The sequence below is a fragment of the Panicum virgatum genome, chromosome 4N (genome assembly GCF_016808335.1).
Source record: "Panicum virgatum strain AP13 chromosome 4N, P.virgatum_v5, whole genome shotgun sequence".
NCBI classification, from domain to species: Eukaryota; Viridiplantae; Streptophyta; class Magnoliopsida; order Poales; family Poaceae; genus Panicum; species Panicum virgatum.
The window spans coordinates 17,805,588-17,866,535 of NC_053148.1; the positions used below are offsets into that span (position 1 = coordinate 17,805,588).

The 60,948-nt window shown below is 48.4% G+C and overlaps 1 protein-coding gene, 1 long non-coding RNA gene and 1 pseudogene across 2 annotated transcripts; 2 read left to right on the plus strand and 1 right to left on the minus strand.

The window, feature by feature from the left end:
* Positions 1 to 33,176: 33,176 nt before the first annotated feature.
* LOC120669202 (aspartyl protease family protein At5g10770-like) lies at positions 33,177 to 34,448 on the minus strand. Its single transcript, XM_039948992.1, has one exon. The coding sequence runs from the start codon at positions 34,446 to 34,448 to the stop codon at positions 33,177 to 33,179; it is 1,272 nt and encodes a 423-aa protein (XP_039804926.1).
* Positions 34,449 to 40,899: 6,451 nt separating this feature from the next.
* Positions 40,900 to 42,741, plus strand: LOC120670716. Its single transcript, XR_005673338.1, has 2 exons — positions 40,900 to 42,062; positions 42,130 to 42,741. It is a non-coding gene; the product is annotated as an uncharacterized LOC120670716 (long non-coding RNA).
* A 2,503-nt stretch (positions 42,742 to 45,244) lies between these two features.
* LOC120670715 lies at positions 45,245 to 60,396 on the plus strand (annotated as a pseudogene).
* The last annotated feature ends 552 nt before the right edge of the window (positions 60,397 to 60,948 follow it).

The following is a 60,948-nucleotide window of genomic DNA, read 5'->3' on the forward strand; positions in this document are numbered from 1 at the left end:
ATCTCTGAGACGTTGAAGAACAATGCGCAGATGTTGCTCATGTTCTGCCTCATCTTTGGAATAGATCAGAATGTCGTCAATAAAGACCACGACAAACTTGTCAAGTTCCGGCATAAATACCGAGTTCATGAGATACATAAAATAAGCCGGAGCATTGGTGAGACCGAAAGACATAACCAAATATTCATAGAGACCATATCGGGTTGAGAAGGCGGTCTTGGGAATATCGCAAGGCCGGATTTTAATTTGATGATAACCCGAACGAAGATCAATCTTGGAGAAAATCTTTGCTCCAGCCAATTGATCAAACAATACATCAATGCGGGGAAGTGGATATTTATTTTTGATGGTCACCGCATTGAGAGGCCGGTAATCAACACACAACCTCAGACTATCATCCTTCTTCTTTACGAACAATGCTGGACAGCCCCAAGGTGAAGCACTTGGGCGGATAAAACCCTTGTCCAACAGTTCTTGTAGCTGGATTTTTAGTTCAGCCAATTCTTTAGGCGGCATTCGGTATGGCCTTTTTGAAATAGGTGCTGTACCAGGCTGAAGTTCAATGACAAATTCGATATCCCGGTCTGGCGGCATACCAGGTAAATCTTCCGGAAAAACATCTACATACTCACGGACTACCGGAATATCTTCGAGACGAATATCTTTCATGGCATAGGCACAAGAGTTGTGACATTGATGATGTGGTAAATATAGAACCGAATGACCATGAGTTGGAGAATTTATTTCAACGGCTCGGGAAGAGATATCTAACATTACCCCATGTCTTTTCATCCAATCCATTCCCAGAATAATGTCCATACCTTCTAGTGGCAACAATATCAAGGTGGTAGGAATGGTTTTACTACCCAAACTAAGTGGCGCATTATGAACGATTTGGTTTGATGCGACTTTACCACCCGGAGTAGATATCATGAATGAACCTTTCGTGTGACAGAAATCTAACCCCACCCTTGCTCCGAATTTAGAACTAATGAAGCTATGAGATGCACCAGAATCGAATAAGATAACGGTGGGGTGTTGGTTTATAGAGAATGTAACCGACATGATTGGTGCTCCCTCAGGAAGGTCAGCAAGGTTGGTGAAGTTAAGTCGGCCCTGCCTGACTTGAATGGTTTGCCTCTTGCCCTTGTGCTGATCATTTCTGCGAGAAGCCTGCCCTTGAGATTGTCCCGCCTGGGGGCACATCTTGGCAAAGTGATCCGGACTCCCGCATCTGAAACAGCGGTTATTATTGTCGGGGCGAGCGGCTGGCTGAGCATTCGGCCTGGGGCCGTTCTGCTGCTGCTGAGGTGCAAATCGAGCTTGCTGGGGAAGCCCGAATCGAGTCTGCTGCTGCTGTTGAGGAGGCCTAATAATCCAACGCCCTGGCTGAGGGGCCTTCTGAGAGAATGCGGGTGGGTTATTTTGCACAATACGATACCTCGGTGCAGTGGCACTCGAGGGTCCAGCAGGTGCCTTGCACTTCTTTTCAGCGCGGTGTGCAGAAATTAGATCCTCCTGAGATATAGCCATATTCACCAATTCATTGAATGAGTCTGCTCGGACAAGATTTAGCCTCTCCTGTAATTTGGTACTAAGGCCTCGACGGAAGCGCTCACACTTCTTAGCGTCGGTATCGGCATGATGTCCAGCATACTGACACAATTGATGGAATACTTGAGCATACTGCACCACGGTACGAGTGCCCTGAGTCAAGGCCAAGAACTCGTTAAGCTTACGGTCAAGAAGTCCAGCTGGAATATGATGATCTCGAAAAGCCAATTTGAATTCATTCCAATTCACCACATGATCAGCCGGTAGCATCCCGTGGTAATGATCCCACCACATACGAGCTGATCCGCGAAGCTGCTGCGCGGCATAGCGAGTCTTGTTCGCTTCGGAACAAGGAGTAGTCAATAGAGAAAACTTGGACTCGATCGTGCGAATCCAAGCGTCAGCGTCCAGAGGCTCATCCGCTTTATTGAACAGCGGAGGCTGAGTGCTGAGGAAATCTTGGTAGCTCGCCTCTTGTGCGTGATGAGCATGATGCCCACCTCACGGTTGTTGCTGAGCTTGAACCAACTGCCGCAAAATCTCTGTCTGGGCAGTAAGAACCTCAGCAATACCCATTGGTGGAGGAGGTGGAGGTGGATCGCCATTCCCTCCAGCTCCAAAACCACTAGGGGTGCCTCGAGTTGATCCAACCATCTGAAATGTGAGTACTTTTGCATTAGGCTCATCATTATTATCATTTCAAATAGAATATACAACTCAAAATGACATGGAAGTACTGGAAATTGCTTAATCAGGTTGTGCAGCAAAACCAGCGATACGAAAACGCTCATAACTGGAGTTCGGTACATGATATGGACTTGAAATTTTTACAAGAGATAGGAAATTTCATGATCTACAACTTTGGTAGTCATCACAAAGTCAGATTTCCAGAGTAGGTTAGTCGAAAAATTCAATTACTCCTCTGGTTTTTCTGCTTCACAGAAAACAGAGCTTCTGTAATTTGCGATTATCTCCTGCAATACCAATCCGTTTGGGCTGAAATTTTGCGAGCAGGTTCCTGATGAAATTTGGAACAACTTTGGTATTCGACTCAGGAGCTAAATCCGAAAGGAAAAGAGGATAAAAATTCGAACTAACTGCTGCCTTCAGCTTTTTGCAGATCACTGATAATTAACACTAGTAGCATTAGGGGTTCATTACATCCATCGTTCTCTCATTTCTACTTGGTCACTCCTAACATTAGTACTAAGGGGGTTACTCAACTCTAAGTTAGCCTAGTAGCCATGATCCAAAAGTAGGCTACACTAAGAGGAGTCTACAAAAGCTAAGAAACAGCGCCTCGGTCTACATGTTGACCGATGCCTCACTCGCCGCGGGAGTGTGAACCTCAACCGGTGCGGGCTGCGGCGCCTGGTCCTCGGAGTCCATCTCTGAAACGCCCTCTATCTCCTGGGGCTCGTCCTCCTCGTCCACCTGCATCTCGTCGGGAGGTGCGTGAAGGGCATCCTGCGCGTGCTGTATCGCGTGGAGCTGCCCCTGAGCCTCGTCCATCTCAAGCTGCAGGTCGTGAAACTGGTCCTCCAAGAAGTTGATCGTAGCGTCACGATCCGACACAGTGTCCTGAAGCTCGTGAACCTGGCCATGGAGCTGGGCGATAAGAGTAGCCCTGCTCTCGAGCTCGGTACTAGCCTCCTGAAGCTGCCCATCTCTCAGCTGGACCGCCAGGTGCAAGGCCTGAGCGTGGTCCACCAACTGAGCGACGGCGTAACTCTGGTAAGTGTGAAGTCTGTAAAGGCCGTCCAAGCACATCGCTGTCGTCCGAAGTGCCCCGACCGGGTCAAGGGTAGCGACCACGTCCACGTGTGCCATCCGGTCGAGCCAAAGCGGGTCTGCCGGGTCAGGTGCAGGGAACAACCCGAACGCGGTCAGAACCACCTCCAGAGGGCGCAAAGAGCAAAAGGTGGTCATCGCCCTCATGGCGGTAAGCTCCCAGGTGTCCAGCAGGTAGTGACCGACCATCTGAGTCACGATCGGCTCCCACCCGTTGAGCGGGTGCTGCGGGATCACCATCGTCACACTGCAGCGACGAACTCCGTCCTCCACAAACTCGTGGCCATCGTAAACCGGTGGCTGGAGGTAACCGGCTGCACTCAAAAGCTCCCAAAGACGGCGGGGAAACCCGTCGCAGTGCAGGCAAGCGGAGTGCACGTGCCCCTGCGCGTCAACGACCAGCAGCTCTTCCATCTGTCCCAACAAAAGACCGATGGATCAGCGGATGGTAACAAGAACTACTAACTCTGGAACAGTGAAAGAATGGCCAAAACTGTAGAGAACTTGCTTCAAAAATTCTCAAAAATTTACACAAGATCCCTCTGATGTTAAGGAACAATTCACCTAGTCATTACTAAGCTCAATTCGGATTCCATGGGGGTGATATGCTCAGGTATTCAGAGTGAAGTCAACCAGGAAAACTGAGTGTCCAGAGTGGGTGTATTTTGACTATAACTCTCAATCCCGACGTCAAAAATTCTTCAAATTTTTATGGTAAGCTCATCACTTAGTTGTCTACAACTTTCATGTTGAACGATTTTTAGTTTGAACAACTTATAAAGGTCGAAAAATTTCAGTTGTATAGATGGTTCAGAGTTAACAGTTTTACACAGGGTTGATCCAAAAATACAAATACCATGTTAGAAGGCTTCAAAAATTTTCAAATTTTTACAGCAGCTTGATAACTTAGGAAACATAATTTAGTCTTACTACCCCAAGTCGATTTGAGTAACTTATCAGAAGGTTAAAATTCATGGAAGCCAGGTTGCAGACTTTCTGGATACTCCCTAGGATAGTGTTTTAACTGATTTGCTTGCGATTTCCCCAGAGATTTATTTGCTAATCTTTTTTAGAATGAATGCAGCACCTATACGTCCTCACCAAGGAAAAATTGCCAAGTAACCTTGGTCTTACGCAATGACTTTGGTGGCATACATATTACATCTCTCACTATATAGCTACTTGATATAGCTAGATAGCCTATAATTCGACTTCGAGTTAGCGTACCTGCAGAAGATTGACAGCATATAAAATGAACCTTTCGTGCCAGCACTCACGAAAGCGTCCCCATACATTACCGACCACTATAGAATCGGCATCCATACCATTACCGCCGTATGGACAACGTTAAGCATACGTTATCGAAACAACGTATTGACTGAGTACCGTCTTTGACGGGGAATTGAATTCCAATTTCGAACCATTACTCCCCATATACTCAACCGAAGTTGGTATATGGGCAGCAGCTCAAGTAGGCCACTGCTTGAGCTCCAGCGTTCGGCTCGCATCACCGACGGGAAGGTCAGACTCCCTCAGCTGACTGAGTAAGCATACCTTCGTGGTGATGATGTAGTTGCAGAATTTAAATTACAGGATTTAAATACTGAGAAGTAAGGTGCTGGAAGTTAGCCATACAAAATAAGCCACCTGATTATACCCATAAGATTCCCTAGGGCTTTACGTCCTAGACTTGTCCTTGGAGATCCTAAACTCTTTCAAAACTTTAGTAGCTTTGAAGTCAAGTTTTAAGTTGTTGTTGTGAAAACCGAGGTTGCCATCCCTGGTAGGCTGTCTGCGAGCTCTGATGCCAGCTGTGGCGGAACCACCCAAAACTACTGGGCCCGGGTGCACTAATCTTCGTTGCTAAGCAACTCTGACCCAATTTGGCACTCACCGGTAGTTCCTCGAGTGAAGCCTCGATAAAAGCCATGCTATTCCAGGATCAGCAGACAACACTCACACGAAGGTGAGCCCAGAGATTACAACACAAACCACTTCATACATCTCAGAGTGATTGCAGCGGAAAGAAAATTTATTACAAACCATGTTCAGACTAGCGAAGTACTACGGAGTTCCAACTCCTCAATTATTCATGTCTCATTGTTCAGCGGAAGCATTAAAAGATAACTAACGAAATAACGTGACGCATCGGTAAAGCCCGTACGAATGCGTCACTCAGCGGGAGGGTGATTAGCACCAGCTGAAGGGCCATCCCACTCAACAGACCAACCCGGAGGCAAAGTGCAAGGCCAAGTAAGACTCGCAAACAGATCTTCAAAGTTAGTACCTGAAAAACAGTGCCACAAGCAAGGCTGAGTATACTATTACTCAGCAAGACTGACCCGTCTCCGGATATAACATAGTCCGATAACTAGACATGCAAGGCTTTTTGGTTGGTGGGGTTTGTTTGCCAAAAATGCCGCTAAGTGTTGATCCTTATTTTCAGATTTTTATCTAGCCATCTTCTAGTTGGATTAACCATTCTAATTTGCAACTAACTCTACACAAACATGGTAGAGCAATCATTTAATCAACCAGCAGTATTATTATCATCATGTTCCACTTGTTACTCTGTGTGACCGAAAACATTAAGCAATCTCATGCCGTGAGAGGCGGACGATTCTGAATCAAATTTCAACCTGGCCAGGGGAACCTAGACCACACGCATGGGGATCGACTTCGCTCCCGCCCACGCTACTTTTCCCCTTTCTTTCCAGTCCGTGGATCCGGAACACCCTCCCCGACTACAGAGTCCGACCACTCTGCACCCGTACGTCGCGACATGAAAATAAACCCTACTTCTACCAGGAGGGTGCGAGATCGTTCCACTCGCCGGTCCAATCAGGTACTTAAGCTTACCGATTACCATATTTCTCGGTATGTGGCTAGTACTTTCAAACGCTTAGCGAAATGAGCCACACACCGCGACCTTAGCCATTTTTGACTACACCAGCGGAGTATCACAACTACACAACCCCGCCCGTTGTCCTTACATTTCAACAGGAATTAAAGTCGGTACAATTCCTATTTGCTCGCGAGAGGCAGGAAACCACTCGACTTCTACCGTACCTATTTAGCATGGCAACTAGTCGATAAAAAGATCCGGTATCAAACATAGGTTCCTATGGATCATGCATCTAGGGTTTTCGATCAACGCCTAGAGAACTTAAATGCAGAAAACCAACTATTACCATACATTAATAAATAGATAGCAGAATGATAATTCGAAAAAAAATAGTGGGATTATGCTCCGGGGCTTGCCTTCTTGGGCACTGTCAGGCAGAAAAGCTTCTGGGGCTTGGCCCAGGTCTTGGGACAAGTTAGTACAGTTCAGATTAACCTCCTGCTCCGCACGAGTGTCCGCGGGCACCAGTTCGTAGTCTCCGTCCGTGAGGTTAACCGTTTCTATATGCAATGCAAGATTTTGAGTTATTCAGGGATATAATTTCTTTCCTTCACGATAAAGTTGTAGTCCATGAAAGTTAATTTAGTGATGATTTCACATTTCATTGCATGGGCAATCGTTTATAGAGTAGCAAACATAACTACGGTTATTCATGAATGAGTGGGGTTTTGGGTTTTCATTTTTAATTTCAACACATAGCATGCTTTCATTATTTCTTAACAACACAACTACTAAAGAGCTAGCGATGAAACACTAAAGTAACTCAGATTCAAACTTGAACATTCAGGGTATAAATTTCAGCATCTACCATAGAGCAAGAACTATAACTATTCATGCAAATGGATTACTCTAGTTACTTCATCTTTTTGTACAGAATGTTCAACATGGATTCGGGGGCTACAAATTTTATGCAAGCAACTTCAAAGCATAAACTCAGTACTGAAATTTTTCCAGATTTTATCCACTTATATAGCAGAGGTGATAAAAAGATTAAAAACAGCAAGCCATTAACAAAGATTAAATCTACAGAAAGTTTTACTAAGGATTTGGTTCTCAAATTTTTACCAGAGACTAGTCCTGAGTTAAACATACTCCAGAAAATTTTTCAAGATTTAGCTCACTATGATAAATTAGTTATTCAGTTAATTTAACATGAGTTTGCATGAATTTCTCAAGATGCATTCGACCAGTATTGCATCTGAACTTTTTATCACAAGTAGAACATACTCTAAACAAGATCATACCCAAAAATAATGATCAGAAACATTGTACATTACTCAGAACAAAAATAGTAAATCTAGCCCTAAGATGCTAAGCATGATTATTCACCAAGATAAAACTCAGTAAATGCAGCTCAAAATTCTTAGACAGGAACACAGAGCTAAAAAGAGACTCCAGAAATAAACATGGATTTTTCTGAGCATAAGAACTATATATAAGGAATTAAGTTGATTAAACAAGCATAAATCATGGTATATAGCAAATGAATTCTAATAAATCTTAAATTTAGGTATTAACAGTTTTTTAGTTTTACATGCACGCAGTAAAAATTCCAGGGCAAGTTCATGTGCATATTTTCCAGAATTAAATCGAGAAAGCTAAAGCTAACAACAGATTAGAGAATCTTGATTGTTCCAACATGATAACTGTTTTGGGTTGGTGTCATCTTTTTATTGTGATATAAAAATTCCATTAGTGATAACATATCCAAAAATCAAAGTCATTTGATGAGCAGAACTTCATGAACATGCATAAGGTGGTTTTATTAATCTTTTCCCTAGATTAAACTTGGTTGAGTTTCTGCAAATGTGAATGTTACAAAATTTGTAGATCTTGTTACAAGGATTCCAGATCAGTTGAGTTTGCATTTTTCTAATTTTTCTGTGATTTGTTTTGCATTTTAGAAGTTCACTGGTATACACTGTAAAACTTGCAGAAACACCCTTAAACGAAAAAAACAAATTACAACCGGGTCCTTTGCCGGCCTTCTCCGCCGTGGCATCTTGCCGGTGGTGTTCTGCGGTGCAGGGCTTACCGGGGCTGCCACGGGGAGGCGCGTGGGGGAGAAAGGATCGAGGAACACCTACCCTGGTCGACGTTCGAGCGTTTGGAGCACAGGTTCAAGCTCGTCGGCGTTGATGGCGGGTCGGTTGTTCGGTTCGCCGGCGCTGGAGGCGAAGGAGGGCTCGGGGTAGGGGAACAAGGCGCGCACGAGCACCGCGTGAGCTCGTGGATGCTTCTAGGGTAGCAGTCGGGCTCGGTCTTCCCCGGAGCTGGCCGGTCCGCGGTGAGCCTGAGCTCGCCGGCGGCGGCGCAAAAGGGGAACGGCTTCGGGAGGGGGTTTGGATTCGATTCCGCGCGCGTGGAGCTTAACTGGGAGGTGGCGAAGCTGCTGCGGTGGTCGGAGGGGGCAATGTGGGGCTGGGCTAGTCGGTCCGCGCGAGCTGGATCTCGGCGGCCATGGCGGAGCGGCGGGAGGAGGAAGAAGGGGAAGAAGGGGCGCGACTGTGGGGTGCTGGGGGTCTTTATAGGCCAAGGAGCTCCTGGGGGAGGAATGCAGTGACTGGGGGTGGTTGATTTGGTCCTGGGCGGCTCGACGGCGAGCGGGCGGAGGAGGCAGCGGCGCTGCGCCGGCCGGGGTGTCGTGGCGGCTCGGGAGCGGCCTGGGACGCGTGTGCACGCGAGGAGGTGCCAAGGGGCGGGCCAGGTGGCGTGGAGAGGTTTCCCCGGGTCCATTTGGCCGCGGGCGCGCGGTGGACGAAGTCCACCGGCGGCGTACGAAGTCCACCGGCGGCGTACGGCAGGCGGCGGCCGAAACAGAGCAAGCCGGGAGAGAGAGATGGAGGTAGGGGCTCTTTTGCGATTTCTGAAAATTTCAGGGACCTCTCGGTAAACTAAAATTATCTCCTATTTGGAGGGCTCAAACGGGAAAGTGTTGAATACCATTTTTGCATAACTTTTCAAGATCTACAACTTTTGTGTTATGCAAATTTTCGTTTGAAACTCACATTTTGAACTATTGGTACATTTACATATTTGCACAAAAGGACTTTAGTTTTAATCAGTTTTTGACTTGATTTTGGCTGAAGTTCAATTGAGCACATGTCAATTGAAATACCTATCATGAGCCAACAAAAATTTTGTGCACATTTTTGAATTAAAAATTGAGTGGTTTTTCACTCCTTTCTCTTTTTCCTTTAATTTCTTTTGTATGATTTGTATTTTATTTGGTCCTTTCTCTTTGAATTAGTTTCCCAAATTTTTCTTTTAACTTTCATTAAGGTGTATTGATTGGATTTAAAAGTATTGACACCTGAGGTGTCACACTCTGCACCGCCCACTCTTTCAGCTTCTTGAGGGACCCGCGCTGGCGCTCAAGTTGTTTCTCTATGTCATCGACATGGGTCTTCCGCTTGTCGAGGGACTTACTATCTTCCTCCAGGTCCAACTCGGCAATAGCCAGCTTGCTGGCCCTCTCCTGCAGCTCGCGCCAGCCCTGCAGAGTCGCAGAGAGATTGTCGAGCTCCTGCTTCTAGACCACGAGACCCTGGCTGCGAGTCTCAAGCTCGGACTGTTGAGCCGCGAGGTGGGTCTCAAGTTCAGACCGCTGAGCCGCGAAGCTGACAAGCTCCAGGGCAAAGGCCTCCTCCCGCTGCGCAAGGGATTTTTCCCGGCTCGATACTGCGAACTCCCTGTCAAACACCTTCCGAAGGTTGACTCGATAGGCCTCTTGGTCAGCCTTGAGTTTGGACCGAGCTTCCGCAGCATGGGAAGCTTCAGCATTCGTGTGCGCTTCCAGGCGGGTGTGCCAGTCGGAGAGGCGCTGGCGTTCGCTCTCCAGGGCAGCCCACTCCCGCCGGAAGGCTGCCTCGGCGGAAGAGGTTGCCTCCTCTATCGACCGCCGGACCTGGACCAGCACCTGGGGGAGGGGAGTCGCTTCCTCCTCCAGGGACCCTGCAGGAGCTGCCTGCCAAAGACCACCTCCAACTCCTCCTCTGCGGCAGGACCGGAGCTGAAGGTGGGAGCTTTTGGTGGGTCCGCCGCCGCCAGATCTGGTGCCGGCGCAACTGTCGCCGTGGCTGGGGTCTCGGGGGCCTCTGCGTCGGGTGCGGCCACGCCCAGCACTGGCGCCTCCGCCGCCGCTGTGTCGGGTGCGGCCGCGCCCAGCACTGGCGCCTCCGCCGCCGCTGCGTCGGGTGCGGCTGCGCCCAACACTGGCGCCTCCGCCGCCGCTGTGATGGGTGCGGCTGCACCTAGCACTGGCGCATCCTCCGTAGCTGCGTCGGGCGTGGCTGCGCCCAGCACCGGAGCATCTGCTGCCATCACATCGGGTGCGGCTGCAGTTGCCGCGTTCGGCACAGGCGCATCCGCTGCCGCTATGTCAGGCACCACCAGGCTAGCAGAGGTCGCTGCACTTAGGTTTCCCGCGCCCGCCGTCGCTCCCGCTGTCGCGCCGAGGCCCCGGTCGCTTGGGCACCAGCCGACAAGCCAGCGATGGTGGAAGAACTGCTGGGGCGAGGAACCCTGGCAACAAAGAGGAGAAGCCTTCAGCAAAAAGCAGAGTACCTAGAACAGGGGGAGAGAGCAGAATAACACTAACCCAGAAGCGCCGGGAATCCAGCGACCACGGAGGCTCGACGTCTGCTTCTGTTGCTGCCGCTGCTCCCGTGGCGGTGACGAAGGCGCAACACGGGACTGTTCCTGCTGTTGTTGCTGTTGTTGTTGCTGCTGCTCCTGTTGCTGCTCCTGTTGTCGCTGCTGCTGCTGCACCTGTCACTGCTGCTGCTGCTGCCGGAGGGAGCCGTCTCTCGGCGGTGATGGTGGCGGCGCGGTCACCCCGGGGGATCCGCAGAGGCCGGAAGCCCGGGAGCTACCCTGGCTCGCACCCCCAGTGGTTCTCTGGCGCTTCGCGGCGGGCTCCGAGACTGGGGTCCCGTCGCCCCGGAGTAGCCTGCGCCGGCCGGCATCTCCCGACGACGCACCGGAGCTGCTCCGGACCTGGCTGGGACCGCTTGTGGCAGCGCTACCGGCCATGGCCTGCTTGCCCTTCGTAGTGGCGTCGGACCCTGCGGCGTTCGGCATGGCTTGATCCCCAAACGCGCCAGGGATCCGGAGCCCACGGTTCGGGTCGCTTCCGGTCTGGCGTGGGGCCAGCCCACCATCGTCAAGAGTTGGCAGGGTAGCTAGCACCGCCGTCCTCGCAGAGTCCTCGCAGAGGGGGACGACGCCCTGGGGAAGGATCAGGTGCTCCGGGACGAAGACTTCCCCAGTCACCGCGCACACCAGGACCTCCAAGGCTTCCTGGGTCAGGTCGCTCCCCTCTCCGCGGTGGCTCCTGCTACAGTCGTTGGGGCCGGTGAAGCTCCAGGCAGGGCGTGGCCACTGCTTCAGGGGGGCAATCCGGCGCTTCAGGAAATCTCCGAGGACGTGCAGCGAGGTGAGGCCGCTCTCCGCTAGCGACCTGATCTTGCCCAACACGAAGTCGAACTCCGGCTGCAGGGACGGCTTGGCCCTCCAGGATGCTTGGTCGGAGGCGGGTCCCTCGGTCGGCAGGGCGAGGCGCTCGTTGGCTTCGGTGGTGGCGATCACCCAATCCCTGCGCCACTCCTCCCACTTCCCGCCAGTGAGGCCGGGAATGTAAGGCGTCGGCAGGTCGCTCCTTGTCTGGAAGTAATACACCCCCACCTCATCCTTCGCCCTCCCGGTCTTCACCAGAATGAAGTGGCGGAAGAGGATGACGCAGGGCCGCACTCCCACGAACATCTCGCACAAATGGACGAAGATGGACGTCAGGAGGAGGGAGTGGGGCGTAAGGTGCTGAAGTTGAAGGCCGAAATCTTCCACCAGCAGCAGCAGGAACGAAGAGATCGGCAGCCCACGCCGGTGGAGATGTGCGAGGTGAATAGCACAAATTCCCCGGCGCAGAGGTTGCCGAGGGGAACCGAGCCTGCTCGGATCCCCCAGCCGGTCTCCTGTGCACTCCACCCAAGCAGGCGGCGCACCGTGCTCAGCTCTTCCTCGGTCTGGAAATGGCGGGGATGAACAAGGGATGCCATCTCTCTGCGCGGGGGAGCAAGCGGCAAGGAAGCTCGAAGGCAAAGGGGCGCAAAGGTTGGGAGGAAGAAGGCAAATGCGGGAAAGTAACCGCGGTATGCGGTTCGCCCCATTATAAAGCCTGACTCAATCGGCGAGCCCCGGAACCGTCGCTGGAACCCAAGCGACGCCCGCACCTGGTGTTAACCGCCCAGTCCGTGACAAGGGGGCCCAGGACCACTTGTCAGGGAGGGCGGGTAACAGACAAAGGTGTGAAAAGGCGGGATGTGAACCGTCGCCTGCGCGCGAAGCGAGGCAGAAGCTGAGCTGACGTGCGCGTACCTCCCCGAGGTGGGCCCGGGGGCCACTATCGGTACCCTATAGCAGGGATACCCACTCCTACTGCAGCAAGGCAGGACCAGCATAGTTATCTGTAACTATGCCCAAAGGACGGAGCAGCCGGGCCCCATGGGTCAGGCCTTTGCTTCACCAGGCCAATGGCCCCGGACCCGTTCCCCGCTTGGGGACGGGTCCGAAGACACCACATGTCCCTCAGGAAAGGAAGCTCCGAGTTAACAGCCGAGGCCTCGGACCCCCCATAGGGGTCCAGGACCTCCCGCGTCCATCCGGACCTCCCACGCGGCAGAATCAACATACCGCCGGGGGGTCCGGAGCCACCACGTTTCCTGGAGGCACGGGTGCGGGTTCATGCGTGAGCCTTCCGCTGGAAGGCTCACCCGCCCACCGCATTCAATGCGGGTGGTTGAGGCGTGCTCTGCCGCCGCGGCACGCAGTGCAGCCTTTGTCAGGCCTCACTGTGCACCGCGTATTACCAAGGAACACAGTGCAGCCGCCTGTGCTGCACCCGCGCAGAGCCCGACTGCCGCATTAATTGGATACAACGGCACGACACTTTTCCATCATGCCGCCTACGCCGCAAGCTACGCGGCCCATTCAGCTGCGTGGCAGGCGACGTCGCTGGCTACGCCTGGCACCATTCCGACAAGACAGCACCTGGACATGCTGGACGGGGGACTCCAGGAGCAGGCAAGGGAATCCAGGGGAGAGATCTCCTTCGCCTGCGGTGCCATAATGTATGAATAGCACGTTATTCTACACTACACCGATGGGCCCACCTGTCGGGGACCCAACGGCCATGTACGCGCCTCCCTTGAGATATAAAAGGGTAGCGCTCGCTGTACAACACAGGCGCTCAAGAGCACGCTAGAACACTCACACGGAGACACACGTTGGGCTCAGCTCCAAGCTGGTCCAGACCCAAGCAATACAACACACAGTGGACGTAGGGTATTACGCTCCGTCGGCCCGAACCACTCTAATCCTGCTGTGTTCATCGTGTTCTTGAGCAAGATCGAACTAGTCGCTAGCTAACCCCCAAGTATCCACCCACTGGGCTTAGGCGGGTGCATTCCGCCACCCGGCTGTGGTTGCCACACCACGATAGATGCCACCGACTCTAGTGGCCAAACGAACTCATATTTTGGTTACATTGAAGAGATCTGGGAACTCGACTATGGGCCGTTGAAGATACCTCTATTTCATTCGTCCTAGCTAAAGATGTCACTCAAGTTTTCTATGTGCAGGACATGTCTCGCAAATCGAGAAAGGACAAGTCCAGGAATAAATCAAGTTTTGTAGGTGCCGGAGATGAGCCAAAGCGCCATATTGTTCTGGCAGGAAAAAGGAAAATTGTGGGAGTCGACGATGTCACAGATGAAGAAGAATACAATAAGGTTAAAGATATGACTCCATTCGCAGTGGAGGTTGACACAAGTATTCTTTTAGCCGAAGAGGAGGCTCCGTACGCACGTCATGATCATAATGAAGGGACGATTGTAAAGCGAACCATCGTTAATATTCCCTTAGTTGAATGATTATGTCTTTTAATATTTCCCGTGAACATGATATTAATGATTATCTATGATTGTTATGGCAATTATCAGATTTATTATGCAATTATCCGCTTTATTGTGCATTTAAATCATTTATTATGCAGTTATCAAATTTATTATGCATTTAAATTATTTATTATGTAATTAATAGAATTATTATGAATTTATACTATTTATTATGCATTTAAATGATTTATTATGCAATTATCTGATTTATTATGCATTTAAATGATTTATTATGCAATTATTTGATTTATTATGTATTTAAATGATTTATTATGCACTGAAATGATTTATTATGTAATTAACTGATTTATTATGAATTGAAATGATTTATTATGTTATTAAAAGAATTATTATGCAATTATCTGATTTATTATGTATTTAAATGATTTATTATGTAATTGTCTAATTTATTATGCATTTAAATGATTTATTATGCAATTATCTAATTTATTATGCATTTAAATGATTTATTATGCACTTAAATAATTTATTATGTAATTAAAAGAATTATTATGTAATAATCAGATTTATTATACATTTAAATGATTTATTTTGCAATTATCTAATTTATTATGAATTTAAATTATTTATTATGTATTTAAATTATTTATTATGTATTTAAATAATTTATTATGCAATTATCTAATTTATTATGCATTTAAATGATTTATTATGCAATTATCTAATTTATTATGCATTTAAATGATTTATTATGCACTGAAATAATTTATTATGTAATTAAAAGAATTATTATGTAATTATCAGATTTATTATACATTTAAATGATTTATTTTGCAATTATCTAATTTATTATGAATTTAAATGATTTATTATGTATTTAAATAATTTATTATGCAATTATCTAATTTATTATGCATTTAAATGATTTATTATGCAATTATCTAATTTATTATGCATTTAAATGATTTATTATGTAATTAAAAAAATTATTATGTAATTATCAGATTTATTATACATTTAAATGGTTTATTTTGCAATTATCTAATTTATTATGAATTTAAATGATTTATTATGTAATCAAAAGAATTATTATGCAATTATCTGATTTATTATGTATTTAAATAATTTATTGTGCATTTAAAAAAGATGTATTATGCAATTATTAGAGTTTGAGTGCGTTTAACAATTATAAAAAAATAAACAGTAATAAATTGTTATCGCCATAAATTAACAGGATTAATTTATGGGCCGAAAGGAAGTTAGGCTTAAAGCAGAAAATTAAGAAGACTTGTAAATCGGCTCCTGCGTGGGCATTTGGGCCACATGAGCCATTGTATCTTTAGATTTAGTTTAAGATTAGAGATAGAGTCCGATCGGGACAAGATTAGTTTAGATTGTTTCCCAAGTCTCCGGACTATAAATATGTACCATATGTTATTCATGAAATAAGAACGTCATCACGTCTCGCAAACAACAATCTCGGCGCATCGCCACCCCTAATCCTAGGGTTTCATCCATATAAGCGCCATGCTGCCCTGATCGCTTCTCGCGATCAGGGCAGCGTTGTTCTTGCTTTTACCTTGGTATTACTCGTACTGAAGCGTTTTTTTATGGCGAGTAATGCTAGTTATCCTGATGTTCGTAGCATGGCTTTAATTGATCCGTTGTGCTTCGTTGCTTATCATCTACGAATATCATGTTGTTTCAGTGTAGCCACGTTTCAATCTTATGCTAGTTCTTGTCGCATAGAATTAGCTGCACAGAGACAACGCTCTGCTTCTTTTCTGTTTAGTAGATCTGATCTGTTATGATTTGCTCTTATCTCTAAGAGTTGGCGTAATATCTGCTAGGTTAGGCCTTGCAAACGAGTTGGATGATCCGGTGGTGTAGTAGATGCTTTATCTTAGCCTTAATAGGGATTGTTCCGGGAATCGGCTCTTGCTAGTTCTTAGGCCTCTGTTTTGGGTTATGGTTTAGTTATTTGTTACGTTCATTAGGCCCAACTACGTGTAGGATGTTCCGATCTAGCAGTGAAGCTTTTACCATCATGAATTGGATTGACTAGATTTAATTGAAGCAGCTTTACAGTTATTTGCTTTATTCATCAATATCTGGATAGATGCAGATCCAATCTGACACCGGGACTCGATCGGCTCTTTAAAGCCGATGCAAGAGTCATCCCGGGGAGCCGACCACGGCTCGGACTTATATTTACACATGTCTTTGTATGCAGGAAACTGTTTGGAGCACGTTCGCACCTTTCTGATCGGGTATAGGTCAGGTGGCACGCCCGGCTTTCCACGGAATCTCCGGGCGCGTGACGGAATTGCGGGCCGTCGACGAGGGAGCAGTGCCTGCCAGCGCCCCGACGACCTCCCGGCTCTTCGTGTTGCCTGTCGCTGCTCGCCGGTGGGTTTCGACCAACAACACATTCTGGCACGCCTGGTGGAACACTTCTCGGCAACAATGTCTGGAGCTCAAGATCAAGAACCCGCTCCCAAACCCGTCACGTACGAAGAGCTCCCTCCTAAACACAAGAAGAAGTATGATGAGGTCAAAGCTCTGTTGGAAGCCGATCTCACCGGCTCTTTTGAGAGGACCCGCAACCATGGCATTAAGTGGAAGGGGTTCTCGCCTGAAGGCGCTCTCGGCAACGTGGATTTGTCTGTACCATCAGAGGAGCGCACCAGGGCCCTGCGTCAGGAGATGAACTACATGGTGGCCCATTCGCTTCATCGGCACTCCCAGAGCCTGATGAACGAGCTCGAGCGCATGGCGCATCGCGTCATCCAGGAGATAATCAAGAACCAGTACTCTCCATCGGGACCAACTCTGGGGAGTCACACAGAGGAAGCCGCACTGCATTCTAGGCCGCAATTGCCGTTCTCATTTGCAGCCCCAAGTCCACAAAATTCGCCGATCTATGTCGTCCACAAGATCGCGGCGATCCTGGAGAAGGCCAATTCCTCACCGAGCCACCCAAGGAGATCCCGCACGGCTACACGTGCGCATACATCCCTGACAGCGTCAATCCAACACGCTCGGTGCAGATGGTAAACCCAGTAGCTTCTGGAGCAGACGCGGAGAAATAAGCGTGGCTGGCAAAGTACGCTACTGGGCCGAGTGCTGAGCCATCGGCCCCAGGAGTTCTTAGTGTGGAGCAGGTCAGTGCAATACTGAGAGACCAGTTTGGCATCCTGCCCAAGAGGAAAGCGATCAGCTGTTCCAAGCCGTATCCAAGTGACTACGACTTGATCCCGTTGCCTCCCAGGTTTCGGCTTCCTGAGTTCACCAAGTTCAACGGGTCAAAAGGAGCCAGCTCCATAGAGCACGTGAGCTGATACTTAACGCAGCTTGGGATGATCTCAGTATCGGATCCTCTGAGGGTCCGGTTCTTCGGCCAGTCCCTTACAGGCCCAGCTTTTGGATGGTACGCGTCATTGGCTCCGGATTCGATTCGAACTTGGAGGCAGCTCGAAGATCAATTCCATACCCAGTACCACTCAGAGGCTGCTGAAGCTGGAATTGCCGACCTCGCCCAGGTTAGGAAAAAGCGAGGAGAGACTGTGTCGGAGTACATACAGTGCTTCAGAGAAGTCAAGAACCGATGCTACTCATCGCGCATCACAGAGAAGGAGGCAGTCGATTTGGCTGTTCTGGGACTCGCTAAGCCGATCAATGATCTGGCTTTTCAGTTGGAGTTCACGTGGTGCAGAAGCTTACGGCATATGAGCATTACCATCCTGAGCTGTACCAAGATAAGTTCAAGCGCCATGTAAACATGGCCCAGGCGGATGAATCTGATGACTCTGGCGAAGAGCAAGAAGTGGCCGTGGCAGAGTGGACTCGAGGGGCAAGCCCTGTCCCGTGCAAGTGGATCAAACAGCAGGGGCTTGTGAAGGGCTTTGATTTCGACGTGACCAAAGCAGAGCAGATATTTGATCTGCTCCTCAAAGAAAAACAGCTGAAGCTCCCAGAGAATCACAAGCTACCGACGGCACAAGAGCTGCAGGGGAGGCTGTACTGCAAATGGCACCTCTCGTTCACTCATGCCACGGGTGAATGCAAGGAGCTGCGTCACCAGATCCAATCGGCTATCGAGCAAGGCCAATTTATCCTGACTCAACACACGATGAAGGTTGACACAAATCCCTTCCCGCAAGCTAATGTTGTGGAGCTGTCAAACTTCGGATCCGAGGGTCAGGATTTGGCGTTCCAGATCAACATGGTGGGACCCATGCGCCGCCATGACAAGCAGAGGAGAGAGGCCGCTTCTGGCAAACGGTCGAAGGATGAACACAAGCTGGAACAGCAACATGTGACTGAAGAGCAAGTGCGTCACATCCGCAACCAGCTTCCAGCTTCTAATCGGCTTCTAGAAAAGTACCAGTACAAGTTGCGCCGCCGATACGAATTGGAAGAGGATGAGTACGAGCACCGCACAGGGAGGACACTGGGGAGACGCCAGGCTATACGCGACCACTGGCACTGCCCGTTCTTCAGGTACTGTTGGAATTCCGGCATGAGCCGATTGCCTACAATCGATGATTGCTTTGAGTGCAGGCCTCGAGGACGCCAGCAGGACGAGACATCGGTATTCTGGCGCTTAGGGCCCAGAACACGTCATGATGACCATGTGAGGTGGCCGTCCAGGGGTGATTCCGAGCCAGCAGAAGAAGACAAGTACCATCGTCCACGGTGGTGTCCTGACGGGCTTAATCGCTCGCAGAAGCGCAGAGGCAGCGCTTGCGCAATCTAGAAGAAGCGGAAGCAAAGTACCTCGACGTGCTGAGGAAGGCACATCCGGATCTCGCGGAGCAAGTCAGGCGACCGCGAAGGGAAGAAAGGCGCCCCCAAGAAAAGAGTGGCGCTCCAAGCAGACAAAAGCCGATGAGAAGCCATCGGCTGATGTGAACATGGTGTTCGTGCTCCCATCGGAGTTTCGGGCACCCCAACCGGAAGAATTGGCCATCGCGCAGCTGGATCTCGGCCCACAGCCAATCATCTTTGAGAAGCCCAAGGAGAAAAGCTACAAGCACTTGAAGGGATTGTATCTCAAGGGCTTCATTGATGGCAATCTTGTAAACAGGATGTTGGTCGACACTGGCGCCGCAGTCAACCTGATGCCATACTCTGTGCTGTGCCGATTGGGTCGTTCTTCTGCTGACCTGATCAAGACCAATGTGATGCTCAATGACTTCAACGGACAACCATCATAGGCAATGGGGGTTCTTAATGTGGAGCTGACAGTGGGCCGCAAGACGATCCCGACTTCATTCTTCATCGTCAACAGCAAGAGTACATACACGGTATTGCTTGGGAGGGATTGGATCCACGCCAACTGTTGTATCCCTTCCACAATGCATCAGTATCTCGTCCAATGGGACGGCGATGAAGTGGAGGTGGTCCGTGCAGATGATTCCAGCGAGGTCTCGCTCGCAGACATGAACGCTTGGGATCGCCCTGGAAGATTGTGATCGGATCGAAGCGACAAAAAATGGACTGAGGATGGTCTTATCCACTGGCCTCACAGAGTAGACACATCCTGGCATGTCATGGGATGTAATAGAGATAGAGAGGCCGGTCCCAGCGACCGGCCCCAAAAAATAGAAAAATCCTGTTCGGGGTTGGAATTGTTACATTATGTACACACGATGGCCTGCTCTGTCAATTGGCCACTCATCGACTATTTGGTGCCGAATGATGATAGAAGTATAGAAGCGGCCAGCCCGTGCGGTTGGCCAAATAATTTATCTTGTCATCTCCCTGTGTTTGCCGCTGATCTTGTGGATAACGAAGACTCGCCTGTGTTCGCAGCTGGTTTTTCAGACGACGGCAAGCTAGGATACGGGTTCACTTCAGCTGACGATTTGGAAGAGGTTGACATCGGTCCTGGGGATAAGCCACAGCCGACATTTATCAGCAAAAAGTTGGATCCGGTCATGCGAGAGGAGATGATTGCACTGTTAAAAGAGTACTGGGATTGTTTCGCATGGGACTACACTGAGATGCTCGGTCTGGATAGAAGCATCGTCGAGCATCGGCTCCCGCTCAAGAAAGGGTTTCGGCCGTTTCAGCAACGAGCACGTCAGATGGAAGCCGAAGTTCTAGAAGAAGTCAAGAAAGAGGTGGAGAAGATGTTGGATGCTGGATTCATCAGGCCGTGCCGGTATGCAGAATGGATCTCTAGCGTGGTACCAGTACAAAAGAAGGATGGCCGATGGCGTGTCTGCGTCGATTTTAGAGATCTCAACAGAGCGACGCCAAAGGACGAATACCCGATGCCTGTTGCAGAGACATTGATCAACGCAGCTGCTGGCCACAAAATGATGAGTTTTATGGACGGCAATGCCGGCTACAACCAGATCTTCATGGCCCCGGAAGACGTGAACAAGACCGCGTTCAGAGTACCAGGCGCAGTCGGTTTGTTCGAATATTTGGTTATGACCTTTGGACTGAAAAATACCGGTGCAACATACCAACGTGCCATGAATTACATTTTTCATGATCTCATCGGCAAACTGGTAGAAATTTATATTGATGATGTTGTGGTCAAGTCCAAATCAGCTAGGGGGCATCTAGAAGATCTGCGTCAAGTTTTGGAGCGGACTCGAAGGTTTGGGCTCAAAATGAACCCAAAGAAGTGCGCTTTCGGCGTATCGGCCGGTCAATTTCTGGGATTCCTGGTGCATGAATGGGGAATCGAGATCGGCCTAAAGAGTCAAGAAGCTGTGAAGACGATGAAGCCACCTACTACAAAGAAAGAGTTGCAGAAGCTCATAGGTAAAATTAACTTTGTCAGACGATTTATTTCTAATCTGTCTGGACGCAATGAACCGTTCATGAGTTTGGTGAAGATCAAATCCGATGATGAGTTTCGCTGGGGGCAGAACAGCATCAAGCTTTCGATGAAATCAAAGAATATTTGTCAAAGCCTCCAGTATTGGTTCCTCCTCAGCAAGATAGGCCGTTCTACGTGTACCTATCCGTGGGTGACACTTCCATTGCTTCGGTGTTAATCCAGAAGTACGACGGCCAGGAGAGGGTGGTTTTCTACCTCAGCAGGCGCATGTTAGACGCCGAGACCAGGTATCCTGAAATTGAGAAGCTTTGCCTTTGCTTATACTTTACATGTACAAAGCTTCGTCATATTTTGCTCTCGACGGAAACAATTGTCATATGCAAATCGGATGTCATAAAGCACATGCTGTCGGCTCCTGTCCTGAAAGGCCGACTTGGAAAATGGATGTTTGCATTGTCAGAGTTCGATATTCGGTATCAGCCTGCAAAAGCGATCAAAGGACAAGCACTGGCGGATCTTGTTGCAGACAAGATCAGCACTGATATTGCTGCATTATTTATTCGTGCTTGGGCTATGTTCTTTGACGGATCGGCTTGTGATGATGGGTGCGGTGTGGGAATTCTGTTGGTCTCGCTTCGTGGGGCGACTTACTCCTTTTCCATCTGAATGACTGCCCCATGCACCAATAATTTGGTGGAATATGAAGCCGTTCGCAAAGGGATGGAACTACTCCTCGAAGCTGGAGCAGAAGCGGTGGAAATTTTTGGAGATTCAAAGTTGGTGATTTCTCAGCTCACGGAAGAATATAGATGCGAGAGCGAGGCTCTTTTTCCGATATGGATGCAATGCCGTGAGTTGATGTCACGATTCAGGTACATCAATTTCCACTGGATACGCAGGACTCTGAATAATGAAGCCAATGATTTGGCACATATGGCTTCTAGCTACAAGGAGACAGCCGATGGAGTCGATGTGGAGGTTCAGTTTCTAGAACCCGGAGACTGGAGAGCCAATATCTTCAATTACTTGAAGGATTCGGCTCGGGGGGCACCCAGAAGGATAAGACTCAAGGCCATGAAGTATGTTCTGATAGGGGATGACATGTTCTACAGGACCTTGGAAGGGTTACTGCTTAAATGTCTGGGATCTTCAGAGTCAAATCGGCTTTTGCATGAGGTTCATGAAGGAGCCTGCAGTACTCACCAATCGGCTCATAAGATGAAGTGGCTGATTAGGCGATCGGGTTATTACTGGCCCACTATGCTTGAAGATTGTTTCAAATATTATAAAGGATGTCAGGCATGTCAGAGATTCGGCAAGATTCAGATAGTGCCAGCATCAGTAATGAATCCTATCATCAAACCGTGGCCATTCAGAGGTTGGGCCATGGACATGATTGGTCAGATCAACCCGTCGTCTAGCAAGGGTCACCAATGGGTCTTAGCTGCTACGGATTATTTCACAAAATGGGTAGAGGCAGTGCCCATGAGGTCAATAGCGTCGAGAGATGTGATTAGCTTTGTCAAAGAGCACATCATTCACAGATTTGGGATCCCTCAGACCATTACGACCGATGGAGGATCGGTCTTTATATCAGAGGAATTCAGAAAGTTTGCCGATGACATGGGGATTAAGCTGATCAAATCATCTCCATATTATGCCCAAGCTAATGGACAGGCTGAAGCATCCAACCAGAGCCTCATCAAGCTCATAAAGAGAAAGATCGATGAATATCCTAGGCGCTGGAATGAGGTGTTGTCAGAAGCTTTGTGGGCATATCGTATGTCATGTCACGGGTCCACCAAGACATCGCCATACCATCTAGTCTACGGCCAGGATGCTGTGCTACCATGAGAGATCACGGCCGGATCAAGGCGTGTTGAGTTTCAGAATGATCTATCTGCTGAACAGTATGCAGCCTTGATGAACAATAATGTGGAGGACCTGACAGAGCTAAGGCTTTGGTCGCTGGAGAAGATCAAGGAAAATAAGGCTAAAGTTGTTCGTGCATACAACAAGAAGGTCAAGCCTAAGGATTTCCAGGTTGGAGACTTGGTTTGGGAGGCAGTATTGCCATTGGGAACTAAAGATAAAAAGTTTGGTAAATGGTCTCCAACTTGGCATGGGCCGTACAAGGTTGATCAGGTTTTGCCTGGGAATGCAGACATGCTCGAAGAATTGGACGGCGTCAAGTTTCCTGTTGCTGTCAATGGCCAACATCTCAAGAAGTATTTCCCGAGCATGTGGGAGAGCAAGTAACATGAGCCGATGAGACCCATCTGGCTATACTGAGAAAGGCCAACACGTTGAGTTGGCCGGTAAAAAAAATGACAGGCCAACACGTTGAGTTGGCCGGTAAAAAAAATGAATGAGAGGCCAACACGTTGAGTTGGCTGGAAAAAAATGCATATGAGAAGCAAGATAGCCGATGTATAACCATCGACTTAAGATGTTTTTAAATGAATACAGAGTTTCAGGTTAACGAGCAACATTAATTGTTTCTTGAGCTTATCTATTGGTTCAAGAATTCCTCTATGGCATGGATGGCTTCAGTGCGGACGATGTCTGCTCGTGCTACGATCGCTTCGTCATCTTTGTCATCGCCTGTAACTATTTGCCGACTCAAGGTGCTGATCTCTGCAAACTCTGCTTGTATCTGCTCGGCTATTTCCTGGGTTTCTTTTTTGGAGTTTGCGATGGAAGCTTCCTCGGCCTGGATGAGTTTCTTGGTGGTATGAACCTTCTCTTCGAGTTCTGCCAGTTCTTTCTTCAGGAGGTCGAGTCGGTTCATGTTGGCAGACATGTCAGCTTTGATATCTAGAGTTGCCTTCTTCTGGTTGAGGGCCTTGCACTTTTGAGCGATGTCGGCTTTCAGAGAAGCTTGAGAACGACGTGCTTCTATTCTTTGTCATGCTTTATTCACTTCTACCCGGAAGAATGGAAGATTGCTGGCTGGCCAAAGCTTGATTTGCAATGGCTCCGGGAGTTGGGATTCTATTTGCTCTAAGATGTTCTTTATATTGCTGGAATCATCAACCAGAGCAGTAATTGGAGCAGATAGTCTAGGACCTAGAGCTTTCCTGAATACATGTGTTTTCCACATTCCCCACCATGTGCTGAAGCCGATTGATGAGGAGGTGAAGGACAGATCGGCTGGTATTGGAATGTGGAGGTTATCGAGCATGTTGTAGCATCTTGAGCTGGTGAGACCATCTGGCAGATGGCTCTGCTCTCCACCAAGTGGTGAATATGGAAGTGGGGAGGGACCTGTCCTAGGCCAAATTGCCGAGCTGCTATGACTGGTTGGTAAGACTCATAACCTGGTTTGATAATTCTATTAGAGGTGCTGATGCCAACAGGGAGGAAGCCAGGTCGAATCATCAAAGAATACAGATGCCGAGTGCTGTCGTCATCGGCAAAACTATCTAGTCTGAAGGCAGTTGGGCTTTCAAAGGATTCAGATTCAGTAAATGGGAAATAGAGGGGATTATCTAGTCCTTTGTAGAAGGCTCTAAACCAGTTTGCTGCATCTGCTGAATTCAGTTTACTGCCAGGGAGATTAAATAAAGCTTGGCCGTAGCTAGTACATCAATTGGTTTGCCACTTTCATCAGGGAAGGAGTTCTTGGTCAGGCCTTGGAAGTTGGGAATATGGTGCTGGAAGTACAGTTGTGCCCACAACTGAATAAACCACCAAGGGCCTCCAGTTCTCAGTTTCTTGTGGTTAAGCAGGTTAGATGTCATCAAATGGAGATATCTGTAGGTTTCTCCAAGGAAGAGTTTGCCTAGGCCGGTGTGATTGCCATGGGCCAGGTGATAGGCTAAGGGGAGATAGTTCTTAGTTGGAGCTAAAGAAGGACCACAGAAGATGAAGTGTTCTAGCCAAAGATTTAAGAAGGCTGTGTGTTCCTTCTCAGTCACTGGACCTTTTGTTTTCATATGCTGACTCATGTAAGTGCCCCAGTTTGTGCAATTAACCTTGGAAGAAAGTTTGAAGGGGACTTCTGCCCTTTTTTGAGCAGCAGGATTAGGAGAGCTAATGTCTAGGCCAGTGATCATGGTGACATCCAGCAGAGTAGGGGTCATGGGTCCATGACCAAAGAGGAAACAATTCAGAGCATCAGACCAGAAATAGCCGATGGTTTTCAGAAGATTTTCATCTTTGTCAAGGGGTGACAGTGATAAGCTAAGTGCATCGGCTATGTTCAAATCCTGCCATAAGGGCATATGAGCTTTTGCTACTCTGCTGTACCATGTAATCCAGCTCTCAGGGGGATTAGGCCAGGCCCTCAAGCAGTCGGCCCAGAGGTACAGATCGATGTTTTGATTCACAAAAGGGATCATATTTGCTTCACAAGAGATCAAATCAATGGGGTTTTCGTGGGTTTGTGGGCCAAGACAAAAAGATTTTGGATTGGAGGGATGCGGCAGAAGGATGTCTGACACCTGAAGTTCAGAAATTCAGAAGTATGCGTATGGTGTCATGTTTCAGAGTTTTAGTTTCAGAAGCTTAGTAAGCTGAAGAAAACTAAATGTTTAGGCCGAATATTACCTTCAGGCCGCAGATTGCCGCATCATCGATTGCAGAGCTTGTCGTCTGAGCTGCAGAATCTGCCATGGTTCAGATCTGTTGACTTAGGGTTTGATTGCTGTAGGCTCTGATTCGAATTCCGGATGCTTGGAGAGTTCTTGCTTGAATTTGTAGAGCTAAGTTTTCGAATTACGCTCGGATTTGAGAGCTTGTTTCAAGTTCGGTTCAAGGTGGAAGTAATACTCTACTCTTGTGCGGGTTGCTTCTAGTTTGAATTTCGTCGGCTCTCGGATATTTATAGAAGTCTGATGCGTTGCCATCGGCTTTTTGGAAAGTAAACGAAGACACATGGAATTGAAGGAAATTCGATTTCATAAGAAGAAAGGGCATTACAAGGAAAGCCGATTTTACAAATGAATCAATCCTTCGGCTTTGTGATCCTACCCCTACGATGCTACCTACATCTACCAGTCGTAGGTATCTGAATGCCTACGGCGCTTCGGGCTTCGCGACGGTGCGTCTCCGCCGTCGTCATCATCATCATCATCGTCGTCGTCGCTGCTGCCATTGCCGCTGTCATCGGCACTGCTGCTGCTTCGTCCGCCGCCACTACCGCTTCCTTCTTCGCTCCCCTCCGTGGGGGCTTTGAGGAATTGGTGGGGGTTCCCTCCTGCCGCCGTGTCGTCGCTGGAGGAAGAGTCGATCTCTTCGGAGGGGTCGGCTCCCTCCTAGGAGAAGGCGTCGTCTTCGCTGCTCTCCAATTCCTCTTGGAACAGGAACTGGAGGTCTTCTTCTCCTTCAGTTTCGGGCTCGTCCTCTTCGGAGACGAACCCGAAGTTGAACTCCTCTGCATCCCAGTGCAGAGGAGCCAGTGCCATTCGGGAGTCGGCTCTCGGCTCTCTGAAATAGGATCGATGGAGGAGGCGGAAAGGGAAGAAGAAGAAGAGGGGGAAGAGGAAGAAGAAGAATCTCCAAAGGAGTTGGAGCCAGAGGAAGAAGAGATTGCCATTGCTGGAGGATTGGGGTTTTCTGCGCTACTGGCTTTGGGAGGAAGAAGGAGTCTTACTGTGAAGAAGAGCCGATTCGGGGTGAGATTAAATAGTGAAAAGATGGAAGACGGATCGGCAGTTTCACATTCTACGAGGAGCCAGTTGCAGAGACGTTGCATCTTCCTTGGTGGTTGCAGCAGTTTTAATGAGCATTAACGGGAAGATGAAGCGACGGAGTGGTTTTGGAACTATCATTGCCAAAACCAGGGGGCATATGTTATCGCCATAAATTAACAGGATTAATTTATGAGCCGAAAGCAAGGTGGGCTTAAAGCAGAAGATTAAGAAGACTTGTAAATCGGCTCCTGCGTGGGCATTTGGGCCACATGGGCCATTGTATCATTAGATTTAGTTTAAGATTAGAGATAGAGTCCGATTGGGACAAGATTAGTTTAGATTGTTTCCCAAGTCTCCGGACTATAAATATGTACCCTATGTTATTCATGAAAGAAGAACGTCATCACGTCTCGCAAACAACAATCTCGGCGCATCGCCACCCCTAATCCTAGGGTTTCATCCAAGTAAGCGCCATGCTGCCCTGATCGCTTCTCGTGATCAGGGCAGCGTTGTTCTTGCTTTTACCTTGGTATTACTCGTACTGAAACATTTTTGATGGCGAGTAATGCTAGTTATCCTGATGTTCGTAGCATGGCTTTTAGTAGATCCGTTGTGCTTCGTTGCTTATCATCTACGAATATCATGTTGTTTCTGTGTAGCCACGTTTCAATCTTACGTTAGTTCTTGTCGCATAGAATTAGCTGCACAGAGACAACACTCTGCTTCTTTTCTGTTTAGTAGATCTGATCTGTTATGGTTTGCTCTTATCTCTAAGAGTTGGCGTAATATCTGCTAGGTTAGGCCTTGCAAACGGGTTGGATGATCCGGTGATGTAGTAGATGATTTATCTTAGCCTTAATAGGGATTGTTCCGGGAATCGGCTCTTGCTAGTTCTTAGGCCTCTGTTTTGGGTTATGGTTTAGTTATCTGTTACGTTCATTAGGCCCAATTACGTGTAGGATGTTCCGATCTAGCAGTGAAACTTTTACCATCGTGGATTGGATTGACTAGATTTAATTGAAGCAGCTTTACAGTTATTTGCTTTATTCATCAATATCTGGATAGATGCAGATCCAATCTGACACCGGGACTCAATCGGCTCTTTAAAGCCGATGCAAGAGTCGTCCCGGGGAGCCGACCACGGCTCGGACTTATGTTTACACGTGTCTTTGTATGCAGGAAACTGTTTGGAGCACGTTCGCACCTTCCTGATCGGGTATAGGTCAGGTGGCACGCCCGGCTTTCCACGGAATCTCCGCCTCCCTTCTCTCACTGACACGCGTACTGTTCACCGAAGCCGCCTAAGCCAGGTTTGGGAGGCTCGCCCGGCTCCGCGCTACAGTGCACTACAGTGCTGAAGCCGGAGCCGGCGTGAGCCGTGCCAAACGGGGCCTAGGATTTCTACCTGTTCTCTCCGAAACCTCATCCTCATGCCAGCACTAGAAAGCCGTACAATGGAGTAGTCGCTCTACATGCCACCGGCCAGTACCTCCACATCCCACCGTACACAGTGTTGCCAACCCCAGGTAGGGCACCCGCAACGCTGGTTCAAACTGAACTAGTCTCGTGAGCCCTCCAAAATCGATTTGGTTTTATGTTCGATGGCTCCAGTGCTGTGTTCGGTTTGATGGAGCCCACAGTGGAGTAAAAAAGAATAGAAGAAACACTCTGATTGCTGTCCCTTCTGTTCTGTCCTCTTGGCTCCTCTCACTGCTGCCCGGCTACTCGAGTTTTTTTATCTGTTTCCGTGGCGGAGAGTTCGCACCGAGTCCAGAATGCGAACCGAGGAATCTTTTTGCTCGGTTCGGTAGCTGCAGTGGGAAAATCGAACCTTACTTTGTTTCTCTCTCCTCACGGTTCGCTTTTCGTCCACCACTGGAGGTGCCCCAAGCGCAAAAAGCGGGCAATGGCGCTACGACGGAGGGAGCGCTGCCACCACAAAGCATCGGGATATCCTAAAGTAGAAGAATGTTGAGAGATCGTGCGAATCTGAAATTTGAAGGTAAACACAAAGATATAAGACATAAATTTAGACAGATTCAGACTACCGAAATAGCATAATACCCTACGTCCTGTGTGGTAGTTTGGTATATTGCGCCCTGCACTAGGGTGTTGTGCTCTGTTGAGCAATCTAGCTATCTATTGGTTCATACCGATCTAGGTACCCCGGTTAGGAGTCCTAGGAGAATTACAAAGTAGAGTCCTAGGCGGATTACAGAGCTCGGTTTCTTCTTTTCTTGTGTGTATCCGGAATCTTCTTCATATCTATGCGGTATGCACAGTCCCGTGGGCCCGAATCTGACACCCCCACACATACACAAATTTAAACAGTCGGGCCACCGGAATAGCATAATACTCTATTTCTTATATGGTGATTTGGTATATTGCGTCCTACGTTGGGGTGTTGCACTCTGTTGAACAATCTAGATATCTTCATACTGATTTAGTTACCCCACACATACACTATGTAGTAGACGCTTGGAGTCGAGCGTGGTGGGGGCGCCACAACGGAGGGAGCAGGCCCACTGCCACCACCATGCGTGGCGCGGGCGAGGAAGAAGCCCCATCGTGGAAGAAGCCTCACCGCCGCCGACCGCAGCAGCCTAAACAGCGGGTAGGTCTCCACATGCTAGAAACAGCGCTGGAGCGATAGATCGGGGCGCGGGAATGGCTGACCCATCTGCGATAGAGCCGGATCTGAACCTTCGGGGCCAGACCACACCCCTCTGCCTAGCCTCGTCATGTCATCCCACCTCGGAGCAAGCCTTCCCGGGCACACCAAGTCGCTCCGATTTAGAATGAACTCTGTTTTTTGCCTGCTCCCTCTGGAAGTCTCTCGGCTGCTACTATTGAGAGCGGAGAAAAGGTGTCCTCGTGTCCCCGCTGGCGGAGCCGGTGGTCTCCTCCATCTCCGATGGCCCGTCGGGATGTCGTGAGACGGCAGAGACCGCTGGTTTCTCGCCGGCTGGTAGGTTAGGTCCTAGTAGGTCTAGGGTTTGGTTTCCCGGCGGTGTCGTTGAGGCGGAGGCGACGGCGGCGCCATGGAATAAGTCCTCTCGGACTCTCCCTCGCCTCGTCGATGTTTCACTCCGATGTCGACGACGAGCCCGTGGAGGTGGAGTCCGGCTTTGCCGGCTCTTGTTTAGGAGTCTGCGGCGGCTGCTGCTTCGTCGATGTGGTGGAGCGGTGGTGCTCGTGCCGCATTTCTGCTTGGTTGCGGAGGAAGCTGTGGGTGTTGTGGACTGCGGGAGAGCGGATCGACCTCGACTTCTCCTCGGCGATGGTCGACGACGAGCGTCGATTCGAGATCTGCGAAGCTTGGGGCGCGTCCCCGGCCGATGCTCCTTCTATGGCAGAATCGGCCCGGCCTTCGTGCCGGGCAGCTATTGCGGCTCGCTAAAGACTGCGTGCGATGGAGCTTCGTCAGATCATGGTGGTGGCGATGGCGGCGGCAGCGGATTCGTCCGATGCCGTTGTTGGAAGGGGAAATGGTCTAGGGACCTGGTTGTAATTTTTATTTTTGTTGAGGCCCTTTCTGCAAAGTTTTGTGGGACAGCTCTCCTTTGTATCCTTGATGTATCTGTATTTGTACGGTCTGTGTACGTTTTCCTTACCTCTTAATACATGTTTGTTTGCTCAGTTTTCCTTACCTCTTAATACATGTTTGTTTGCTCAAAAAAAAAAAGTCGCTCCGATTTAGCCTCATCACGCCATCCCGCCCTGACGCGCAATGCAAGCACTAGCTAATTGCCCCGCCGTTGCCTTCCTCACATGCCTGCGGGCTTCCGGTGGCTAGCCTGGCTGACAAGGAGGAGGAGGGGAGCGGGGCCTGGAGGTAGTAACACAATAACGTTGGGGAGCCCCTAGGTCGACCAAGCAACTGAGGCATAGCTTAGCTATTAAACTTTATGTGGGTCCATCTGGATGTCGAAATTGGAGGACTTGATATTGAATTGGATCATGTAACAAATCAACCTAGGCACTGAAATAGGTTCAATGCCCAAACTATTGTTTGAATGTAGATTGAATTGCTAGATGGAATTCAACTAGAGTCAAATACCAATTCTTGTTTGGATGTGCATACCGTAGTGTTGCTGCAAAATTCGGTGTGATGAATATTGCGGAGCACGACATGCTAAGACCTGGAAGCTCTGATTATCTCCTATGCAGATCCTGCTCTTCAATTTCGTGGCGTGCCAGTCAATTTGATCTGTAATTGATAAGGAAAAAAATTTAGTCCGTACATAATATCGGCTGGTGTTTCGAATAGTTCCACAAAAAGAGACTGGCTAAGCAACCCAATATGCCAATATGGCCATCGGCTATTAAGCCGAATCTCACATGACAGCTGAAATTAATAAATAAATTCAATTATAAATAAACTCATCCAACTTATGACATTTGACTTAGCGTCACCATTAGTCGGATTGGACCTAACCGAGATAGCGTTAACCGCCGGGGTGATAAATCAAATATAACTTGCAGATGAATCTCATTACAAAGAATCATTCATTAACTCGTAAGTTTTAATCAGCCAATATATCCCATTGGGAACTCAAGTTGCATTCGATCGAATCGTACCAACGAATCTAACCTAATCGTATGCTCAAAGATCGGACCTAACTGAGACCGTCTGATGATAAACCAAGTTACATGAATTGGCCGGAAAGATTTACTGCAATAGGTATATGATCTAGTCGATGAATATAAAACGAAGATAATTGAATCTATGGGCTATCATAGATCTACAGGAAAAAACAACAGCTGATAAACTCCTGATTGACATTAGATAACTTGTGAAAACTAGTAAAAAACTCATAGAAGATTGGACCTAACCGAGACAGTCCTATAAGGAATTATAAGAATTCCATAGCTGGTAGATAAACTAAATAAAATTACAGCGATACGCCAGTTGGCGTTCACCAGCGTCACCACTAGGGTGGTGTTCCCAGGCAACAACGTCCGCAAACGCCAATAGGTATTTCTTACATTACCAATAAATCCGCAAGCCTACAAAATACTATTGTAGCAATTTATCCAGGAGTATTTCAGGGTTGTCAATTTATATTTCCACAAGAAAGATGGCGGTTAAGGAATAGGTAAGTTTAATGATCAAATCTTAGTTGGATATTCAATTGCATAAATAAGGGTAAGATAAATATATGGATAAAGATAGTGTGACATGCAAGTTCATTATGCTCAAACTCAAGATAAGGCTAAAATAAGGAGAAAGGAAGAAGATAGCTATCCGAAAAGCTTATATTATACATTTACACCATACACATGATTATCTTCAGCTCTATGCTCCCAGACACTACAGGGAGAACTAGATATGATTGACGAATAAAATTGTCTAGCCATCTCGGCTACTTTATGGACCTCCTACCCCCGTGGAGGATTGTAGTGACTAGACAGGATAATCACCACCTGTTGGCTACCTCAATCGTGAGAAAGGGCAAAATTCAGCAACACATTATTAACTTAAGCATCATACCTACATTAATAAGTGATACTTCAGTATCCCACGCAGAACCCACTCCCTCCGAAGACATCATACTAGAGCAAATGTAAGAATACTAGAATCGGCACTGTGGCACAAGATTTACTCTTCTAATCATGCAAGGTATAAAATATGAATATAAACTAATCATGAAATACATGTTTGACACCGTAGAGTATAAGTCATGTGAGTATATAAATCTAGAAGATATGTCTATTATAGATATCCGAGAATTATAATGGAAAGTAAGAGCTAGACCAATACCAAAACTCCTTAGCACCGCCGAGACCCGAAGACTAGCTACTCTAGCCTAAACTCCACTAGCCTATGGACTAAGCAAGAGAGAATGAGCAACTTGGTGTGTGTCTCCATTTGAGCCCCTCTCATATTTATCGATGGGAACCATGGGGTGCTTGACCAAGGAATGCAGCTCTTGCACCTCGAACCAACCTTGAGAGCCAATTGGAAGCTTCCACGTGCAAGAGGTAAGTCAGTGGCCACAGTTCTGGTTCGGCCCAACCAGAAGTGTGGTCACCGACTTACCTCTTGCATGTGACAGCTCCCCATTACTGGTCCTCAAATTGATTTAAGATGCAAGAGATGAAGTTCAGAGCCGTGCACTCCATGGTTCCCACCTATAAAATATAAGGAGGAGGGCTCAAATGTAGACACCACCAAGTTGCTCATTCTCTCTAACCTACAATAGGTTCAAAACATGTGACAGTATATATAGTATACTCAGCAAAATAGCGATTTTTCTACTCTAATGAAACAAGAAGCCACGCATGCCGACATCCAACACATCAAAGAGTAAGGTAACCCGATTCTCAGAGGTACAATAGTTGCTGCTAAATTAGACAAACAAAGGTGTGGCAGCATACAACTAGCTTATGATCGCTGGGTTGCTGCATGCTTATTATTCGGTCATACGGATCTATCTCCGCACCTTGCACATCGCTCGCAAGTCATGACCCTCACTCTCCTGGAGTCCTGGATTTTATGACACAAGGGAATTGTGAAACTGGAACAAACACACCATGCATGCACACAGGTGGGAGTGTTGATCTTCACTCGATCAGCAGCGGTACGGGACGAACCCGATCTTCCCTCCGTGCACGTCGTACACCACCTCCATCGACGACTGCGCCCTGCTCCCGATCACCGCTGCCTCCGGCGCGTTCGTCGGCAGCGCTGCGAAAGCGAGGCACGCGATGGAGAAGTGGTTGCTGGGGTCGGGGAAGTACATCATCCCATTCATGGACATGACGACGTCTGCCCCGCCGTTGAACTTGAGCGTGACGGCCGGCACGGCGAAGAAGTTCCGCCCGGTGAAGTTGTAGCACGTGTCGAGCTCTCCGAGCGGCGGCGCCGGTTTGTACTCCGTCATCTGCTGGCGGAAGTTGTCGCGGAGGGCCGAGTACACCTCGGGCCTCAGGTAGGTGAAGGTCCTGTGCAGGTTGACGATCGTGTCGCCGGCCAAGACGGTGGGTGGGACCGAGAGGTCATGACCGCCGAGGCCCACCCCCACGAGGTCCACGACGTAGAGGTTCCCGTTGCCGGGGTTGCTCCGCAGCGGGGTGTAGCTCACCTTGCGCCCGGAGAGCTCCGGCTTGATGGCGCCGAGGGAGAGGAAGCCCGCGGTACGTGCGGACGACGGCAAGCAGTAGGAGAAGGCGACCGTGCCCGGAAAGGTAGGGACGCGGGACGCCAGCGAGTGGCTGTTCCGGCTGAGGTCGAGGATGCCGGTGGAGTTATCCCCCGGCCTGAACCCGGCCTCCAGGCACGCGAACCTGAACTTGTCCATGGTGGCGTACCCCGACAGCGTGAGCTTATCGGTCACGAAGGTTGCGTTGCCCAGCAAAGTATTGTTGATGCTGATGCTGAGAGTGCAGCTGGGTCCGGAGCAGCCGTGGAAGGGGCAGTCCGGCGAGCCACAGGGGATCTGAACGAGGGAGGACGACGCCGACGGCTCGAAGGCCTCGTCGCACGGCTCCGTGGCGGCGCACGGCGTGCACTTGAGCAGCGTGGCGCCCGTGGTGCGGGTGTCGAACCCCACCGTGACCACCTGTACCGGGGTGCCGAAGCCAACCACGACGTGGTACTGGAACGCCCCGGGCAGCGCTTCTTTCGGGTCGCCTCTGACGGGGATGGAAACCCAGGCACCGCGGGGTGGTGACGGTCCCCGCGCAGGGGCGGGGGCCGCCCCATGGTTGTCGTCCTCTCCGCGAAGGGAGCGGACAGCGTAGTGCTTTCCGCCATGGGTGTAGATGGTGTGGTAGGAGCAGCCAAGGTAAGGTGAAACAAGGAGCACCAAGCAGAAGAGCAGGGATGGAAGCGCTAAAGCCATTGCTTCTCCAAATTAAAGCTCGCCGAGAGGAAGGCGCGGGTGGTGGTTGCAGGGCAGGTCGCAACGGCCTTCCGTATATATAGGGATGGCCAGCATTGTTCTTGTAGCATTCTCGTATACGATGATGATTGAGGACGGAGGGTATAGAATGACTATCCCCAGCTGCTTTGTGCTGGGTTTTCTAACTTTGTTTTGCATGCCTCTGCGTTCAGCCCGAGGCGTTGCGTTCGTGCCGACGGAAACGGGGATTTGAGTTGGGAGTAACGCCGAGCCGTGGAGAAGCTTAATTACCGTGCAAGTTCCAATTTGGGAAGAAGCTGGCACAGCTAATCCACAAACGTTGCGAAATTTCAAATTTGGATGTTTCACCACTAGATTTGGTGATCGATCTTCCATGTTGTCCGTCCTACCTAAGAAGTTGCGTGAACTTGTGCATAAAAAGGTGATGACTTACAATATATCTTCTACTAAAGTTTGAGTTTCTCGGCACTTTTGAAGTGATAGCTTTTGGGATCTTCAAAAGCTAAAAATCCCGAAAAAGCCATAAGCTGAAAAGCATATATCACGGTGCTTCTAGCTTCGGGCTTTGGAAGCATTTGGCTTTTTGAGATCCAATATCTATTATTCCAAAAGAACCTAGAACCTCAAACAAACTAAGAGCAAGGTTAATGTATATGAACCAACTGGTCTATATAGATGGGTCCCACAATAGTGGTCTATAGTTAAGTTGCAGCTCACAATGTATCTAAACCAGTTGTCCATAAGATTAGGTCCCACAGCTAAATAAAAGAATCATACGCCTTCAATTTCCCCTCTCTGTTGTGCAGCGAGGCTAGGTCCTACGGCACGAGCGCAGAACTCGCTGGGTACATGATAGTGAATATTTAATCCCTTATGTGTCGGTGTTTACCGCCAAACCTGCTCAGGGATACCCTTAGCAGTAGGGTTGTATGTAGGAATCGACTGCTCTGGAACTCAATGGTGCAAGGAACACAAGGATTTAGACAGGTTCGTGCCACGAGATGCGTAATACCCTACGTCCTGTGTGGTTGCTTGTATTGCCTTATGTGTTAATTGTGTTTTGAGGGGGTCCCTGCCCGCCCTTATATATTCTGGGGGGATAGGGTTACATGGAAAGTCCTAGCCGAGTACAGTTGGAGCCTACTACAACCCGATTGGGGGGTAGTTTCCTTGTACTGCAGCTAGTTCTATGCCTATTCGGGTACTTATAAGAGAGGTAAGGTATATCCTTGAGCTATCCCTTACTCTAGAACATTATATGCCTATAAGCAGTCCCGCTGCCCCGGGTCTGACAAGCCTCCGAGCTCTTCGTAGCCGAGTCATGCAGGCGTCGAGTACTTGGCGTGGCGTCTTCGAGTACTTCAAGTAGTCAGAACGTCCTTTTGGTTGCTTCTGGGCCTTCCTTCATATATGTCGAATAGTCGTCCAAGTACTGCCGGTTGCTTCGAGAATGTGAGGTTCTCAAGCCCCAAAATCTTGATCTTATATGGTGCGTGAAGTACTTTCGCTCCATATAGAGTAGCACCCAAGCTTTAGGTTGAATCGCAGAATCAGGCTGAGGGTCACTCTAGTCTTTTTTCTTCATTATTTTCCAAAAAATTGAAAAATAAATCATGTATGCCACATATCCCACAGTCCCCGAGTCTTAAATCAAAATTCTGTATCTTGTGGGTAGCCCCCAAGCCAAGATTTGAAATTAAGGATCTAAGACGTGGCATTAGATTTTATTCTAAGAATATCTGCAGGTTTAATCAGATCCGATATCCAAAAAGATCCCTTTTTCGGGTAAAATCCCAAAAAAATTATATAATTGGATATGCCACACTGATTGCACCCGTGATATCCTCAAAAATAAAACCTAGGATGTTTATCTCTTTACTGTGCAATCACAAGAGAATTCACTGTGTGGAGAATCTACACTATTACACCCATGATCACTGTGACTGTAGCGTCACGGGTTGTCCTCCAGTGAAGCCCACGCGGCTATATATGGTAGGTGAGAGGCCTTGCCAGAAGCACCATCTTTCCGAAGCCATGGCTTGCATTTGGTGTTCTTGCTCTCGCCGTCCTGAAAGTTATGTAGTATTTTCCAGTGAAAGATGCTAGAAGAGTACTTGCGAGTGGCAAAAGAAGTCCCTGCTACCTCATCTTGCAGCCCTGCTTCTCTCAGCGAATCCATACTGGAAATCATTTCCTTGCATATTCCAATGAGGCAGGTTCTCGGAGGACGGGTTGTATCTAGTTGTGTTATACTCTTGCGGTTCTCAGGTTGTGGGTACCCAAGAACTAACATCTTTGGTGGGGATACTTAATCTTGTCACAATATATTCTGGGAGAAGGAGAAATTCCTTTACAAGATTCAAGAAGAGGTCTTACGAGGCGACTACTGTAATCTGCCTCCTTGCACCTGAAACTTCTCTCCCAGAATACGATTATCATTATTCCTTTAGTGGGAATAACAAGTTTGTTCTTCGTCACCGTCTTGAGCCAATCTAGCTGCAGCATACCCCGCCCAGGAGATCAGGAGGTGTGCGCGCAGGCCCAAGTCGTTGTGAAGCTTTTAGTATAAGTACTCGAATTGTACTATCAAGTAGTTTTCTATATCGAGTACCTTTCTTTTTCTGGAATGTAATCCCATATATGGGAAAGTTATGTCGAGTAGTTTGTTTAGGGATGTGAGTGTTTTCTTTTCTGGAATGTAATCTCAGAAAAAAGAAATGTCTCAAAAGAAAATCCCAATTTTACCGTAAATAATAACTAACTCTTAAACTTTTGGGTATTTACCGTTTTACCACCGTTTACTATTATTTAATAGAACGGTAAACTAGGTTTTACCCCTCTGGCGGCCATTTTCCCCTTCCCTTGCCGGTTAGATCAATTCACACATTTGCTATTTCCAGATCTAAACTTTTCCTTTGCCTTCTCTGGTTCCCAACTCCTTGCTAGGGTTAGCCATTATATGCGCGTGAAGACGCCAGTACATTTTCGGATGGCACCCAAGAGATCGACAAAGGGAAAGGACGCGGCGGCGCAGCCGACTCGCGACGAGGGATGGGTGCCAAGTAAGTGCTCTGACTCCAATTTGGAGGCCCTTGTTTCGACATGTTTATTCCCAGCAAAATCAATTATCCAATGGCGTTCTGCCTTAGGCCAAGATCGTTCGTATGAAAAAACGGGCGAAATCGTTGCTTTTGCCCCTTATTTTGAACAGGGATTGGGGCTCCCTTGTTCGGCATTCTTCTCTAGGCTCCTGTCTTATTGCAGGATTTAGCTTCACCACTTAACCCCGAACTCTTTTGTTCATATTTCCATCTTCGTACATTTGTACGAAGCTTTTCTAGGCATCGAGCCCCATTTTGAACTCTTCCGATTTCTTTTCCATCTCAAGCCCCAGCCAGACTCCTACGATTTAGATGTAGTTGGCGGTGCGGGCCTTCAGCTTAGGCAGGGGAAGGATAAAGTGTATATCCCCTATAAGCTTTCTAGCAAAGTAATCGACTAGAAGCCCAAGTGGCTGTACATAGAGAACCAATGGGAGACCCTTCCAGCCATTACCCCAGGCCCTCCAGTTTAGAGGCCTTAATGGAATAAGAAGCCAGTCGATGACAGTCAGATCCCCGAGTTACTCCCCAGGATTGCCAGCCTATGGTAAAAGCATATAACTGGGGATGCTATTGTGTTTGATTGGATAAAGAGAAGGATCCAGCCATTGCAGTCTCGAGAAACATTCGGGTTTCAATATCAAGGAACAAGTGACCCATCGTGATACTCAAAGGAAGAGATCTCGAATGTAGAATCCCTCAGTCGAGTGCAGCGATTGCTTAAGGATGTAAAGCATGTGCCTCTTGTTCCTGATGCTTATCGAGTACTTTGTCTTAGCAAGATTCTGATAGAATTTGCTTTTGTGCAGGAGGACGTGGAGCTGTATAAGAGCAGCCCTCCCTTGCCAGGCACTGATCGTCCTTCCCACCCTCTCCCACGCGCTTTTGTATGATCGACCTATTCCAAGAAGAGTCTTGTCTTATGGAAAGTTGCATGGATAGTACTGATATCTAATTTTTTTGTGCAGATGATGGGGCAGCTGGAGATGACAGCGGTGGGGAACGCAGCCCCAGCCCGAGTGGTGATGCTCGATCGGATCACCCAAAGGCTGCCCGATCGGTGGTGCGGAAGTGTCGCGGCTCCGCACAAGCTACTAGCGGCAGGTAAGTGGCTAGTTTGTGGCAATCGAGTACTTTGTTCAAAGTTTGTCGACACATTCTCAGTAATGTCTGAGTCGAGCTCGAGTAGAGCTTGGTTTTCGTCGAGTTCTGCAGCATTGCTGGTTTCGGCGGATTGGTTGCTGGTTTTCGATTTATGCGATTTGGGCGTGATGAGGTGACTAGAGAAGCTGCCCGATCCATCAGCCGTGCAAGCCCATGAACCGAAAACAAGGGTTGTGCCCTTTGGCACGCTGTTTGCATCGCTTGATCCGGCCATCGAATTCGCTGATGAACTCGCCAAATCCCCTACATGGCGCGCCAGCTGTCGGTGTTTACCGCCAAGCCTTCTCAGGGATACCCATAGCAGTAGGGTTGCAGGTAGGGATCGACTGCTCTGGAACTCGATGGTGCAAGGAACACAAGGATTTAGACAAGTTCGGGCCACGAGATGCGTAATACCCTATGTCCTATGTGGTTGCTTGTATTGACTTAGGTGTTGATTGTGTTTTGAGGGGGTCCCTGCCCGTCCTTATATATTCCGGGGGAACAGGGTTACGTGAAAAGTCCTAGCCGAGTACAGTTGGAGTTCTACTACAACCCGGTCGGGTAGTTTTCTTGTACTACAGCTAGTTCTATGCCTATCCCGGTAGCTACAAGAGAGGTAAGGTACATCCATGAGCTATCCTTTACTCTAGAACATTCTATGCCTATAAGCAGTCCCGCTGCCCCGGGTCTGACATTATGGGCTGTGCATAGCACTTTGGGTGGCTTTTAGCTATGACTGCTTAAAGACCACCTTCATAGTGTACCAACTACCTGATAGTGAATATTTAATCTCTGATGGACTGATTTTTCTAATATTGTGGTTGCTCTAAGGGCAGCTGCAATGTGCTTCAAGAGTGGTATTTATAGCCCTATAAAGACCGACTCAACATTGTGGAAGGTGGTAGTAAGGAGGGAATCATAAAGCTACCCATAGCTATAAAGACCACTCATATGAAATAAAAAATATTAAACTCTCTCACCTCACTAGCCATAATTTCTAAAGATTAAAGGGCGGGCAAAGCTGGCCTGGCCAGGCTAGCCAGGTCACCTTTAAATCCTGAACCATGCGATTCCAATCCGACGGCTGCGCGTTCCCTACTTCCGTAGTGCAGAAATCGTCGCCGGGTCGTCGCCGGTCTTCCTGCTGGCGTATACAAAAGTCCCGCGTTCACACGCTTCCACACGGCCAGTTTTTAGGTACCTGCCCCTCCCCCCTCTAAGCCAACAGTCATTCCTTTCCTTTTTAGGGAAAATTGGTTGAGTACCATCAAAAGAATTGAAACTTGGAAAAAATACCATTGAAAGTTTATGTTTTAGAATACTAGCATGGAAAGTTTCCTCCGTTATAGCAATCTAGCATCCCTGTTAACTTGCCGTTAACTAGAGCTGGAAAATGAATCCAACACGGGCTGCCGGTGCCGTACGCCGCAATAGAGCTAGAGCTTGGCCACACGGAGCGCAGCAAATGCTGGTTTGCCGGCAGCACGGCCCCGCCCCGGAACCCGCGCGGGCTCAGGTCAGCGTGTCGTCCTTGCTTCTCGACCCGTCGTAGTAGCTCTTCCCCAGGTTGGCTCCGCTGTTGGCACAGCTGCAGCCCACGCACCAGCTCGCCCGTTTGCGCTGTGGTCAGCGCGTGGCTGCTACCTCTCGGGCTGCGCGTCGAGCCAATCCATGCAGCCGGTGGCGCTGCCGAGACCGGTCGCCTGCCGTGTCACCGGGCTGATCAGGTTAACCGGCTGGCGCCATAGCTCGGGCTGGCGGAGCTTGGCCGTGGCACCGAGCTCGATGGCGTCAAACGTGTTAACCAGTATGACGGCCGCGTCGCAGTACCGCTCGCCGTGGTGCACCATCAACCGGTACAACCTCGCTGGCGCAGTCCTAGAGCGGCTGCAGGATGTAAGTGCCGGGCACTTTGACGCAGCCGGGGTGCCTGGCAGGCTCTGGCAGGTGACGGAATTTATGGAGAGGAGTGTCTTTATGGTGGCGCCAGCAGGGAGGTTGTTGAGCGAGATGGCCGGGTGGGATGCGGTGCCGACGGGCGACGACAGGGACGTCGACGGGACCGAGCCCGCGGCCTCCACCGCCCCTATACGCTGGCCACGCCTGCTGCAGGTTAGGGATGACGAGTGGGGCCCAAGTGTCATAAAGATAGGAAGGTGGAGGTGAGGTATGTTAATGTGGAGTTTACGGGGAATGGTAGAAAGCAACATCGCAGCAATCTTTCGATGCTAATTTTCTAAAGCTGAATCTGTCGATGGAAGTTTTCTAAAATCTAGATCTAATGGTATGTATCTAATTTTCCCTACTTTTTACCGCGTGCGGCGTGCCTGCCTGAGCGCACACGCTCAACCGGCCAGCGCTCGTCCAGTTCTTCTCGGGATGGCCGGGCACGCCGGCGGCGGAGCTGGCCCGCGCGCCGGAGCCGGTCGCCTCCTGCCCCAAATTCGGTGCCTCCTCCTCCATCCTCCCTGCTCGCTGCCTTGAGTTCGACGGCGGCCGGTGGGCGGGCCTCCTCCTCAATCCTCGCTCGGCAGCGCTAGTGGAGTCCTCCATGGGGACATGGCGGCGACGGCCATGGCGCGTCCCTTGCTCCCTCCCCTTCTCCTCCGCCGCCCGCACGACTCCACGCCGTGCCGCCCCCATGGCTGCTCCCTCTCCCTCTCTCCGGCTCCTCCTCCGCCACCGGCCGCCGCCTCAGGTCCTCCGCCGCCAACGAGCCGCGCCGACCGTCCCCTCCTCGCCCCTCGCCGCCGCGCCATAGCAGCGGGCCGTGCCCCACATCACCCCCTCGTCGTCGCATCATGGCAGTGGGTCGTGCCCCGCCTGGTTCCTCGTCGCCGCGCCACCCTCCTCCCCCCTCCCTCGCGTCGCGCCTTTCCAGGGAGGAGGGAGTGCCGGGAGGAGGGGCCCGGCGAGGGAGTGGGTGGCGGCGAGGAAGCCGGCCGGCCAGGGAGGATGGAGAGCCGGGAGAAGGGGCACCAGGGATGAGGGAGCGCGTGGCAGGCCCTATGGCGAGTGCGGCAGGCCCCCATGACCACGACGCCTCCTCTCCGGCGAGATTCGGCCACCCCGGAAGACGTTGGTGCAACTTGTCGCCCCCACGAGCTTCCACTCACCGAGGCGCACCTGCCCCGCCTCACCTCCCAACGCGGCAGTGGCCCGCGCGGGGCCATGGCGGCGGATGCGGCGGCGGGAGGCACGGCGCGATCTGCGCGGCGGCAACGCTCCAAGCCCCGGCGGCGGCCGGATCCGGCTGATCTCCGAGCTCCGCGGCCGGAGCTCTAGCGCGGGAGCATTCATGAGGATTTTCCTACCTGAGATTCGCATTTATCTCTTGGTTTTACAGGTTCTCCGTTCAGATTTTGTTTCAACCATTTCGATTTGCATTTTCTGATTGATTGGATTAACTGCAGTTCGAATCAAGCTAGAAGGGAGTACTCCTCGCACTAGGGATTTCCCAAAACTGCCTCCTAAAATGGTTTGTTTCCCACCCAGATCGATTCACTCTGCAGTGGATTTGTTTTCAGTTACATTAGGGCTTTTCGTATGCGGGTGTTGCCTCTTCAAAAGAGCATCCTGCCTTTTGATTCCCCATGTCCTCCCTGGTACTTTTTAATTTTTGTCCTCTTCAAAAGAGCATCCTGCCTTTTGATTCCCCATGTCCTCTTCAAAAGAGCATCCTGCCTTTTCATTTACGAATGTTTAAATGCTAAACGTCTTACTCAGTGTCGGTTAGATCTGCTCTCTAGCGCATTTTAATTTTTGCTAGATACATTCTCTTACCAGGGTACCATTTTCTCTGTTCTTCTGCAGATATCATTTCCATTAACTAACCTTTACCACTTCTCTTTTTTTTTTCTATTTTACTTGCGGCTTCTACCATTTCCTTTGGAGAAGGACGCCTCACCACCTCACTGAATGCTGCGATTAAGAGTCTTGCATTGCAGGTGTTTCGTTTTTTAGTGAGAAACAGGCGTGTCAGGTTAATCCCATCAGTATACAAACAGCTGGTTTACAAAAAAAAACATCTTAGTGATCATTGCAGTTCTTTAGTTGTAGATCAAATTGAGAATACATTTCTATGTAAAGCAGTTAATTAAATACCTTACTATCAACAAAACAACGCGTTTATTAACTTATAATCAACACTTAGGAAGAAAATACATTGATTCAAGCTACAGGCCTGCATCTTGGTTATTTTTCTTGCTTCATCATTAGGCATGTCAACAATATGACTTATCCTCGATAGCTGCTTGCTTTTAGAAAACTTCGCTACGCCAAGGCTGCACAATAATGATATTACCTACTGCTATTTAGCTTCTTTGCTAATAAATTTGTTGGCAGCCAAAATTGGCAAATACCGAAGGCCGACCGGTCAGACCGGTCTGGCTCTGTGTAATCCGAGTCTGGTTAGATTTCCTTTGTAGAGTCAGTTTGTAACCCGATTTGGAAGTGGAACGACGAGGTGCAAAGGGCTATTAAGGAGAAGAAGGAGTGTTTCAAGCGTCTCCATCTTGACAAGAGTGCAGCCAACATCGAGGGCTATAAATTAGCGAAGAGGGTTGCAAAGCGAGCTGTGAGTATAGCAAAAGGTAAGCCTTATGATGACCTGTATCAGCGGCTAGGCACGAAAGAAGGGGAAAAGGACATTTATAGGATGGCTAGGATCCGCGAGCGGAAGACAAGGGACATCAACCAAATCAAATGCATTAAGTATGGGACAGATCGACTGCTAGTGAAGGATGATGAGATCATGGATAGATGGAGAGAGTACTTCGACAAGTTGTTTAATGGGGAGAGTGAGAGCCCTACCCTTGAGTTAGATGACTCTTTTGACGATACCAATAGACGTTTTGTGAGGAGAATTCAGGAGGTAGAGATCGGGGAGGCTTTGAAGAGGATGAAGAGAGGTAAAGCGTTGGGTCCTGATGGTATTCCCATTGAGGTGTGGAGATGCCTAGGGGATAGAGCAATAGTTTGGTTAACTAAGCTTTTTAATTTCATTTTTCGGTCAAACAAGATGCCGGAAGAATGGAGGAGAAGTATATTAGTACCTATCTTCAAAAATAAGGGCGATGTTCAAAGTTGTACTAACTACCGTTGGATTAAGCTGATGAGCCATACGATGAAGCTTTGGGAGAGGGTCATCGAGCATCGCCTAAGAAGAGGGACAAGTGTGACCCAAAACCAATTTGGGTTCATGCCTGGAAGGTCAACCATGGAGGCGATTTTCTTAATACGACAATTGATGGAGAGATATAGGGAGCAGAAGAAGGACTTGCACATGGTCTTCATTGACCTTGAGAAGGCATATGACAAAGTACCGAGAAATGTCATGTGGTGGGCTTTGAAGAAGCACAAAGTCCCAACCAAGTACATTACCCTCATTAAGGATATGTACAAAGATGCGACGACGTTTGTCCGGACATGTGATGGCAACACCACTGACTTTCCTATTAACATAGGCCTACACCAGGGGTCAGCATTGAGCCCTTATTTATTTGCTTTAGTGATGGATGAGATCACAAGGGATATACAAGGTGAGATCCCTTGGTGTATGCTCTTTGCTGATGATGTGGTGCTAGTTGACGAGAGTAGGGCAGGGGTTAATAGGAAGTTAGAGCTGTGGAGACGCACGTTAGAGTCGAAAGGGTTCAGACTTAGTAGGACCAAGACCGAGTACATGATGTGCGATTTCAGCGCGACTAGGCATGAGGGGGGAGACGTTAGTCTAGATGGGCAAGTGGTGGTCCAGAAGGATACGTTTCGGTATTTAGGATCGGTGTTACAAAAGGATGGCGACATTGATGAAGATGTTAGGCATAGAATTTCAGCTGGCTGGTTGAAATGGCGGCAAGCTTCTGGCATCCTTTGTGACAAGAGGGTGCCACAAAAGCTAAAAGGCAAATTCTATAGGACAGCAATTCGTCCGGCGATATTATACGGTGCTGAATGTTGGCCTACAAAAAGACGACATGTGCAGCAACTGAGTGTAGCAGAGATGCGGATGTTGCGGTGGTTTTGCGGGCACACACGGAGGGATAGAGTCCGGAACGAAGTTATTCGGGATAGGGTCGGGGTGGCACCAATTGAGGAGAAACTTACTCAGCATCGGCTGAGATGGTTTGGACATGTCCAACGAAGGCCTCCTGAGGCGCCGGTGCGTAATGGGATCCTTGAGCTAGTCGATAATGTAAAGAGGGGTAGAGGTAGACCTAAACTGACGTGGGATGAGTCGGTTAAGAGAGACCTTAAGGATTGGAACATCTCTAAAGAGATAGCTTTGGATAGGAGCGCTTGGAGACTAGCTATCAATGTGCCTGAACCTTGAACTTATTTCTTTCGGGTTTCATCTCTAGCCTACCCCAACTTGCTTGGGAAAAAAGGCTATGTTGTTGTTGTATGGTAGTGTACTCAGAACATCTTGATGACCTCCCATCCCATCAGAACATCGTGACATTCTACCAGCTCATCAAATCCTTTGATATACGCTATCAGTCTTAAACTATTGACCATCTTCCTTAACCAAAAAAAAATGACAGTGGATGTTATGGCATCAGCTTCCTCATCTTATCATTACAAAGTGGCCCTGCATTTTCTTTCAGGATAAATGAAACCCTGTACAATCATTATGCATGGGCAACAAGTATGCTTTGAGTGACCTAACATTAGCAGTTTTTACCTGCAGTACAGGTACAACCAAACGTATGAAATAATGCTACGTCTTTTTCAGGTAAGAAAAATACAATCCCCCAGGCAAGTCTAGAAAGGCGAAAAGGAGCACTACATGAGCGCCGTGTAGCACTTGAAAAAGAAGTAAGAGCTCAAAGTTAAGTTCTTATTTTTTTCCTCCCTGTATTGGAAACATAATATACCTGTGTTACAGGGACACGCGTGTCCAAAATTTTTTTGGCGCGTCGACGCGTATCGGCGCATCGATTCACGTCGGATACGATTCAACTCGTATCAGACACGCCGCAGCCATGTCTGGGTTGAACGGACCTTTGCACCGGCCGCCGTCCTCCGCCACGCCCGCCCGCGCCGGCCGCCGTCCTTCGCCGCACCCACGCCGGCCGTCACCGCCTCCTCCCGCACCGGCCGTTGGCCTCCACCGCGCGCTGGCTGATGGCCGCCGTCCTCTGCCTTGCGCATCGGCTTTTCCATCTGAGGGGGAAAAGTGATGGGGAAGAGAGAAGGGGCGTCGGGAGATAGGGGATTTGGGAGGCTGGGAGCACGCCAGCGGAAGAGATAAGGGGGAGAGCGCCAGCAGAAGAGATAAGGGGGGGAGAGAGAGGGGAGTTGGGCTGGGATGTTACTGTGTTACATGGGCTGGTTACTTGCTTGTTTCAGTATTTCACCATGTTGATTACTTGCTTGATGCATGTTTTGCGGATGTAAACTTGAATATTTGCATATTTATTAGTAAAATTTGAAAACAAAAAAATATATTAGACGAATCCCCAAATCCTGTTTTTTAGAATTTGCCGAATCGGACACCTACACCCGAGTCGGATTCCGATACCTGCACCTGTGTCCATGTAACACAGGAATATACTCCAGCTATCTTGTCTTTGTTTCCCTAAGAGATTATACGAGACAGGGTTTAAACCTGAATAACTATCGATAAACATAAGATACCGTGCATGAAGGTGAATATTGTTGTAGTAGCAATTATGCCTCAACTACTATCCAAACATCTGAACCAAAGAAGCCTGAGAAATTGTTCCTTACTCCTTGCATTTTAAATGCCAACAGATGCCTGCCACTTTGCTCAAGGTTTGAGCATGGTGCTGAGTCAGATGAGCTGTTTGGCCTTGTCTATTTGAATGACCAAGACAACTGATACACATTATTGTAACAAGTACTTAAACTCATTCTTTTTTTCCCTTTTTAAATCATGAATACCTTTATTGAAACAAACAATTCCTCGCTGTAAATAGTTATGAATCATGTTTTATGTACACGGAACATCTTCCTGATGACAACAAACTGATTCAAGTCCTGATTCTATTTGATGCACTGATTATGCAGACAATTCCTTTTACCTCACATTTTATCAAAAAAGATATATTCTCGGCAAGGCCCAGTGAAGCATCTTTTTGAGTAACACTGCACGTGCTTTTCACTTTTTCCTTCCTTCAAATAACTCAAAGTATTGTCATGCATTGTGGCCAGTACTCCATTGAACATAACTTTGTCATAAACATGTATCCATCCAACAATAGACCATATAGTCTGCTATACACTGAAGATGGTATTTCTGCCTCTTTCTTGTTTCTTTTTTTCCTTCTTAATGAAATGATGCGCAGCTCTCCCATGTGTTCGAAAAAAAGAAAAGAGCAAGAACTTAAACATGTAGATATTTCCATTCCTTTTCCAGTATTTCAGCTGCTTTTGATTTCCCAGCCTCTCCTGTTTCATATCTGTTCCCTACCCCTGAGTTATGTCTCAGAACTCAAAACCATGTTGTACTTATGTGCTTCTGAAATTGTTTTGTTATGCTCACATCGTTCTGCATTTTTCTCAGTTCAACATGAATAATTTGCACATTCAGCAGGTGGAAAACTTACGAGACCAGCCGCAGAAGGAGAGAAATTTAAGGGCTTCATTGCAGTCCGGGTTAATGAATATGCGAAGAGGATGTGGCAGAACCATCTGAATTATCCCGGCTCAAGTGCACAGGCCATCACCAAAAAGGCAACACCGGCTCAAACGCACTTCAAACGGAACAATTCTTGGTCTGTCGGGTAATGTCCCGATGCAACCACCGATTTTCGGATCGAACAAGCTACCCCGCACGAAGGCGAGTCCAGAGATATTATAACCACAATTTTACAACACAGGCAATGTAATGATTACAAACCAGTTCAAACCATTATTACAAAGCTAAATTTAGTAAAAACATTTATACAAGCCTTAAGTGTAAAACTTCAGAGTTTAAACAGCGGAAGATAAAACATGACGGCTACAATACGCCCCAAAAGTATACCAGGCTAGCCCAAGCATGGTATCACTCGTCATGGTCATTGCCGGCTGAAGACGTATCCCACTCTACGGACCAGCCAGGAGGTAACGAGCAGGGATGGGTCAGGCTAGCGACCTGGTCCTCAAAACTCATACCTGAAAAAGAGTTTCAACAGCAAGGCTGAGTATTATAATACTCAGGAAGACTTAACCGTCAACGGGTATACGTAGCCCACTTTAGCTAGACTATGCAAGGTTCTGTGAGGCTCTGGTTTTCCTTTTGCTGAAAAGCAATAAAGAGTAGGTCCTTACTTTCAAGTTTTAACTTTCAAGATTTTAGTGGATTAACGATTCTATGTAAGCAACTACTATCCAATCATGGTAGAACTCTAAGCAAACATCAAGATTGATCATAATATTGTTGCTCTTATTACTCTGTGTGGCAAAGAGATCAAGCAGTCCCAAACTGTGAGAAGCAGACGATTCGAATTAAATTTATTAACCTAGCCAGGCAGACCTAACACACACGTTTGGAACACCGTCGGGTCATTCCCAAACAACCGTTTGCCTTTCTTTCCGGCTTGTGGATAGGAACACTCTCCCCGACTACAGGGCACCAACTTCATCCCTGCACCCGTGGTGTTGATCAACATAAACATAATTTAAAAACCTATTTCTAAGAGAGAGTGTCAGTATATCCACTCCCCGGTCCAATCGGTTACTAGGCTTACCGCGTACCATATTTACGGCATGTGGCTAGTACGTTCAAAAACTTAACCAGCACTACCACACACCACGACTTTAGCAAGTTCATCAACACAGACGGGGTCTCACATAAAGTCATGATATCGAACACAACCCCGTCCGTCGTCCTTATATTGATAACAGAAAGTAAACAAGCAGTTCCTATAAAGCTCGCGAGTGACAGGCAATCACTCGACTTTTACCGGTCCTATAAGCTTAGCAATTATTCGAACTCAGGTCTAGTGTTCAGTACATAGGTCCCTAGGATCATGCATCTAGGGTTTCAATTCAAATCCTAAGAACTGTAAATGCATAAGCAAGTAATAACAATAAATGATAATACTTTGAAATATAGGTTATGTCCGGGGCTTGCCTTCTCGGTAGTCGCTAACTATTTCAGCTCTAGGCTCTTCCGAACTTTGGTCCGGGGCTTCAGTTAGTACGGCGGTGTTCGCTTGAGCTTCGAGATCACCTCCTTCGGAATCTGGGATCAGCTCGTACGTCCCGTCCGACAAAGCAGTCGTATCTATATGTAATGCAAGAACAGTATTATAAACACACATGGGCAATCGTTTATAGAGTAGTTAATTAACATTTCTAACTACACAAGGCATCATGATCAACAGCACAAGAAAGCTATACTAACTGCATAAAGTGAGTGGTGGTTGATTCCTATAGCAATTAAATCAAGGTTTGCTAATAAATAAACAACTTAGATCACAAATAGTAATAAATTTAGCAAAAATTACCCTAAATAGAACATGAACAGAGTAAGCTCTCCTGTAAAATTCATGCCAAAACATGTAGCCAATTATTCATAACAATTCAATCATTCAGACCACACCTAGAACAAGATTGAATTACATAGATAAACTAAAGCAAAATAGAAGCTCTTTTTTAACAGCAGGCCTACACAGGGATGAATTAGCTACTGTGAATTTTTCATGATTTTATCTAGACAGAATTAAATCTGAGAAAAATAAACAAAACAGACACCAAATTAACAAAATTCATTTTTAGCTCCTGTTCTAGTCATGAACTGATGCTCAAACTTCATGTACAAGCTAAGATTCTTCAAAAGAACACTCAAGAATATTTTCATTATTTATCATCTGAATAAACTATTTATCATAATTAAAGTCTAGCAAACAAGGATTAAATCAAATAAATAGGTACACATGAGAACTGACCACGAAATTTTTATAGCAATACTAGTGTTACAAGAACAAACTACCATCAAAATTTCACTGCAAGACATGGCTTCAAACATCTGTTAAGAAAAAGATAAAACAACTAGTATTTATGGACCTAGTAACACAAATTAACCTTTACAGCAAAAACTTTCAACAAACACCCAAGATATTATGATCCAACTGCATAGAGCTTTACACAAGGATTCCATAACATCAAGATTTGCTATTTTACGAATTTTCTACGAATTTATACTGAATTTAAAAGTTCACAGAAAATCATAACAAAGAAGTCCCTAAATGCATTATTCATCTGAGTCACGGGGTTTGCAGACAGCCCCCTGGGCTTTTGTTTCTTTCAACACAAGGTCCTTGGCCGTGGGGAAAAGAACAGAGGGAGGATGGCCGGCCTTTACTGGGGCCTCGGCTCACCGGCGGCGAGGGCTGGGTTGGGGGAAACGAAGAAGAGGTCGATGCGCACCTCCTGGTGCTTGGAATCGAGGCTGGGGTGGTCGGGAAAGAGGGTGTCGACGGCGAGTGGCGGCTTGCGGAGCTCTGCTACGGCGGCGGGGTGACTCCGGTGGCTCTGGGCGACGATGGTTGACTCGGTGAGCACCATTTGGAGTGTGGGATAGTCTTGGGAGGGTCAATTCGAGCAATGGATGGCTAGGGTGGTGGCTCCACAGCAGACAGAGATGCGGCGGCGGTGAGGATCGACGGTGAGGGGGTTCCGGTGGAAGATGGTCGACGAGAAGTAGCCCGTGAGCTGCGCGAGAGGGAGGCAAAGCAATTTGCGTGGTCGATTTGGGCGGAGCGGCGCAGGAATGGTGGGCCGACGGCGGGGTGGAGCTCATCGGAGTTCAAGCGGGGCGGCGACGCTGTTCTGGGGCGTGGGGTGGAGGAATTGGCAAAAGAGCGAAGGGAAAAGGAGGGGGTCCTCCTGGTTTTAATGCACGCGAAAGGAGAGGGCGGCGGCCTCTAACCCGTGCTGTCCGCGGCGGCGTCGCGGTGGCGGCCGGCGGCAGTCCTCTGGGCGCGTGGCAAGGCGAGGAGAGGGCACGGCGCGAGGCAAAAGCGGTGGAGGAGGTGCAGTGCGACGCGTGGGCGGAGCTAGCAGGCAGGAGGTGGCCTCCCGGCCGTTCCACAGCGGCAGGCGCAGCGCCGCTGTCTGCCGGCGGCGTGGAGCAGAGAGCAAGCAGGCTGGAGGAAGGGGAAAAGGATTGATTTGCAATTTCCAAAAATTCCAAAGACCATTCTGTAAAACAAGGATAACTTTTAATCTAAGGCTCAAATGAAAAAGTGCCCAACATGAAAGTTGTTCAACTTTTCAAGATCTACAATTTTGATGTTGTGCAAAAATTTAGTTGATCAAAGGATAGAGAGCTAATTTTGAAAACATAGAAGGGAATTTGAATTCAAAGGAAACATGTCTTTTTCAATGCAATTTCACTTCAAATTTAGGCTGAATTGAAAAGATTCCTGCCATGTAATGATTGCACTGAAATTTGCAAAAACACCCTCCACAAAAGCAATAATTGCACACCCCATTCAAATTAAACTATAGAAAGGACCTTGCATAAAATCATAATTGCACATATAACCTTTTATATTTACAAAAAGATTCTTTTTCAAGCAATTAAGCACATGATGCATACAATCAATACACAACTACAGTGCAAACACCTAGGGTGTCACAGAGGACATGTGTCCTTCCCGTCAATGATAGACAGCAAGGTACCCTTCTTGAATCTAGCTATTGCAGTAGATGACTTTTCACCATTTGAAGCAGTTTTTTATACTATGTTGATTAAAGACTAAGGCTGATCTTGAGGAAGTTGCTGCCGCTGAAGCTGACATCATGAGTTTAAGTAAAAGGTTTATGATCTTCGTGGACAATTGAACAACCAAGCCCAACTGAGTTCCACTTCATTATGTGAATCATGCAACAACAAGCGACTTCTAAATGCAGACAAGCTTTGAGGGACCGAAGCCGGCGACCAGAGGGGGGGTGAATGGGAGCCGATCAAAATTTCTTCGAAATTCGAATCGTCGGCCTATATCCCGAAAATCACCCAAGCCCTCAAGCGTTCTGACCGTTGGAATAGCTATGGAAAAACTAAACCAACACAAAAGGCCTCGAACGAGCGAGCGAAACCACGAAGTAAATCGGAAGCGAATCGGAACAATGCAGAACTGATCTGCCAGGACCGGTCTGACCGGTGCACTGGACCGGTTTGACCGGTAGCGGCTGTGCAAAAGCTGGAAGACCGGTCTGACCGGTGGCACCTAGAAAACCCCCGAAAACTTAGATTCAAACTGTGAATCTCGATCGAACGACCACAAAACTGGATGAAACTTGGGGGATAGCTTCGCCCTACCCCGTGAACATATCCCCAAGAGATCTCGACCTAAAAATCTAAGAATCTCGAGAATTCGAGGGGAGATCAAAAAGGATTGGGGTTTTCACAAAAGCTCAAGAACTTCAATTCTGAAGCACTGGTGATTCTAGAGGGTTTGGCACGAGGCTAGAAGCACGGGAATCACCCCAAAGAGCTCTACGAACCGTCGCAATCTAGTGCACCAAAATCGAAACGAAAATCCATCACAAAAAGCACAAGAGGGACGGGATTGGATTGATTCAAAAGCCCAGAGGGCACAAGGAGGATGGGGCCTCCTTTCCCAATCAAATCCAATACAAAGTCTCACAAAACCATAATCAAATTCTACTCTAAAGAGAAGAACAGAGGGTGGGAGACACAGGGGCGGCGGCCTGGAGAACAGAGGAGTCCACGAATAGATTACTAAAGCCGCAATTAACCTAACACAAGTGAAGGGGTATTTAAACCCACGGGACTGGTCAAACCGGTATGCTGGACCAGTCGGACCGGTTGGTTAGACCGGTCAGACCGGTGCCAGGGACCGGTCAGACCGGTTGTCCTGCAGCACACCATGTACACGATCTCATCCGACGGCCGAGGTTCTTTCTTCGAAATGAAGTCTTCTCCGCGATGCCGCCATATTGATGAAGATCAGGTCCGCGGTTTTGGAGGGTCCGTGAAACCGGGGTAGGTGGCCGGTTTTGAGAAAACCGCCAAAACCTCACGCACGGGAAGATTCCCGCCTCCACGCCGTGGCCCTAGACGGCGTTCCCGCCTCGACCTTCTGACGGCCCAAGACGCCGCCGGACGCCTGTCACCTCCTCACCCGCAGCGAGGCCCTAGACGCCGTCGACGCCCGTCGCCTCCGTCAGTCCCGAGACCGACGCCCGTGCCTCCACGACTTGGCATCTTCAACTGCCGTCCGCCTCCTTGGTTTTGTGGCGCAAACCAAGAAACCCGCCTTCCGTCGCCGCTTGCGCCCTCGATCCAGGAGTGGACGCCACAGCTACCGCCCGGCCCGAGCTCCTCCGCGGCAACTCTCCGTCGACACTCGACGTCTGTGTACCTGCAATCCGAAGACCAAGCGCACGATCACACCGCACGGTTGACAATTCACTCATCACAAGCAGGATAGAGTACTCAACATTCCTCAATCTCCCCCTTGATGAGTGCATTGTCAACACAACACCTGAAAACAGAGAAGTGATAAAAAGAGAAACAAGAAAGTGAAGAACTCAAGCAAGTGACACAAAGCTCAGAAAAACAGAAACAGTCACTTACTCAAGCAGAGATCGATCCCCTAAGACAAGGGCAACGTACTCAAGCAGAGATCGATCCCCTAAGACAAGGGCAACGGCTCGACGCAATCAATCAAAAGCCAAAACATGACTCCTCAAAGACAGAGGTAACACTCGACGCAGCCATGCAAGAAGCAGAGGGAAAACGAGGAAACCAGGAGCCAAAACCAAAGCAGAAACTCCCCAAGTAAAGTTTTTCCCTCTCACAAGTGCAACTCTCCCAAAATGATGCACTCTCAAAACGCTATGCACAACAAGTTTTTCAAAAATCAAACAAGTCTCCCCCTTGTTCGATCACTTCTCCCAAATTATCCCCCTTGTTGGCACATGCACACATCAAGTCTAAAATGACCTAAAGCTCCCCCTGAAGCTGAAACTCCCCCTGAATAGATGCTATGCAATGAATGCAATGCAGTAGGTGTAAGTGAGAGCATTCAGGAATACAATGATATGAGCAACATCTAGTCACAAGCACGTGTGCATCCATAAACAAGACCTGCATCTAGCTCAACAGGGTATATCAAATCAGTCTAGAGCTAGGCAAGTTCAGTTTAGGAGAAATAAAAGCATCACCCATGATCTAGCACTAACAAGTAGGGAATAGAAAACAGTGCTAATCAAACTCATACAGGTGAGCCAAAGCAGCCAAAAACAAGTTGCCAACATTCATTTTTCAATTAAACTTATAGCAATCAATTCTTAATGCCAGGGGTTGAAAGCTTGTCATGCTTTACTTAGCAACAAGGCCAAGCCTATGCCAAAAGTCAATCAGAAGCTTAAAGCACTCGTTTCAGTCATGCACAGTCTTGCCCGGGTTCTCACAAGTGCAAAGTGAGCCGTCCCGACAGCTCGATCAGTGCGACAAGCAATCCCACCTGGATCTTTTCAATCCATTTCAAAAACAGTTCAAGCAATTTTATCAGATTTAGATCATTTCAAGTATGAATTGCTGAACAAAAGGCTATACTAGCATGAATAAGATAGCAAAGCATATCAACATGCCCTAACATGCTAGTAGCCAAGACAGGGTGATCATGTTTTCAGATTTTCAAATCAAAATGGCTTAACTCAGATGATGTCATATACACAGTGGAGCAAGCTATACATGATCAAATTTATCAACTCACACTAGCAGGCACTAGAAGATCATAGCAATGTATACAAGAATGCTAGTGCAAGTGAGACAATGCAAAATGCAAACATGTACAATGCAACTAACCAAGCTAAAACTTAAGAGAAAGACAAAGAAAATCCAAAAGCTAAGCAACTGAAGAAATCAGCAAATACAACGGCTTGAAGACACACAGGACTAGACCAAATGGATCCAACTGAGTACCATGGAAAAGGCAACAATCAGAAAACCACAAGTCCATCCTGAGAGGAAAACGTACAAGCCAGACGCTCACATACCTCGATGAAGATCCCGCTAGACCTAGAGCATAGCAAGCTCGAGGTCACCTCGCCTACGTCCTCAGCGAATCCATCTTCTGCTCGAACAGGTTCTTGTAGAGGTGAAAGATCGAAGTGGAAGTAGCGGTACTGGATCGTCCTCCTGAGCTGAGGTAGTCGAAGCAGAAGGGGCCAGAGCCTGCAGCCGGCGTAGTAACTCCGGATCATCATCAGCACCTGAGGTAGAGCTCCCCCTCAACAAGTGATACCTAGCACAAGAGAAGCTAGGACACAAGGAAATAGCAAACACCAAAGATCCAGAGCAAAACTCAAGCAAACGGTTAGGTGTTACTTAAGCTACATGCAAAAGTATACCAAAAGACACTCTAGAACATATCAAGACAGAAGATATTCCTAGAAAAGTCTAAAGGCACTCAATAGTAAGAACCAATGTAGCTAGACGATACGAAGGAGATACTTGAGCTAGCAACCAGAACTAAGAAGCAAAAGCTACACAAGCATAGGAAACTAGACAAAGCACACACCCTGAGCTAGCAAGAATCATGACAATATGAAAATCACAAAAACTAGCATACAGAGTGGCTAGTCCTCCATAGCACAAGCACAGACCTAGCAAGCAAAACAAGTAGAGATGTAGAATCTACAACATGTCACACGCAGACAATGTACAAAGAACTCAAAAGACAAACTCAAATGTACAGAGGATACAACAACCATCATGGGCTATCCATTAGCCTTGGAGAACCATCAAGTCTTGATCAAACCTGCATAAGACCAAGATCCATGGAGCACTTGTTCTCCAGGCCTCCAACCTGCATCACCAATGAGACATAGGGGGAACAAACGTCTCGACACTGGGGTTAGCAAAGTGAGAAGCAAACAAGTGACGAGCCATTTGCTCTACAGAAGGGTAAGCAAAGTCAGGCAAAGCGTATCCCCTGTCTCGTCTACCACGAGGCTGACGAACACCACCGCGAGGAAAGCGTGGAGCCTCAAAACCACCTCCAAAGCCTCGGTCCCGTGGTCCATAGCCGTACTGAAAATGACCAGGAGCACGACCGGCAAAGCGACCACCCTATGGAGCATGGTAACCACCACCGTCTCCCTGACCTCCACCTACACAGCGCGCCCTAGCATCTTGCCTACCACCACGCCGAGAAGAACAATGCACCCGAGCAGAGTACATGTCTGTGTTCCGTCTCTCCTGCTCTCGCCTCACAGCCCGCTTCCTCCTGAAGCAAAACTCCTCCAGGTGACCTTCCCTGTCACAGAACTCGCAGTGATACCTCACCTCACGCTTGGGAGGTGGAGGCCTAGCCTGCGGACGGGGAGGAGCAGCCCTCTTCTTCTGGGCAACCTGGGCTGTGGCAGCAGGGAGCGTGTCGAGGGGATTCCTCAGCTCATTGGGCTTTGGAACTCAAACCTGCTTCTGCGGAGGTGCTTTCGGTGGTTCTTTAAGCACACCATCCGCGGGGTCAACAAGCGAAGGCTGCGTGCTCATGCTAGCAGTGTTTCCAGCAGCCTTGCCAATCTTACCATACAACCTGTCAAAGTCTGACTTCGTGTATGTGTAATCGACCCCAAACCCATCACCACGCTTGAACTGCTTAATAATCATGCCCAACTGCGGTTCACTGCTAGACACCCAACTCAGAATCGCCCTAAGATAGGTATTCTCATTCTCCAAGTTGGCTTTCTCTACCGCAAGACTATCCAGATCAGCAATCAAACCAGGGCAAACAGAGCAGTCAATAGGTGGGCTAGACTCTACGACCTTAGTCTTTCCAAAAGACTTGATCAAAGCGTTCTTCTCATCTAGCTCCAACCTAAGCGTGGGACAAAGCTTACAAGCACCAAGCAAAGCAGGTCCAGATCTAAGCTCCTCTAGTTCACAAACAACAGTAGCAAACTTGGACTGCAAAGAAGCTAGATCAGACTTGAAGATAGGACACTCATCGTATTCAAGCACATCACTAACAATGGGAGCGTCCTTGACAAGTTCAAGCTCATGCTTGGCCTTGGCTAGCTTGTGAGACACGTCAGAAAGCGAAGTCTTAGCAACATCTAAGTTCGTGACGTTCTCATCATGCTTGGCATGGAGAGCAACAAAATCATTCATGTGAGATATGCAGCCAGCGCACTCATCCTCACTAGATTTCTCCCTAGCATAAGCCAGCTCAGCCCTAAGCTTTCTACGCTCTCTAGCTGCTTCCTTAAGCAGCCTCTTCTGGTTGTCGAGAGCGGCGTACAACTCCCTAACCTCTGTATCAAGCAGGTCGATCGTGGAGTTTACCTCTGAATCGCTCTCAGATCTAGGAGAAGAGCCGGAGTGCATCGGTGTAGCATGCCCACCTGAAGACGCATGAGCACCATCGGCTTCGCCCGCCATGGTGCAGAAGCTCTTGCGCCGACCGGCCGCCAAGCAAAGGCCGATGAAGCCGGTGGCTTCCTTGTCCCGCTTCTTCTTCTTCTTGTCGTCGTCGTTGGAGGTCAGTGAAGAAGAGCGGTCGGTGTCGGAGCTCTTGTCGAGGTCGCTGAGCTGTGCCAGGAAGGCATTCTCCCTCTTCTTGGCCTTGTACTGGAAGCGCTTCTTGAGCGACTCCTTGTCAAAGCGTCCTCCCGGTCACGACTGTGGTGCCGATGCTCCTTGTTGGAGCCTCCCTCGTCGTGGTCGCGGTGGCGGTAGTAGTCGAAGGAGTTGTTCTGGCCACCGTCGGACTTCTTGGGGCAATCAGCGATGAAGTGGTTCAGATCGCCGCAGTTGTAGCACCCGGGGTTCTTCTTCCTGTGCCTATTGTGGTAGACGCGCTGGAACTTGCTGATGAGGAGGCACAAGTCGTCGTCGCCCAGCGTCTCCAGCTGCTCATCTGAAACAGAAGGCAAAGAGGCAAGAGAAAAGCCAAGAGTAGAGTTAGCGTTAGAGCTCGATCCACCACCTGGGCCAGTCACCAGAGCGATGCTCTTGGAAGGAGGGGCACCATTGAGCTTGGCTCGTGTTTGGTTATCTACCTCCGTGGCCTTTGAGCTTGCTGAAAAGCTCGTTCACGGTCAGAGCCTCATAGCCTGCAGACTCAATGATCGTGTTCACCTTGAGATCCCACACAGAGCGGTCAAGTGCGTAGAGCAACTTGAGAGCCTTCTCGTGCTCTGTGTACTCAAGGGCACCAGCAGATCTGTTCGCATTGACTTTGTTCACAATCGACTGAAAACGACTGAACATCAAGTCAATGCTCTCATCCGGCTCCTGTGTGAAGTTCTCGTACTCACGCCGGTGAGTCTCGAACAGTCTGGCCTTCGCCTGAGGTGTACCCTCGTGGTAGTTCTCAAGGCACGTCCAAATTTTGTGGGCTTTCTGAAAACCCAGGACGCGTGAGAACTCCACACGAGAAACACCAGCGAACAAGACATTGATGGCCTTGGCGTTATCCTCGTGCTGGGTCACCTGGAGAGGTGTGGTCCGAACAGCAAGCACCTCGTAAAGCTGGTTCGTGGTAATATCCCAGACATCGGCTCCCATGCTCTGCAGGAAGGCTCTCATGCGAACCTTTCAGTAGGCATAATCCTCGCCGGAAAACACCGGGATCTTACCAAGACTCGCCATGGTCGCCGAGTGGTTTTCGAACCGGTTAAGGTACTGAAAACCTCAACCGAGCTCTGATACCAATTGAGGGACCGAAGCCGGCGACCAGAGGGGGGGTGAATGGGAGCCGATCAAAATTTCTTCGAAATTCGAATCGTCGGCTTATATCCCGAAAATCACCCAAGCCCTCAAGCGTTCTGACCAGAGTTTGGAATAGCTATGGAAAAACTAAACCAACACAAAAGGCCTCGAACGAGCGAGCGAAACCACGAAGTAAATCGGAAGCGAATCAAAACAATGCAAAACTGATCTGCCAGGACCGGTCTGACTAGTGCCCTGGACCGGTCTGACCGGTCACGGCTATGCAAAAGCTGGAAGACCGGTCTGACCGATCTTGCCTACCGGTCTGACCGGTGGCACCCAGAAAACCCCCGAAAACTTAGATTTAAATTGTGAATCTCGATCAAACGACCACGAAACTGGATGAAACTTGGGGGATAGCTTCGCCCCTACCCCGTGAACATATCCCCAAGAGATCTCGACATAAAAATCAAAGAAACTCGAGAAATCGAGGGGAGATCAAGAAGGATTGGGGTTTTCACAAAAGCTCAAGAACTTCAATTCTGAAGCACTGGTGATTCCAAAGGGTTTGGCACGAGGCTAGAAGCACGGGAATCACCCCAAAGAACTCTACGAACCGTCGCAATCTAGTGCACCAAAATCGAAACAAAAATCCATCACAAAAAGCACAAGAGGGACGAGATTGGATTGATTCAAAAGCCCAGAGGGCACAAGGAGGATGGGGCCTGCTTTTCCAATCAAATCCAATACAAAGTCTCACAAAACCATAATCAAATTCTACTCTAAAGAGAAGAATAGAGGGAGGGAGACACAGGGGCGGCGGCCTGGAGAACAGAGGAGTCCACGAATAGATTACAAAAGCCGCAATTAACCTAACACAAGTGAAGGGGTATTTATACCCACGGGACCGGTCAGACCGGTATGCTAGACCGGTCAGACCGGTGCCAGGGACCGGTCAGACCGGCTGTCCTGCAGCACCCCCTGTACACGATCTCATCCGACGGCCGAGGTTCTTTCTTCGAAACGAAATCTTCTCCGCGATGCCGCCATCTTCATGAAGATCAGGTCCGCGGTTTTGGAGGGTCCGCGAAACCCGGGTAGGTGGCCGGTTTTGAGAAAACCGCCAAAACCTCACGCACGGGAAGATTCCCGCCTCCACATTGTGGCCCTAGACGCCGTTCCCGCCTCGGCCTTCTGACGGCCGTAGACGCCGCCCGACGCCCATCACCTCCTCGCCCGCAGCGAGGCCCTAGACGCCGTCGACGCCCGTCGCCTCCGTAAGTCCCGAGACCGACGTTCGTGCCTCCACGACTTGGCGTCTTCGACCGCCGTCCGCCTCCTTGGTTTTGTGGCGCAAACCAAGAAACCCGCCTTTCGTCGCCGCTTGCGCCCTCGATCCAGGAGTGGACGCCACAGCTGCCGCCCGGCCCGAGCTCCTCTGCGGCAACTCTCCGTCGACACTCGACGCCCGTGTACCTGCAATCCAAATACCAAGCGCACGATCACACCGCACGGTTGACAATTCACTCATCACAAGCAGGATAGAGTACTCAACATTCCTCAAGCTTCTCGAGTAAGGTTTCATTGCCAAGGACAGTACTTTTGCACTGTCCATAATATTTTGCCTCTCTTTAGAATCCTTGGTTGAGGCATACATAATATAATGTTCAACTAAATTGGCCTCCCTTTTTCCAGAGGCGAACAATGCTGCCCTTTCACCAGAGATTACCTCCTCAGTCAAAGCACCATCAACTGTAATGTCTAATTCTGTACCTGACATGTTCTGGGCTACAAACCAAATGGTTCAAAAGATGATGATTTCCAGGGATGGCCAATACGGATCACTTGCCACAAGGTGGAACTTTGCGCGGAACAGGGTTCAAGGTTCAAATACCAATTCAAGTAATAAAACAGAGGTGATCCCATTCTACGTGATAATAAACATTGATCATGCTACTCTTGGTCAACACAATAACTTTTGAATGAATTGTGTAATTCACCTTACAAGTACAACTGTGCGCTCAGTTTTACGTACCAGCAGTTTGTCACATACATAAATATTCCTGAGCACATCAATAATATGTATTTTCCCCCTTGGTAGCTTTGTTCCTGAACTTTGTGCTCAAGTTTTGTTGACTCACTGTCGTTGGCGATGGTTAGTGTTGATTTATCCTCATATAATTTTCTTGCCCTTTACATGTCTTCGTCACCTTATTGCTTCGACTAATAATTATGCGTGCTAGCTACGTAAACACTGAAATTATCGGTGGCCAAATATTATACGAATTTAGTTGCCGTGCGCCACGGCGCGCGTAATGCACTAGTGCCATATCTACTCTCTTCTATCTCATTTTTGCTCCCACCACCGGCTTGCATGGGTGTTTTTATTTGTGAGTGGGCCCTTCATCTATGATCCGTTCTAAACTCAACAATGTAGCAATGATATTAGCTTATGGTCTACTGACATGAGGGCTCACCTTAAGGACTGGTTGGGCCATAGACACTGCCCTCGCCCTAACAAATGAAGGCGGATCTTAATTTGTGTTAGAAGCTCAAACAAATTAAGAAAACACATATCCTATAAATT

What these genes read in the sequence shown, in the direction of transcription:
- LOC120669202 (XM_039948992.1), bottom strand. Translation starts at nt 34,448, where the DNA reads ATGGCTTTAGCGCTTCCATCCCTGCTCTTCTGCTTGGTGCTCCTTGTT.